Genomic DNA, 71006 nt, shown 5'->3' with positions numbered 1-71006 from the left:
TCTCTGTTCGAAGTTCACATTCAAACTTTTGGTAGGTTCAAATGTTCAACCGCGAACTGAACAGAGGGCTGTTTGGCCCATTGCTAGTCACAAAAACTTAAGGGAGTTCTGAAGGCAAAATGGGGTCCAACCCAATACTAGCAAGGTGTACCTAATAAAGTGGCCAGTGAGTGTACATTCATGGGAGTGTCATAGAAATACGTAGATACAGGAGTACAAACACTCGTGTAATATATGTCATCAAGGTTTTACTGCACAGTTAAGTTTTACCTTTGAGGAGGGGGCTCCTAATCTAATGGCAAAAAGGAGAAATGTCATGTCACCATAAGGAATAGTAGAAGCTTTCATATGCCCCCAGGACTTATGATCAGGAGGAGACCACCAGTATTTGATCTGCTCTAAAACACATGCTGTGCAATAATGTTGAACATTAGGTAGCCCCATACCACCATTTTTTTTGTGTCTCATCACAATGCCCACTGAGCATCTAGAAGGTTTATGACCCCCATATGAAGCAGTTAAAAATCCCCTGGGCTTGTAATAGGAAAGAGCGTGGGAGGATAAGGGTCCAAAATAGGTTCAACAGTTTTGGGAGGATTAACGTTTTAAGGTCACTGTTCTTCCTAAAATAGAGAGATCTTATGTACAGAGAATAGCTAAAAGTTTGGGGAGCGGGGTTTGGGGAGGGCTGGTAAGTATAGCGGAATCACTGGGCATGTCACGAACACTGATGGCGACCTCTCTTAGACTCCACGCCCTGGCCGGAGTCCCCCAGGGCGTGGAGTCTAAGCCCAGGTCTGCTGGTTCACCAGAGCCCCTGATGGTGGGGATGGACTTGAAGCAGACCAGGACCAGGTCGCGACCCCTGAGTGACACCAACCGTGATAAAGGCAACCGCCAATGGCATGTAGCAGGTAGGAGCCAGATGTGAAGAGGTGTGACGTGGTCAGGCAAGCCGGGTAGGTAACAGCGAGGCAGACGGTACAGATCGGTAGACAAAGCATAATTGGGTCACAAGCTGGGTTCGGTAACAGGAGGTCAGACAAAGGGAGCAGGCAGAGGATGGTCAGGGTGAGCCAAAGGTCAGGGCAGGAGAAGACAGTGGTATCAGGTCCAGGCAGGGTCAGCAACAAGGCAATCAGCATACAGGAAGAGCAGAAACACAGGAACGGGGAGAAGACCATCAGGCAACTTGTGTCTGTGCAGGGCTGGTTTAAGTAGCCCGCCCAGCGCTGACAGGCACGCCTGGGTCCTAGTGCCTGCCCAGCGCCGTCATAGGTGACAGGCGCGCCTGGGTCCTAGTGCCCGCCTGCCTGCATGTCTTGTCGGACACCTACACATGTGCAGACTCATGCGTTGCAGTGGTTCCTGACAGGGCAGGAGATTCTGGCAGCTGTATACATAAAAAAAGTGAGAATCAGAAGTCCATGTAAAAGAAAATCGTATGGCTAATGTAGATTTAAGGGAATGAGAGATATTAAGCCCCAAGATTTGGGATTTGTTTGTGTTTAGTTTATAATAGGATACTGCGCTGAAGTGTATTTTGAATCTCTGGGAGTGATGTCTTGGGATTGGAAAGTATGAGCGTAACGTCATCTGCAAAGAGACTTATTTTGTGTTCGTTACCAACCATAAAGAGTCCTTTAATAGTAGGGTTAGTTCTAATCCTTTGTGCGAGGGGTTCCATAATTGAGGTATATATGATAGGTGACAGGGGGCATCCCTGTCTAGTACTGTTGGAAATACGGATGTATTAGATAGTAGACCCGATGAGAGAACATTTGCAGTAGGGTTTGACTAAAGGAACATAATGGCCGACTGCAACCATCCCATGATGTCAAATTTAGAGAGTGCCTGTTGAAGAAAACCCCAGTGGACTCTATCAAACCCCTTCTCCGCAGAAGGCACTCGAAAGGATCCAGCTAGGGCAATCAGGTACTATCTGGAGCTTGCTGGCCTAGTATGAAGACCACTTGATCTGGATGGAAAAGGGAGGGTAATATTCTCTGTAGTCTAAGTGCAAGCAATTTGGCATATAATTGTCATTCTTTAGCAGGGATATCGGTCTGTAATTGGCAGGTATGGTCGGATCTTTATTTGGTTTGGGGATGGTTACAATCACTGCCCGCAGCATCTTGGATGGGAAAGAGCCAGTGGTGGTGGAGGCAAGATTGAAGACTGACAATAAATGGGGTGTCATTTCTTTAGAGAAGCTTTTATAATATTCATCAAAATATCCATCTTCTCTGGGGGGATTTATGATCAGGGAGATGCTTTATGATTTCAAGGATTCCTTGGGAGGTAAGTGGTTGTGATACGGAAGAGAGTTGTTCTGGAGTAAGTGAGGGCAGGTTCACAGCTTGGAGGAATTTGGTAATGGGTTCTGGGGATGGTTGCGGGGTAGAGGCGTTATTGCAGAGATCATAGAGTGATTGATAATAGTCCCCAAAGGCATCAGCGATGTCTTTGGGATGAAATCGTTTACCGTTGGAGTGAGGATGAGTGAGTTAGGGAGGGAATCCCTTGTTTAATTTGTTGGGCTTTGACTTGTCTCACTAATCTAGTAATAGCTTTATTGCTATAGGAGTTTTAAACATTGTAGGTGGGATTCATATTTGTAGAGTCATAAACATTGTCTATCTTTAAGAATAGCTTGATTCATTTGGGGTTCTGGGTGATTCTTATTAGCTTGTTCTCGAGAGGATATTGAGTGGAGTAAGATTTCAATCTTCCTTGTCCTCTGTTTTTTAACATATGATGCCATTTTGATCAATATGCCTCTCATAAACACTCTCCGGCCACTTTATTAGATCCACCTTACTAGTATCGGGTTGGACCCCTTTTTGCCTTCATTCTTCATGACATAGATTCAACAAGGTGTTGGAAACATTCCCCAGATATTTTGGTCCATATTGACATGAGTTACTGTTGCCTTTCTATCATCTGGAACCAGTCTGCCTGTAACGGAACGGGACCCCGACTGCACTAGGCTATTTCCATTAGAGTCCCGCTTCCCTGTCCGAACACAGATCCCCGGACACCACCGCTGACCATACAGGAAATAGGCACACCAGACTTGTATGAAAGACAGGAAGTGAACTGCTTTATTTTAACACAAACACAAGCTATATACACAGGGCGGGGAAATACAACCAGGAACAGGAAACACATCACAGGCCGTCCCATCAGGGGGAAGGGCTGCCGGAAACACCCCAAACCAAACCAAGACACACAATAGAACAATGGGATACACCATGTGGCAGTAGACAATACAGGAACACATGCATCCCATAATTGTTTGCTGGCAAGCAAGACACAATAGAACAATGGAATGCAGCACATGGCAGTGAACAATGGACAATCCCCACACCCCACCTATACATGTCCACACAATACTAGGACAGACCACCCTGTACCCATAACAGGCACAGGGTGGCTTACACATAAGAGGAATATGGGGAGATGATACAGGGGTCCCCCTACCCCCAAAAGTCTTGTCACACTGCCCATTCACCTCTGACCTCTGACATTATCAAGTCATTTTCCTCCACGCAACTGCCACTCACTGGAAACTTTCTCTTTTTTGGACCATGCTCTGTAAACCCTAGAGATGGTTGTGCATGAAAATTCCAGTAGATCAGCAGTTTTTTAAATACTCAGACGAGCCTGCCTGGCACCAACAACCATGCCACATTCAACGTCACTTAAATCCCCTTTTGTCCCCATTCTGATGCTCGGTTTGAACTTCAGCAAGTCGTCTTCAACACATCTAGATGCCTAAATTCATTGAGTTTCAGCCATGTGATTGGCTGATTAGAAATTAGTGTTACCAAGCAATTGAACAGGTGTACTTAATAGAGTGGCTCTCGAGCATACACTTTATATGCTTTCCATAGCGTAAACTGATTAGGTTCAGGCCTGTCATTGGTTGCAAATTATTTGTGATGTTCCTGTAAAATCTGCTGGTATAGTTGCTTATCCACTAGAAGTGAGGAATTCAGTCTCCATATAGGAAGGGAGTTTTATGAAGGTTTTCATCAAATTCAAGAGTGATAGGGGCATGGTCGGACATTTTGTAGAGAACGCGTATCGGTTAGAAAAAGTTTGATATGAGAGTAGGATAAGTGTGGTGTAGAGAAGTGTCAAGGTCCTACCTTTCCTCAGGGCTTGTGCTGCTCCATGTGCTGCCATCCATCTTAGGTGTCTGCAAAGCATTGTGGGATCCTTTATGCTGTCAGCCCTCTGCGGTTCCTCCCCCACGAGGTGGCGGCTTATCACATATAAGTTTGCTGGTTGTAGCTGTCCATTGCATTTGTGTCCTGTCTGTTGCACAGCAGCAAGCTCCTGTTTAGTTTCTCATTGCTCTCCTGGATACCGACTCGGCTTTGGCAAGACTCCTTCCTGGCTTCTGACCCCGGCTCTGGAGACCATCATTCCTGGCTTCTGACCCCGGCTCTGGCGACCATCCTTCCTGGCTTCTGACCCCGGCTCTGATGACCATCCTTCCTGGTTTCTGACCCGGCTCTGGCGACCATCCTTCCTGGCTTCTGACCCCGGCTCTGGCGACCATCCTTCCTGGCTTCTGACCCCGGCTCTGATGACCATCCTTCCTGGTTTCTGACCCCGGCTCTGGCGACCATCCTTCCTGGCTTCTGACCCCGGCTCTGGCGACCATCCTTCCTGGCTTCTGACCCCGGCTCTGATGACCATCCTTCCTGGTTTCTGACCCCGGCTCTGGCGACCATCCTTCCTGGCTTCTGACCCCGGCTCTGGCGACCATCCTTCCTGGATTCTGTTCTACCAAGTCATCCGCTGTTGCTGTTGGACTTGCATAGACTCTGTCTTGTTTTTGTATAATAAACCTACCTTTAATTGCACCTTCTTGTGTGTCTGGCTCCTCGCTCCCTGAGAAGAAGAAGGTAAAGTCCTTTTCAGAACTGTAGAAGCACCTCCAGATATTATGACGATCATGTTTGCGAAGCAAGAGGGGTATACACTATATTGCCAAAAATATCTGGGGCCAGTCCCCCAAATCACGTGGTTCTGGTGTTCCAATCACCTCCACAGCCATAGGTGTATACAACCCAGCCCCTAGGCATGCAGACTGCTTCTACAAACATTGGTGAAAGAATGGGTTGCTCTCAGGAGCTCAGTGACTCCAAGCGTGGTCCCGTGATAGGTGAACACCTGTGCAATAAGTCCATCCGTGACATTTCCTGGCTACTAAATATTCCACGCTCAACTGTTAGTGGGATTATAACAATGTGGAAGCACCTGGGAACAACATCAGCTCAGCCACTCTCCACACAGAGAGGAAGCTGGGCAACACAGGGTTAATCCATCCAGGCAGAGGAATCCTGGCAGCAGAGGGTTAATCCATTCAGGCAGAAGAATCCTGGCAGCAGAGGGTTAATCCATCCATGCAGAGGAATCTGGGCAGCAGAGGGTTAATCCATCCAGGCAAGAATATCTGGGCAGCAGAGGGTTAATCCTCACAGGCAGAGGGATCCTGGCAGCAGAGGGTTAATCCATCCAGGCAGAGGGACCTGGGCAGCATAGGGTTGATCCATCCAGGCAGAGAGATCCGGGCAGCAGAGGGTTAATCCATCCAGGCAGAGAGATCCAGGCAGCAGAGGGTTAATCCATCCAGGCAGAGAGATCTGGCCGGCAGAGGCTTAATTCATCCAGGCAGATGGATCTGGCCAGCAGAGGGTTAATCCATCCAGGCAGAGGGATCTGGGCAGCAGAGGGTGAATCCATCCAGGCAGAGGGATCTGGGCAGCAGAGGGTGAATCCATCCAGTTAGAGGGATCTGGGCAGCAGAGGGTTAATCCTTCCCGGCAAAGGGATCTGGGTTGCAGAGGGTTAATCCATCCAGGCAGAGGGATATGGACAGCAGAGGGTTAATCCATCCAGGTAGAGGGATCTGGGCAGCAGAGGGTTAATCCTTCCCGGCTAAGGGATCTGGGCTGCAGAGGGTTGATCCATCCAGTTAGAGGGATCCGGACAGCAGGGGGTTAATCCATCCAGGCAGAGGGATCTAGGCAGCAGAGGGTTAATCAATCCAGACATAGGGATCTGGGCAGGAGAGGGTTAATCCATCCAGGCAGAGGGATATGGACAGCATAGGGTTAATCCATCCAGGTAGAGGGATCTGGGCAGCAGAGGGTTAAATCCCGGCTAAGGGATCTGGGCTGCAGAGGGTTGATCCATCCAATTAGAGGGATCCGGACAGCAGAGGGTTAATCCATCCAGGCAGAGGGATCTAGGCAGCAGAGGGTTAATCAATCCAGACATAGGGATCTGGGCAGCAGAGGGTTAATCCTCCCTGGCAGAGGGATCTGGGCTACTGATTCCCAACAGAAGAAGTTAGTGAGAGGGAGGGGGATCAGTGAGGAGACTGGCCGCGGCTCAGACCTCACTCACACAGACAGGAGAAAGCAGCTGGGAACACACACTGGGACTGGGGCCCCACTCTGCATTATATACAGAGCTGGGTGTGTTGCCATAGTAACCCAAGACTTAGCGTCGTGTTACCATGGCAAAAGGCCCCACCCCCCTCAATGTCGGCCCCTCACAGGGAGCACGGCCTTTGTCCCTGGCGGGCATGAAGCGCGGGAGGACGGGATTGTGCTGTGCCCGAGGCGACAGGAATGGGGGTGACTGAAGGGGAGCATGCATGTGGATTCCCACAGCAGAGGTCCCAACTTTCTGGCACCTCGGCAGAGGGCCAAATTGCTGGCAACAGAAGAGTGAGGGGCTGCTGGAGGGTGGGGTTGGCAGGCAGCCAACCGGGGGGATGGGGGGGAGACCAGCTCTGTGACACCTCCAAACTTCATGTGGCCTTCAGATGAGCACAACAACAATGTGTAGAGAGCTTCATGGAATGGGTTTCCATGGCTGAGCAGTTTCATCCAAGCCTTCCATCTGACATGGACAAGAATTATTGTTGTTTCCGTTGTATTGGTTCTTCCCAGTTATCAGAGTTGGCTGTGGTGTGGTGGCAGTGTCAAACCCTCCCCCAGTGCTCTATGATCAGATACCTTTCCTCTCTCCACTCCATCCTCCACCATGATCAGTTCCTGCTCTGATCCTCACCCTGAGAAGCCTACACTTCCCCACCAATAAGACCAGTGATGGTCCTCCCCCTCAACAAACGATTCATGTCCAGCTCAATGTTATTTTTGATGGGCACACCAATGTATTATAAACCAACCCAGTCCAGAACCCCCTGAGATTAACTACTTGACGAATGACGGATTGACGAATGACGAATGACAGCTGCACTGCGGCCGGTTAGTTCTGGGGGCGCGCGCACCTGGCGATCTCCGTGATCCCTGTGTCCTACGGACACAGCTGATCACGTGATGTGGTAAAAGGCCAATCACAGCGGCCTTTTACCACGTGATGAGCTGTGTCCAATGACACGCTGATCACTGGGAAATGCAATTGCCGGTTCTCGGCTGCACTTTCCTCACGCTGTCAGATCGTGAGGAAAGTACTGCCGAGAACCAGCAGTTGTTAGAGCGGGGATCAGCACCAATCATCAGTGCCCTGATGATCGATGCCTAGCAGTGCCACCCACAAGTTCCACCCACCTGTGCCCAGCAGTGCCCCCACCTGTGCCACCCGGTGCCACCCACCAGTGCCCATCAGTGCAGTCCAGCAGTGCTGCCAGTCAGTGGCACCAGTCAGTGCCCAGCGGTTGTGCCACTCAGTGCCCAGCAGTGCCGCCAGTCTGTGCCCAGCAGAGATGCCAGTCAGTGCCACCTATCAAAGCTGTCTATCAGTACCCATCATCAGTGTCGCCTATCCGTGACACCTCATCAGTGCTGCATATCAGTGCCCTTCAGTGCAGCCTATCAGTGCCCATCAGTGCCGCCTATAAGTGCCCGTTAGTGCCGCCTATCAGTGCCCATCAGTGCAGCCTATCAGTGCCCGTCAGTGCCGCCTATCAGTGCCCATCAGTGCCGCCTATCAGTGCCCGTCAGTGCTGCCTATCAGTGCCCGTCAGTGCCGCCTATCAGTGCCCATCAGTGCTGCCTCATCAACGCACATCAGTGAAGGAGAAAAATTACCTGTTTGAAAAATGTTATAATAGAAACAAAGAAACTTTTTTTTTCAAATATTTTTTTGTTTATAGCGCAAAAAGTAAAGTGCCCAGCGGCGATTAAATACCACCAAAAGAAAGCTCTATTTGTGAGAAAAAAAAGATAAAAATTTCATATGGGTACAATGTTGCATGACCGCGCAATTGTCAATCAAAGTGCGACAGCGCTGAAAGCTGAAAGTTGGCCTGGTAAGGAAGGGGGTATAAGTGCCCGGTAGGCGAGGGGTTAAATATCCTATTCATGATTCTATGCAGTAATGACAGGGCTTCTTTTCAGCAGGAATGTGGGGGGAATGTGGGGGGAACCTTCATCACTGAGAGTGCTGCAGGGTCTACTGATGTTGGCTATTTCTGTGGGGGTGTTTATTGCTGCTGGGGAGGTCTGTTGTTACTGCTGGGGGTCTTTTATTACTGGAGGTGGGTTTTATTTTGCTGGGGGGGGGGCCATTGTTGATGGGAGGGATCTACTGTTTAAGGAGGGGTCTGTTGTTGCTGGAGGGTCCATTGATTCTGGCTGCAGGGGAGATCTGTTGTTGCTGGGAGGGAAGGGTATTTTATTGTGGGTGGTCCTTGTTGCTGGGGGGTCTATTGTTGCTGCTAGGGGTTTATTTTACTGCTTTTCTTGTTATCATTAACTAATTCCATACAATTTACTTAGCTCCACAAAATGATACTTGGTACGGTACTGGGAGGTGGGTAGGGAGTGGAACCAAGGAATGGTGTTCGGAGGTGGGGTAGAGGCAGAGACAAGGGGAGACTCGGGAAGTTGGAGTTTCTGCACCTATTTTCTGAGAAAGAAATAATATAAAGAAAATGCAGATTTTCATACACTTCCCCTTTGTTGTGACATTTTAAGTTCCTAAAACTGAAGGACAGTGAGGGGGTGACACCTTCTTTAGAGAAGTTTCTGAAGATACCAGCAACAGATATCGAAGACGCAGATCGTGCACGGCACAGAATCGGGTTTGTCCTCAGCGTGCTATGAGGGGAGCTGAAAATCTGGAGATGGAGCCAGGTAGGTCATACATGGAATAATTTAGGAATAACGAGGGAGCCAGAATATTGTTTAGCATCCTTACAGGGTGTGTAATCAATAGGTTTCTTTTGTTTCCTCCCTTTTTCTCCATTAAATACGCCATCCAATTATTATGTCTGTTTAGTTATTATTATAATCCAGGATCTATAGAACGCTAACAGTTTGCGCAGCGCTTTACAATCTGAAGGCAGACAGTACAGTTCCAATACAATAAAATACAAGAGGGTTAGGAGGGCCCTGTTCATAGGAGCTTACAATCCAATAGGGTGGGGCAAGCAGGGCCGGTGCTTCCACTAGACAAACAAGGCAGCCGCTGCACTGGACACAGCACAGGTCGGCACTCTCTCTCTCTCTCTGTGGGACGCCATCACGCCATGAACGCTCTTTTATCTGAGGGGAGAGGCGGCAGAGGGGAGTCAGATAGGTCAGAGGAAGATGCTGGGTCTCTGGGGCCAGTGTAGTAGCTGAGCTGCTGTTCCTTCCAGTGTTCCTCTCAGACTCAGTTCCACACATCAAGCTGGCTGGTCACTGTGAAGTCCCAGTCCTTCTCTTCCCATTCTTCAGCGGAGGCGGAGCTGTGCCTGTGGAGGAAGGTAATGTCGGACTCTGATGTCTTGTCTCTGTGTGAGTTTGACCCGGACGGCCGGCCATCCATCACATGTGAAATGTGTCAGTGAGTTATGACATCATCTCCATCCCACAGCCTGCTGGGCCTGCTGATCTGTGTCAGTGTTGGTGGTGTGTTGTGTCGGATCCAGGGGTGGACTGACCATTCGAGCACTTGGGCACTGCCTGAGGGCCTGGGGTCAGTACGGGGCCCCATGAAATGCCCCTGGTACCTTTTTATAGGCTTTTTTTGGGTGTGCTTTGAGTGTGGGTAAGGACACGGGGCCCCATGATCCCCTATTGCCTGGGGGCCCCATGAGTTGTCAGTCCACCTCTGGTCGGAGCTGTCACTGTGTCGGATCGCTCGGTTCAGGTATTCTCTGTGTGTGTGGGCTGGGCTGCCTGCTATCACAGCATTTTGTCCAGCCTGGGATCTGTCAGGGTGCGGATCCATCATCCTCCACTCGTCGCAACTGTGACCCTTCCACTGCCAGCCACAGACATAGTCTGGCCTTAGCACTGATTTTGTCTTTAATATTGGTGCTGGTGGCATCTTATGGCACTTCATTTTGCAAATTAAAAGAAATGTAGCAGTTTCATGTTTTGTTGATTTAATATTTTCTACTGTTTTTAATATGTTTTATTTATTAGGTCTTACCTAGGGTGCAAAATAGTTTAGCACTGGCCCTGGGTTCAGTTAGTTGGAGGCTCCCCTGACCTGAAGAGATGAGTTTTCGGGGATCACCTATAGGCAGCCAGAATAGAGGATAGCCAGACAGACTGAGGTGGGGAGTTCCAGAGGATGGGAGAGGCTCTGGAGAAGTGCTGGAGACAAGCATGGGAGAAGGAGCCAGCTTGGGAAAAGGAGCTTGAGAGCAGAAGGTCTTGAAAGGAACGAAGAGGATGGTTTGGGTGATATTTGGAGACAAGGTTGGTGATGTAGCTCGGGGAAGAGTTGTGAATAGCTTTGTATAGTGTTGTTAGTATTTTGAATTTAATTCCTTGGGCAATTGGAAGCCAGTGGAGGGATTGGCAGAGAGGGGTGGAGGACACAGAGTAGAGGCCAGTGGAGGAATTGGCAGGGAGGGGTGGAGGACACTGAATGGAGACCAGTGGAGGGATTGGCAGAGAGGGGTGGAGGACACTGAGCAGAGGCCAGTGGAGGAATTTGCAGAGAGGGGTGGAAGACACTGAGCAGAGGCCAGTGGAGGAATTGGCAGAGAAGGGTGGAGGACACTGAGCAGAGGCCAGTGGAGGAATTGGCAAAGAGGGGTGGAGGACACTGAGCAGAGGCCAGTGGAGGAATTGGCAGAGAGGGGTGGGTGGAGGACACTGAGCAGAGGCCAGTGGAGGAATTGGCAAAGAGGGGTGGAGGACACTGAGCAGAGGCCAGTGGAGAAATTGGCAGAGAGGGGTGGAAGACACTGAGCAGAGGCCAGTGGAGAAATTGGCAGAGAGGGGTGGAGGATACTGAGCAGAGGCCAGTGGAGGAATTGTCAGAGAGGGGTGAAGCACACTGAGTGGAAGGATTGACAGAGAGGGTTGGAGGACACTGAATAGAGGCCAATGGAGAGATTGGCAGAGAGGAGTGGCAGTCACTGAGTGGTTGGTGAGGTAGATGAGTCTGACAGCAGCATTCATGATAGACTGAAGAGGGGATAGCCTATGGAGAGGTAGGCCTATGAGAAGGGAGTTGCAGGACACTGAGCAGAGGCCAGTGGAGGAATTGGCAGAAAGGGGTGGAGGACATTGAGCAGAGGCCAGTGGAGGGATTGGCAGAGAGGGGTGGAGGACACTGAATGAAGGCTAGTCGAGGAATTGGCAGAGAGCGGTGGAGGACACTGAGTGGAGGCCAGTGCAGGGATTGTCAGAGAGTGGTGGAGGACACTGAGTGGAGGCCAGTGCAGGGATTGTCAGAGAGTGGTGGAGGACACTGAGTTAAGATCAGTGGAGGATTTGGCAGAGAGGGGTGGAGGACACTGAATGGAGGCCAATGGAGGGATTGGCAGAGAGGGGTGGCAGACACAGAATGGAGGCCAATGGAGGGATTGGCAGAGAGGAGTGGCAGACACTGAGTGGTTCGTGAGGTAGATGAGTCTGGCAGCAGCATTCATGATAGACTGAAGAGGGGGGATAGCCTATGGAGAGATAGGCCTATGAGAAGGGAGTTGCAATAGTCAGTTGAGAGATACCAAGTAGCTTGGTGGTTTCATTAGTTAAAAAGGGGTGAATTGTAGAGATGCTACGGAGGTGAAGTCTACAAAATTTTGAGAGCAATTGGATCTGGGGCTGATAGGACAGGTCAGAGTCTAGGAGTACACCTAGTACCCTGGCATGAGGGGAGAGACTAGCAGTTATGTTATTGACCTTGATGAAAAACTCATGAAGGAGGGCACGAGCCGGAGGGGGGGGGGGGGTGTTAATATTATCAACTTGGTTTTAGAGAGATTTAGTTTAGGGAAGTGGAGCAACATCCATGCTGATATGTCAGTCAGTAATGCAAGAGAAGACTTAAGGGGTGAGGTGAAGAGTGGAGAGATAGATTTGGGTGTCGTCGGCATAGAAGAAGGTGTGGGAGGTTCTCAAGTGACCAAGAGAGGAGGTGTAGATAGAGAAAAGCAGGGGTCCAAGAACAGAACCTTGGGGGACCCCTACAGAAAGAGGAAGTGGACAGGAGTTATAGGTAACAATGAAGGAGCGCTGTGATAGGTAGGAGGAGAACCAAGAAAGAGAAGATTCTTTGAGACCAAGGCAGCGAAGTTTATTGAGAAGAAGAAGCGGGTGGTCAACAGTACCAAAGGCAACAGAGGTCCAGTAGTAAGAGTTTGGAGTAGTGGCCATTTTTAGTAGTTTGTAAAATGTTAGTGAGGTTTAGTAGGACAGTTTCTGTGGAGTGCTGTGGGCAAAAACCAGACTGTAAAGGGTCAAGAAGGTTGTTGTCAGTGAGGTGGGAGCTCAGGCGATAGACTAAGCGTTCTAAAAGTTTAGAGGTGAATGGGAGCAGGGAGACGGGTCTTAAGTTGTTCCGGCTGGTGGGCCCTAGAGAGGGCTTTTTAAATGTATGGAGGGGGCTTTATGTGGGTGTGGCATGAGTGTGGGTGGGGACACAGGGGACCTCCTATTGCCCGGGTGCCCCATGAGTTGTCAGTCCGCCCCTGGTGGACAGTATACATTGCAGTCACAGAGAACCATTATATCTGTATTACATGACCTGGATATCAAACCAACAATCCACAATATTTATCTGAAGGTCTGTGTTCCTCTTCAGGGCCATCTTATGAGGAAAACACATATGTCAATATGAGCGATCTTGATGTACAGAAGAAGAAGGATACAGAAAACACCAAAGGTACGTTCTCATAACGAGGGCTATCCTCTTCACCCATTATAGGTAGCTGAGGACCCGAGTCACCATTTATAGGACACATGTCTACTAATACTGCAATACTGGATCTATAAACCAGAGCAACCAATCAGATATCACCTCTTACTACTGTATATCTGTATGTAGGTAATGAAAGCCAGCATTTCATTGGCTGCTCTGCTTCAGTGTACAGTCTACACCTAAATATGATATATATGGTGATGTACACTCACCGGCCTCTTTATTATGTTCACCTTGCCCACACCATGACACCACCACCACCAGCCTGAACCATTGATGAGGCAGGATGGATCCACCACACCATGACACCACCACCACCAGACTGAACCGATGATACAAGGCAGGATGGATCCACCACACCATGACACCACCACCACCAGCCTGAACCATTGATACAAGGCAGGATGGATCCCCCACACCATGACACCACCACCACCAGCCTGAACCATTGATACAAGGCAGGATGGATCCACCACACCATGACACCACCACCAGCCTGAACCGTTGATACAAGGCAGGATGGATCCCCCACACCATGACACCTCCACCAGCCTGAACCATGGATACAAGGCAGGAAGGATCCACCACACCATGACACCACCACCAGCCTGAACCGTTGATGCAAGGCAGGATGGATCCACCACACCATGACACCCCCACCACCAGCCTGAACCATTGATACAAGGCAGGATGGATCCACCACACCATGACACCCCCACCACCAGCCTGAACCATTGATACAAGGCAGGATGGATCCACCACACCATGACACCACCACCAGACTGAACCATTGATACAAGGCAGGATGGATCCACCACACCATGACACCACCAGCCTGAACCATTGATACAAGGCAGGATGGGTCCATGCTTTCATGTTGTTTAAGTCAAATTCTGACTCTACCATCTGAATGTTGCAGATGAAATTCAGACTCATCAGACAAGGCCACGTTTTTCCATTCTTCTATTGTCCAATTTTGGTGATCCTGTGCAAATTGTAGCGTCCGGTTCCTGTTCTTAGCTGGCAGGAGTGGCACCTGGTGTGGTCTTCTGCTGCTGTAGCCCATCTGCTTCAAGGTTGGATGTATTGTGCATTCAGAGATGGTATTCTGCATACCTTGGGTGTAATGAGTGGTTATTGGAGTTACTGTTGCCTTTCTATCATCTCCAACCAGTCTGCCCATTGCCCTCTGACCTCAACAAGGCATTCTCCACCACACAACTGCCGCTCACTGGATATTTTCTCTTTTTCGGACCATTCTCTGTAACCCTGGAGATGGTTGTGTGTGAAAATCTCAATAGATCAGCAGTTTTTGAAATACTCAGACCAGACCGTCTGGCACCTACAACCATGACACATTCAAAGCCACTTAAATCCCCTTTCTTCCACATTCTGATGCTCCCAAGAGCTCCTATTAAGCCTCTGGGCTCCAAGACTCAATCTCGTCCAGTTTCTTCCACGTGACTTAAGCACCCCAGAGCTCCTACGAAGCCTCTCAGCTCCAAGACCTAATCTCGTCCAGTTTCCTCCGTATGACTTAGGCACCCAAGAGCTCCTACGAAGCCTCTCAGCTCCAAGACCTAATCTCGTCCAGTTTCCTCCATATGACTTAAGCACCCCAGAGCTCCTACGAATCCTCTGGGCTCCAAGACCCAATCTGATCCAGTTTCCTCCATATGACGTAAGCACCCCAGAGCTCCTACGAAGCCTCTCAGCTCCAAGACCTAATCTTGTCCAGTTTCCTCCATATGACTTAAGCAACCCAGAGCTCCTACGAATCCTCTGGGCTCCAAGACCCAATCTGATCCAGTTTCCTCCATATGACTTAAGCACCCCAGAGCTGCTCAACCTGCCTGGGTATCACAAAATCTTTCTCACACTGTGACAGGGCATTGTGCTGCCACTAATATATCTATATAGTCCTCCCACGCTCAGAATGTCAGTCTCTATATACAGCTGCCATCACCCTACCACATACCACAAAAATAGTTAAATATAATAATTTGGTGCTGCGCTAATGATATACAGTATCTCTTAAATCAAAAATTCACAAACAACAGAAAACTTCACAAAAAGATCATATACATTCCAAAATATATCGAACAGAATGCACATGAAAATTCAAAGTCATATATAACAGTGGAACCCCCACAATAATAAATCTAGGGTGTAACCTAAGTACACCACGGAAAGGTGACTTATAAGCGACGATCCTTATTATCCATAAATAGTGCCAACATAAATGGTGATAAAATAGAATCCCACCACTACTCTGCTAAATTGCACAAAAATACTTGAGATGTGAAAATATACCTACAGGCACATTGCGTGCCAAACCGGTATTGGCTGAAGATCTAACAGGAAAGAACACTTATAGTGCACATTGGTGAAAAAAAGGAAACGTTTGAAAAGTGGTTAATAGTGGAAAACCACAAAGCTAATTTACTGCAACGTAGTTACTAACGAAATCATCAGAATTCAACAGATATGAAACTGGTAAAGATAAAAGTGATCCATATAACAGTGACCCCTAATTGGGGATAAAGTGTAAAATGAGTGGCTAAGTGACACTAATAGAATCCTGTATATGGTGAAACGTTTATACGCCACATAGCCTATAAACATAAAAACCAAAGGAAATAAACTATTTATACGTGACCTCAAAATGGGGGATAAATAGTGAGATAAGAGACATACACGTGAATCCGTGACACATAAAATGATAGGTCAAAAAAATTCCAGAATCATATATATACAGTGGGGATGGAAAGTTTGGGCACCCCAGCTAAAAATTTGTATTAATGTGCATAAAGAAGCCAAGGAAAGATGGAAAAATCTCCAAAAGGCATCAAATTACAGATTAGACATTCTTATAATATGTCAACAAAAGTTAGATTTTATTTCCATCATTTACACTTTCAAAATAACAGAAAACAAAAACACGGCGTCTGCAAAAGTTTGGGCACCCTGCAGAATTTATAGCATGCACTGCCCCCTTTGCCAAGCTGAGACCTGCCGGTGTCATGGATTGTTCTCAATCATCGTCTGGGAAGACCAGGTGATGTCAATCTCAAAGGTTTTAAATGCCCAGACTCATCTGACCTTGCCCCAACAATCAGCACCATGGGGTCTTCTAAGCAGTTGTCTAGAAAACTGAAACTGAAAATAGTTGATGCTCACAAAGCTGGAGAAGGCTATAAGAAGATAGCAAAGCGTTTTCAGATGTCAATATCCTCTGTTCGGAATGTAATTAAGAAATGGCAGTCATCAGGAACAGTGGAAGTTAAAGCAAGATCTGGAAGACCAAGAAAAATATCAGACAGAACAGCTCGCAGGATTGTGAGAAAAACAATTCAAAACCCATGTTTGACTGCACAATCCCTCCAGAAAGATCTGGCAGACACTGGAGTTGTGGTCACTATTCCACTATAAAGAGATCCTTGTACAAATATGGTCTTCATGGAAGAGTCATCAGAAGAAAACCTCTTCTACGTCCTCACCACAAAAATCATCGTTTGAACTTTGCAAATGAACATATAGACAAGCCTGATGCATTTTGGAAACAAGTTCTGTGGACCGATGAGGTTAAAATGGAACTTTTTGGCTGGAATGAGCAAAGGTACGTTTGGAGAAGAAGGGGCACAGAATTGAATGAAAAGAACCTCTGTCCAACTGTTAAGCATGGGGTTGGATCAATCATGCTTTGGGGTTGTGTTGCAGCCAGTGGCACAGGGAACATCTCACGAGTAGAAGGAAAAATGGATTCAATAAAATTTCAGCAAATTCTGGATGGTAACTTGATGCCATCTGTGAAAAAGCTGAAGTTAAAGAGAGGATGGCTTCTACAAATGGATAATGATCCTAAACACACCTCGAAATCCACGGGGGATTACATCAAGAGGCGTAAACTGAAGGTTTTGCCATGGCCTTCACAATCTCCTGACCTCAACATCATTGAAAATCTATGGATAGACCTTAAAAGAGCAGTGCGTGACAGACAGCCCAGAAATCTCAAAGAAATGGAAGACTTTTGTAAGGAAGAATGGGCAAAGATACCTCCAAGAAGAATTGAAAGACTCTTGGCTGGCTACAAAAAGCGTTTACAGCTGTGATACTTGCCAAAGGGGGCAGTACAAGATATTAACTCTGCAGGGGGCCCAAACTTTTGCAGACGCCATTTTTTTGTTTTCTGTTATTTTGAAAGTGTAAATGATGGAAATAAAATCTAACTTTTGTTGACATATTATAAGAATGTCTAATCTGTAATTTGATGCCTTTTGGAGATTTTTCCATCTTTCCTTGGCTTCTTTATGCACATTAATACAAATTTTTAGCTGGGGTGCCCAAACTTTCCATCCCCACTGTATATCAAATATCCAACATATAAAGTGAATCCCATCCAGAAATAAACGTATCACCCAAACTCAAAGTCCAAAACCACTGAAATGGTGGAGGTGTTCTATAGTCCTTAACCCCTTCACGCCGGCGCCTCCCGGCCCTTTAAGAGTTTCAGAAGCCGGGGGGCGGGGTTTAGGGTCATGTGACCACTGCGAAGCATCATCTCGGCGGACACATGATTGGGAAAGGTCCCGATCGAAAGAGGAGATCGGGAGCTTTACGTGAGTACCGGACATGTTTTTATTATTATTACATCGAGTTTATATAGCGCCAAAGGGTTTGCTCAGCGCTGTACAATAGAGGAGGGGACAATACTTGCTGGGAGAGTGCAGGGCGCGCGCTCTCGGCACATATGTCCTTTTTTAATAGAACGCAAATATGTGGCCACTCGGCGTCTAGGCCCAGACACCATAAGGCTGCACATTTGTGTTTGGCCGGCGTGAAGAGGTTAATGGTTAAGGGGCGGACTGACCGTTTGGAAACTCGGGCACTGCCCGAGGGCCCGGGCTCAGTAGGGGGCCCCATGAGATGCCCCTGGTACCTTTTTCATAGGCTTTTTTGAGTTTGGCCAAGGACACAGGGGCCCCATGATCCCCTATTGCCCGGGGGCCCCATGAGTTGTCAGTCTGCCCCTGATGCAGTCATTTATTTTTTCACAGTGGATAGTGGGCAATACTTCATACTACTGAGATATCGGAGGAGGAGGAAGTTGAGAACTGGGGGAAATATGTACTGGAAGCGCATGAAAAATGCACGTACATGTGGTTTTTTATGTTTCCATTCACATCTATAGGGCACAAAATCGCACTAAATGGATGTATGTATATGAAGGGTTATACATGGGAAATCCAACACTGGGTGAAATGCCCCCTCACCTCCATGAAGCAACCCCACAGGGTCAGAGCGCTTTTTCAAATAATACCACACCAATCGGGATCCCGGACCCCCTCCTGAAGGTATAGGGTCCAACGTTGAATCAATCCCCCTCACCGATGGACAACGGTACTGCAGGCAGCCTCCTCAGAAATATCCAAGAAACAGCAAATCCTCATACAGCCAGAGGAAAAAAGGAAGATGCTCCCATAGTGTAATAACGTTTTTAATACAATTACTCAAATTTTATTGAAAACATTATTATACTATGGGAGCATCTTCCCTTCAGGAGGGGGTCCAAGGTCCCGCTTGTATAACCTTTCATATAGATACATCCATTAAGGACTATAGAACACCTCCACCATTTAGGTGGTTTTGGACTTTGAGTTTGGGTGATACGTTTATTTCTGGATGAGATTAGATATTTCAGAACCTTCTTCCCTCAGCCAGGGCATTGAAAATGGGTGGTGGATGGATGTTCCAGCATGACAATGACCCAAAACACACGGCCAAGGCAACAAAGGAGCGGCTCAAGAAGAAGCACATTAAGGTCCTGGAGTGGCCTAGCCAGTCTCCAGACCTTCATCCGATTGAAAATCTGTGGAGGAGCTGAAAGTTCGAGTTGCCAAACATCAGCCACCAAACCTTAATGACTTGGAGAGGATCTGCCAAGAGGAGTTGGCCAAAATCCGTCCTGAGATGTGTGCGAACCTGGGGGCCAACTCCAGGAAACGTCTGACCTCTGTGATTGCCAACAAGGGATTTGCCATAGAGTACTAAGTCATGTTTTGTGAAGGGGATCAAATCCTTCTTTCCCTCATGAACATGCAGATCCGTCATCATTTGTTAGACGCATTTCTGCTGAATTTGTTGTTGTATTCTGTCTCTCAGTGTTACACCGAACATTCCATTGTTAGACCGATCATTTCTGTGTGAGGGGCGAACATTCCATTGTTAGACCGATCATTTCTGTGTGAGGGGCGAACATTCCATTGTTAGACCGATCATTTCTGTGTGAGGGGCGAACATTCCATTGTTAGACCGATCATTTCTGTGTGAGGGGCGAACATTCCATTGTTAGACCGATCATTTCTGTGTGAGGGGCGAACATTCCATTGTTAGACCGATCATTTCTGTGTGAGGGGCGAACATTCCATTGTTAGACCGATCATTTCTGTGTGAGGGGCGAACATTCAGCATCAGCCGGGGAGCAAATACACATTTCCTGCACTGTGTATATATACAGTATATTGAATACGGCCAAAATTGTAGTATTTCAGATATATTTTTCTTCCGTGTGGGGAGTAGACTGGGAAATAGCAATTATACATCATCATATTATGTCACCCCCAGGGGCAGACTGACAACTCATGGGGTCCCCGGGCAATAGGGGACCATGGGGCCCCTGTGTCCTTACCCACACTCAAACCACACCCAAAAAAGCCTATGAAAAAGGTACCAGGGACATCTCATGGGGCCCCCTTCTGACCCCGGGCGTTCAGGCAGTGCCCGAGGTCCCAAATGGTCAGTCCGCCCCTGGTACCCCCAGCTTATCCAGGGTTTCCACTGATCGAGGGATCTAGAGACATTATTGTTTCTAACAGCCAATAAACGTTCGTGTACAAAATTTGTTTTTAGAATCTCTGTGGATTGGGAAGGGTTTGGTGCTTGTGACGTTTTCCAGCTTCTAGTTATGGTAGTTCTAGCTGCTGATAAAATGTGGGAGATGATTACGTGGAACTGTTGGGGACTATCAGATTTCCTCAGGTTTATTAAGGCAAGGGCTGGGCTAGGTTTCATAAGTATACCAGTTGCTTCTGAGATGAGTTGGAAGATGTTCTTCTAGAAGCTAGTGAGATGTCTGCAATACCAAAGAATATGTGGCAGTGTGCCTACAGCGCCACCATTTCTCCAGCATAGGGGGGACGGAGTGAGCCAAATTTGGAAAGCCGGTAAGGAGTATAGTACCAGCGCGTGGTCATTTTTAGGGACATTTCCCAGGGATCTATAGAACTTTGTATAAGGATCTGATAGCAGATCTCCATTGTGCCTCTGAAAATTGTATTGAGAAATCAGATTCCCATTGGAGCATAGCCGAGTTTTTGACTAGTGATACCAGTTTTCCCTGTAAAAGGTTCTAAAAGAAGGAAGTTGACTTATTTGGGTGTTTAGTGGACGATAAGGCTGGCCAAGCTATATCTGGGACCAGCATGATTTTAGAAGGTAGAGTGTGTAAGGCTGGGTTCATGCAGTTTGCGTTTGACCCGTTTCTGCATTGTGTTTTGTGTTTTTTGCCGCTGTTTTGATGCGCTTTGCTTTTTTTTTTTTTCTTGTTGCTAGGCAGATTTAAAACACATCAAAAAAGTGCCACATGCCATTCTGCAGCATTTCCATTGAGGTCTATAGAACCAAAAACTCAACTATTTGCCTTAAAAAAAGTCCCAGATCCTTTCCGAAAAATTCACCGGGTGAACGTGTCCCATAGGAAGTCATGTTAAGTGGACTGTAGTGCTGCGGAAAACGCTTAGGTGTGAACCTGGGGTAAGAAGAAAAGAATGAAAAATCTCCCGCGCTCAAAGGAGCGGATATGGCATATGTGGAAGGATCTTCATAGGCCTTCGCATTAAAACCAATACGGCAGTGCTGTGCAGCCCCCGAAGGGCTGGGGTAGCCCAATATGGCACTAGAAAATCAGAAAAGAAAAGGGGCGCACAATCCTTGCGCATTACCTCCATAAAAACTTTTACCGTGCAAAGTAGCAGATGTATACTCACAAACAACAAATGTAAACAGGTATATCATGACCGACGATGGTCCATGCTCTGAAGAGGAGCCCCACATGCGAAAAGGACACTTGAAAATGGCTGATACGTTTCAAGAAGCGATCTCCTCTTCATCAGAGCGCTCCTCGAAATGCGTCAGTCATTTTAAAATGTCCTTTTCACATGTGGGACTCGTGCACCTTTTCAGACCATGGACCACTGTCGGTCATGCTATGCCTGTTTACATTTGTTGTTTGTGAGTACACATCTGCTATTTTTTCAGATTAAAGTTTTTATTGAGGAAATGCGCAAGTGTCAGGGCTCCCCGGTATGACCAGAGGTGTGTGGACTGACACAGGGAAACGCAGGCTTCAGATATGATATAAACAATATAATTTAAGACTAACAATACAAAACGAAGTGCAAAACTAAATCTAAACACAGTGCAAACAAACCAAACCACCCCCAGATAACAATACATACAAGCAAGAGTCGTCAGGCAGGCCGGGTCAGTAGCAAACGGGCAAACGGAGTACCAGGAACAGGCGGGAGAATGGTCAGGGTCACAAGTCAGGGATCAAACAGGAGAAGTCAGCAGAGGTCAGGATCAGGCAGGGGTCGGCAACAAGTCAGGCAGAAACAGCAATACAGGATACAAGATACAGGGGCCCATGGAAAAACACACACCAAGGCCCTGACTGTGAGTCTGGCCATTCCTTAAATACAACCCCTGCAATCAGCTTCAGGTGTTTGGCTGACTGCAGGGGTGAGTCTCTGATTGCTGAGAGCACCCGCTGGCCAGCCCTGGTACTGCAGCCCACAAGGCAGGTGAGTCCCACCATTATTGGCAAGTCCATTCCTGACAGCAAGGCTTCTGCGCCCCCTTTCTTTTCTGATTTCCTGAACCTAAAGGCACGAGTCATCTGTGGATATTGATATCTTTCCCTACCTGAAAGCCCAAATTGGTCCTTCAATCCTTCCCAAGTTTTACGTGTATTAGAGATATATGAATTGGAAATATTCTGGAGGCCTTTCTCTGTCCACAGTTGTCTGTTAAAAACGGGAATAATGAGTTCCATGGGTTTTAATAGGAAGGGTAGAGAGGAGATAGGGGCCTTTGTCTGAGAACTGGCTAGTAGTTTTTTCCAGGCTACAAGGCTGCTGTGTATGGTGGGTGGGATAATAGTTTCCACGGTGTAATAACAAATGCTGGGTGCAATAACTAAAAACAAGTCACATAAAATAAGCACACAATCAACATGTAGTCATGCAGGTACCTTTTAATCAGCACTTAAACCATTACATGTTCTACGTATGAGCAATACCATCTACCAAATGAACACCTGCCCTGGCACATCATAGCATTCACCCGGAACTCCAAGAAATAACAGAATCCAACTGCAGTATTCTTGCTCTGTCAAAACCTCCACTTTTATTATCACACAACACACAGGAGGATATATCTTATAGTCAACACATTCTGCATAATAACGCACACCAATAATAACGTGAGCATTACAGCATGAAATAGACACATCATTGCCAGCGTCACAGCATAGAATTAATACATTACCAAAGCTACAGGAAGATGGGAAGGAACAGATCCCATCGGAACCCTAATGCACAGGGGGTCATGGGGAAGCCATAAATGCGACCACTTGATGAGCCCATATAGCCTTGCTAAAAACCCCAGCTTTAGAGCGTCCTCTGGCCACTAGGGGGGCTCCTACTGATCTCGCCTTACAAACCCCATTTATGGAAGTTGTCCAATAGTGGGTGAGGCCACACCCACCACAGGAGGAGCTAGCAGAAGGGTTCCACAAGGATAACAGCGTCACATTCAACCACCATATTTGTTATCTGAAAAGTCACACTTTTGCTTCTTATCTACCCCAAAGCCTCTTCTCATCTCCCCCAGACTTAATGATTTCTAACTTAAATGTCCTTAAACAGGGTTTTATCTCCTAATGTGAGGTTACTAGTGTCACGACCCGCGGTCGCCGCCACCAACAGGCGACAATCGCACAGCCGCGACTAACAGTAATACGTTACGCCCACGGCGTCAGACCCCAGACCTTCTCACCAAACTCGTGACCGAAGGGCCGGCCGATCCAAAACCGCGGTGTGACGCGCGTAACAAGGCCCCACCCAGCTGCACCCTACACAGCGATTGCCCAGCTAATGGACTACAATCGGTGCCTGCAGCCTGAATGCGCTTGTTACTGGGTCGGGTCAGTTACGCAACTAACCCTCTACTGCCACCACCACTTTTGTCGGAGACAAGGAAACTCCTGTTATCAAATATACACTATAATGATTGAAATATTGATCTATATAGCACGGCCCGCGGACCTACTATACAGAGATATGACAACCCGTAGCGTCTCTTCAAAGGCAGGGATTCGTGAATTGCAAGTAAGCGCTTAGAAACAGTTTAACACTTTCAGAAAGAAAGATTTATTTCTAACGGTCAAACAGATGCAAAATAAATAGTTACAAAGATGTCACAAGAATATATATATATGTATATAAAGACACAGCAAACATAGAATAGCGAGGAAATTACAGGGTAAGTTACTTGCCTTGCCTGGTTTTAGCAAATTCAAGATGCAGAGCAGAAAGGTTCTTTGATTGTTACGATGTTGCTGGGAGATACCTCTGTGTGTGTGTGAGAATCTCTCTAACTCACTTAAAAGTCTTAAAGGTCCCTCTTAAAAGGGGAGGGGGGGGCTCTGACTTGGGAGTGGTCATTGGGAAACTCTACACTAAATTACTAGCTTCATATCCCGTGATATGAACCATACAGTTGACCTCAGGACTGTGCACTTATTCTGGTCGGTTTGATAATGAGTGGGCTTACATAGTTTTGGGTGATAAAGATGACACCTCCGCCGACTGGCTGGCTCCACTTCTCATGTCTTCCTGGTTTTTCCACACCATTTGCCAGGAGATAAAGTCTGCCTCACAGGAATGCAGGGGGGATGTGAGGATTCCAGGAAGACCTCAAATACACAGACAGAACATGAAAACGAGGGTTGAGGGGGAACTCCGCTCCAATTCTGATGAGCAAGTTTGCCACAACTAGATGTCATAAACGCGTTTCATTCCATAAACAAGGTTTTATCTTGCTTTCAGCAGAATATCTTGTGACTCTGTTCCATTGACCTAGAGAAATGATACATCAGTCACCTCTCATGCTCCTGGCATTTGGGCAACAATGCTTTATTGTAAAAATTACCCAAGAAACAAAGGGTCCAAGGCCAACACATTTCATAGGCATTACACACGGTTTCCAAGCATCTATGATTAAGAAATGGGAAAGATTACCTCCAGGAGTTTGGGTGGATTCGACATTTATCCAGGGCTTGTCTGAGGTCAAGAGAAACCGCTCTCTAGTTTGGCCTAAATGGATAGCAGTTAAATAGTCCTCAAAATCAATACAGTCTGCTCCTCCTCAGCTTCAGTGTTTAACCCCCCTGGTGGTATTCCTGAGTGTAGCTCGGGGTTAAGTTTCAGTACCAAAAGCGGTAACCCCGAGATACACTCGGATTACCCTGCAGCGTTGCTCTGGGATCCCTTCAGCACTTACCTTGTCCTGCGCTCCCGCAATGTCCCCCCTGCAGCATCCCCGGTCATCTCCTCCGGCCGATGCTGGCATCTGTCTCGGGTTCCGTTCCCTGTGAGCGTCGGGATGTACGGGGGGCGGAACCGGCGGGAATTTCAAAAATGTAAAATTTGGCATTCACTAAATACACTAAAATCACATAGTATAACATTCCTGTATCAAACCATTTCACATACATTTTGTCCCGAGTGCTTTGTCCTGTCCCCTGCCTGCATATTTACTGTTCTTTCTGCCTGGAAACTGGGAAACGTCCATGGCGTCCAAAAAGCGTCCCTTTAGGTCAGACGCGGTTTTAGACCGGCTAGAGAACAGCGATAGTAAATCAGAACCACTTGCAGAATTGAGTGATAATGATTGGTGGGGGAAATTCCTCATCAGACGCTGAAAACGATTCTGCGACTTTGCTCAGCGATGTGCGAACTTGGCGCTCTATTTCACATTTCAGTGTTTTTGGTTTGATTATATTATTGAATTAAATTTATTATTATTATATTATTATTTTTATGATTATTTATTATATTATCATTTATGATTTTGTGTTTCAAATTTTATCCTCCCCGGGATGTTTACTAGACTCTTGTCCGGACAGATTTCAGTGAGTTATTCCTAAAAATTACAGGCCTACAATAAAAAAAAGACATATTTCCATGCAAAATAATGTACTGCTTTGAGCGCAGAAATACTGACATAATCAGACCGCTAGGGAGGTTAAGGATTAAGTGAACTCGACACTCTAGGTTTTATGCCATTCCATAGGAATCGATCATAGAGTCTGGTGAGAGATGTTACAGTTTGGAGGGGTATTGGATTCGGGAGTGTTCTAAATATGTCTAAAAATTGGGGTAAAATTTTCATTTTGAAAGCGGCTTGTCTAGCCACCCAGGACAGATTGAGAGTGCGTAACGGAGCCAGTTCGCCTGAGATTTTTCCTATTAGGGTTCATAATTCAGTTTGGCTAGTGTGTGTAAGTTAAGGTACAGCATATTGCCTAGATATGGGATCCCACTAGTGCTCCATATGGCAGTTGTGATTGTAATTGAGACTTCGAAGGTCCGGGGACTCCAACATTTTAAGATAAGGGTCTTGGAAAAAATTCACCTTATAGTAAGATATAGCAAAACTCCATGTGCAGATTGGATGGATGGAAGAGGATTGGACATTAATAGGATTTTATCATCAACAAATAGCTGGATAGTATAGTGTTGTTTTCCAACAAGCAGGTCTGAGATGTCTGGATGCGATCGGATCATTTCAGCTTGTGGTTCGATACGTCAATTAAATATTGCTGGTGATAAGGGGCCTGGAGGGTACCATTAGTACGCTTGAGCAGAATGTAGAATATAGGGCATGAATTGTCCAATGTATTATCACGTACCTGGTGTTAGAGGCCAATGGAAAGAGGGCTTCCCTTGAGGCTAAGTTCCAGACTCCCCTGGATATGGGACAGAAGGAGTTAGGCCCAAAGTAGCACAGGTCACCTGTAGGAGTGCTGGTCAGAGATATACCCAGGAGCACAGCTGATGCACTGGAATGGTGAATGAATTGAGGAGGACGAGACTATCTGTAAAGTATGTTTATCTGCAAAAAAAAAATATCAATTCTGGATATTAGTTCTGGACATCATAGGGCTTTTTTTGGACATCGTGGAAAATTATTTTTGGACATCATGGGACATTATTTTTGTACATCTTGGGACTTTTTTTGGACATCATGAACATTAATTTTGGACATCATGGGACATTATTTTTGGACATCTTTAGATATTAGTGTGACATAAATGTAAGATTTGAGTAGCTGAGATGTGATCTGCAGGAATATGACATTGTAGATTTAGCTTCATTCCATGTTATTAATAAGATGTGTTCAGGATTCAGTCAGAGATACATGGTCACCAATTAGCATCTGAAAGGACAGAGCATCCTCTAGGCTGGAGGTGACACCTAGATGCCAATAAGACTTGTCACCTATGTAGCCAGACTTTGTCACCTTCTGGAAGTTTAAAAGAGGAACCCCAGATTTTTTCGGCTTTGAAAACAGCAGGAGACCAGGAGTGGCTCCAATGTGTCTGTCAAGCTATAACTTATATCAGCAGATCATAGGAATATATTTCATCTCTCATAAAAGCTAAAATATTAGTTGCAGAGAGATGAAAATACTTCCTTCTGATTGGACACACTGTAGGCTACATCTGCATGTAAAACTGTATTTGTAGCCTCTGTAGAATCCCAGAGAAATGCAGAAAAGTTATACGGCGCCTGATTGCGACAGCTGAAAAGTGATTGGTACTGTCGCGATCAGACTGATGCGCTGGTGTCGGAAATTCAATCCTAGGGCTAATGTCCAGCCTACATTCATATTCCCATAAATTGAGGACCCTGAGATATGGACGGCGTCATTCGTATGGAGCCGGTTCTATTGAGTGGCGGATCGCGGACTTTCTCAGACTTGCTCCAGTCGCAGGATAACTCTTGGTAAAAGTTTTATTTCTGTTTTTATTCCCTTTTATTTTATAGTCAATAGCCAATTGTACGTCTTCTTGTATTTTTTGCATTTTCTGTAACTTTTTATACTTTGTACATATTTTATGCCCCGCCCACTTTCGGATATTAAATCATAAAATTAATAAGTGACTTCTGGGTACTTAAGCATGGGCTCATATCTCCGGAGAGATTAGATTGTAATGTATTGTAGTGTTTTTATATGCTCGGTCAAGTTCATTGCCAATCTGTATGCAATTGCCCTGCATGTTGGCAGATTGCATGTAGATTGTAAAGTAGGATATCTGTGTGTGTGTGGTGGCCCAGCAGACCAGTCTGCGGATAAACTGTTGGGTGGTGACAGGCTACCGTTTGTGGTATGTCTGGTGTGGGGGGGTGTGGACAGTGGAAGAGTGATTAACACCGAAGTTCTAGCTTGTAGGATAGCTGGAGGAATCCTAGAAAGGTGTGTGATTGCTAGGCTGCTCCTCAACCCTTAGTGTGCACTAGATTGTATATAAGATTTGTATCTACCTGTGTGTGTGGTCAGCCAGCTGGATTGGAGTGGAGTCTCCCTCTAGTGCTGGCCAGAGGTAGTGCGGGCTCTCACAGACCTGTACCTTCTTCTTTAAGAGGCTCCTCTGTCCTGCACTCATTACCTGTATCAATGGCACCTGTTTGAACTTGTTATCAGTATAAAAGACACCTGTCCACAACCTCAAACAGTCACACTCCAAACTCCACTATGGTGAAGACCAAAGAGCTGTCGAAGGACACCAGAAACAAAATTGTAGACCTGCACCAGGCTGGGAAGACTGAATCTGCAATAGGCAAGCAGCTTGGTGTGAACAAATCAACTGTGGGAGCAATAATTAGAAAATGGAAGACATACAAGACCACTGATAATCTCCCTCCATCTGGGGCTCCACACAAGATCTCACCCCGTGGGGTCAAAATGATCACAAGAACGGTGAGCAAAAATCCCAGGACCACACGGGGGACCTAGTGAATGACCTGCAGAGAGCTGGGACCAACGTAACAAAGGCTACCATCAGTAACACACTACGCCGCCAGGGACTCAGATCCTGTAGTGCCAGACGTGTCCCCCTGCTTAAGCCAGTACATGTCCGGACCCGTCTGAAGTTTGCTAGAGAGCATTTGGATGATCCAGAAGAGGATTGGGAGAATGTCATATGGTCAGATGAAACCAAAATAGAACTGTTTGGTAGAAACACAACTCATCGTGTTTGGAGGAGAGAGAATGCTGAGTTGCATCCAAAGAACACCATACCTACTGTGAAGCATGTGGGTGGCAACATCATGCTTTGGGGCTGTTTTTCCACAAAGGGACCAGGACGACTGATCCATGTACAGGACAGAATGAATGGGGCCATGTATCGTGAGATTTTGAGTGCAAACCTCCTTCCATCCGCAAGGGCAATGAAGATGAAACGTGGCTGGGTCTTCCAACATGACAATGATCCCAAACATACCGCCTGGGCAACGAAGGAGTGGCTTTGTAAGAAGCATTTCAAGGTCCTGGAGTGGCCTAGCCAGTCTCCAGATCTCAACCCCATAGAAAACCTTTGGAGGGAGTTGAAAGTCCGTGTTGCCCAGCGACAGCCCCAAAACATCACTGCTCTAGAGGAGATCTGCATGGAGGATGGGCCAACATACCAGCAACAGTGTGTGCCAACCTTGTGAAGACTTCCAGGAAACGTCTGACCTCTGTCATTGCCAACAAAGGATATATAACAAAGTATTGAGATGAACTTTTGATATTGACCAAATACTTATTTTCCACCATAATTTGCAAATAAATTCTTTCCAGATCAGCCAATGTGATTGTCTGGATTTGTTTTCTCATTTTGTCTCTCATAGTTGAGGTCTACCTATGATGCCAATTACAGGCCTCTCTCATCTTTTTAAGTGGGAGAACTTGTACAATTGGTGGGGACTAAATACTTTTTTGCCCCACTGTATATATGCTGAAAGTAAGTCCCCCTTCATTCCCTCTTACCCCAAGTCACGGCCACATGTGCATGCCTCGGTTAGCTAGTCGCTGTGGACGTGTGCGTGTGGGTGGGATCCGTAACAATTAGTTTTAGTCATCATGGGACATTTATTTTTGGACATCATGGAACATTTTTTGCACATTGTGGGACATTCTTTTTGGACTCTTTTGAATATTATTTTTGGACATCATACAACTTTTTTTGGACATAGTGGGACATTGTTTTTGGATATCGCAGGATATTATTTTTGAATATTATGGGATATTATTTTTGGACATTAAGGGACATTAATTTTTTAGACATCAAAGGCCTTTATTTTTGGACATTGTGGAACATTATTTTTGGATATCATGGGGCATTTTTTGGGCAAATTTGGAAATTAGTTTTTGGACATCACAGGATAATATTTTTGGACATCATGGGACTTTATTTTTTGGACATGGTGGGACATTAATTTTTAGAAATCATGGGACATTATTTTTTTATAGAACAGGATTATTATATGATATAATATGATGTGATATAAACACAGTATACATATGGCTATAGTAGAAGATTATTATATGATATAATAGGTTGTAATAGAAATATATACATTTATAGCAGAAGATTAAGGATTTGTATGATGAAAGAGAGATAACAGATGATCCTGAATATAAAATATCTTTATGTGTGATAGGTGATTGTAGCCGTATTTAGTGCATTTGCGACAGAAACAATTGAATACTGTCCGTGATACTTTTTTTATTTGCACTAACATATAATTTTGAGGACAAGCTTTGGGGGAGTGTCCCCTTCTTCAAGGTCCAGGCAGTACTATTACAAATCACAAAGTTTAAGCAGAATGTTAGAAGGGATTGAGAAAAAAAAAAAGGCTACAGATAAGATACATCAAAAGCGAGGGGGGGAGGGGGGATACTACACTCACACAGAGGGGGTCAAGCTTCAGCTAATAAATAGTCATAAAGCTGTTGGATAATGGTTGAGGAATCCCAGGTCCAAGTTAAGGCCGTTATCTTTTGTGTCAAATAGAATTATCATTCTTAGTTCAAATGTTTTTTTCTTTCCTGGATAGATTTGAATTTTCCTTTCAGAACCAAAATATTGAGGTCTTCCATATTATGGTCTGGTTGGGTGAAATGGTGTCCTACAGGTGTGCAGAGGTCATCTTCTTTATGTTCCTTGATGGTATGTCTGTGCAGATTCATCCTTGTTTGCACCTTCTGTCCTGTTTTACCAACATAAGATCCTTTGCTACATTTTCTGCACTGGATAAGGTACACAACATGACTGGAGGTGCAGCTGTATGATCCGGAGATACTGAAGATCCCTTTTGAGTGTCGGACACTTTTTGATGGATTGATTTGGTTGCACAGTTTGCAGCGTTTTCTTATTGCAGGGTTTGCTTCCATTATTTGTGACATCATCATCAGAAGGAAGTTTCCTACTGATTAGTTTATTTCTGAGGTTGGGGGGTTGTCTGAAAGCCAGTATTGGGGGGTTGTCTGAAGGCCAGTATTGGGGGTTGTCTGAAGGCCAGTATTGGGGGTTGTCTGAAGGCCAGTATTGGGGCTTGTCTGAAGGCCAGTATTGGGGGTTGCTGGAATATTTCTTTCAGAGTTCCATCCTCGGTTATGATGGGTTGTAAATCTTTGATTATTTTCTTCTTCCTTCTAGTGCCGGGTTGTATGTGGTTACTAGAGGTACACGGTTGTTTCTTTTTTTCTCTTTGTACTGAAGTAGATTTTCCCTTCGGGTTCTCAAGGCTGTGTTTATGCCGGTGTTGATAGTTTTGTCCTCGTAACCTTTCTTATGGAAGGCGTCTGCTAGTGTCCTGAGATGTTTATCTCTGTCTCTTGGGTCAGAACATATTCAGTGGTATCTGATGGCCTGACTGTGTATGATGGCACGTTCCGTGTGTTGGGGGTGGAAGCTGGAACTGTGGAGGTAGTTGCATCTGTCGGTGGGTTTCCTGTATATTGAGGTGTGAAGCGTATCATCCCTGATGTATACTGTGGTGTCTAGGAAGGTGACGTGTGTGTTTGAGTATTCCATTTTTAGTTTGATTATTGGATGAAAAGTGTTGATCAATGAGTAAAATTGTTTTAGGTTTTCTTCACCTTCTGTCCATATGATGAAAATATCATCAATATAGCGATAGTATCTGTATGGTTTTTGTTCCATGCTGTTCAGGAATTGTTCCTCCAGGTCAGCCATAAATAAGTTGGCATATTGGGGGCCATTTTACTTCCCATCGCAGTACCCATACATTGAAGATAGATGTCTTTATTGAAAGTAAAGTAGTTGTGTGTAAGTATGAATTCAATGAGCTGTGTAACATCCTCAGCAGTGTATTTGTGGTTTGGTGAGGATGATAAAGATCTGTGACATGCAGCTAATCCATCCATGTGAGGGATATTACTATACAGGGATACTACATCCATAGTCACTAGAAGTGTATTAGATGGTAATTGCTGGATGTTGCTGATCTTGTTCAGAAAGTCAGTTGTGTCTTGCAGGAAACTAGCAGTATTCTTGACTAATGGTTTTAAAATATTTTCTACAAAGCCTGAGATTTGTTCGGTGAGTGTGTTCATACCTGTTATGATGGGTCTGCCTGGATTTCCTGGCTTGTGGACTTTGGGCAGCATGTAGAAGTCCCCGATTTCTGGATGATCCGGAATTGCATTCATACGTTCTGAATGTAGGTGGGCTGGAAGTGTTTTAATGAGACCTTTTAATTGCTTTGTAAAGTTCTGGGTCGGATCATAATCCAGTTTTATAGTAGATGGCATTTTCCAGCTGCCTCTGGCCTTCTTGTATGTATTTGTATCCATCACAACAACTGCTCCCCCTTTATCCGCTGGTTTGATGGTGATGGCCTGATTATTGCACAAATCATGTATAGCCCTTCGCTCTAGTGGTGAAAGATTGTACAGAATTTTATTTTGCTGGGCGGATATCAGGGATGTAGCTCGCAGTCTGAAGCTGTCAATATAGTTGTCCAGTTTGGGGTTGTGTCCTTGTGGAGGTGTGAAGCAGCTGTTCTTTTTCTTTGTGTCGCACTTTATTGTCCTAGGATTCCTTTCATTATTGTGGAAATATTCTTTGAGCCTTAGTCTCCTGAAGAAATCCTCCATATCTGACAATACTTGTAAATGATCCAATTTGGTGGTTGGGCAGAATGTAAGGCCTTTGGAGAGGATAGTTAATTCTGGTTCGGAAAGTTTATGCTTTGACAAGTTGATGATTCCAAGTTCCTCTGTTATATCCACATTTTCAGTCGGGTCAGCATTTACACAAGGGATTCCTTGGGATTCCGGATTAGATTCCAGGTCACTGATGTTAAGAGGTATAGATGTTGGGTTGCTTTTATGTTTAGGTTGTATCCAAAAGGTCTGCTCTTGGTGCAGCTTCTGAAGTTTTTTTTGTTTCCCATTCATGGCAAGTTTTTGTGTTTGTCTTTGTAAAGTTTCCAATTCATTCTTGATTTGGTTAATGTTGGGTCCAATGATGTTAGGGTTTCAAACAAAGAATGCTTTTGTATCCGAATAGTTACCCTTTTTCCATACAGTTTGTGAATGAGGTGATTCCTTAATCTCTCACTTGTGCGTCTGCAAAGTCCTTCTGCATAAGGAGAGTTGATTGTATCTACGCAAGGATTTTTAATCCGGAGGCCTTGTGGTATGAGATTCCTCTTTTTGCATCTTGAGAGAAAGAAAATATCACTGTTGATCTGATATGCTTTCACACCTCAATATACAGGAAACCCACTGACAGATGCAACTACCTCCACAGTTCCAGCTTCCACCCCCAACACACGAAACGTGCCATCATACACAGTCAGGCCATCAGATACCACCGAATATGTTCTGACCCTAGAGACAGAGATACACATCTCGGGACACTAGCAGATGCCTTCCATAAGAAAGGTTACAAGGACAAAACTATCAACACCGGCATAAACACAGCCTTGAGAACCCGAAGAGAAAATCTGCTTCAGTACAAAGAGAAAAAAACAAACAACCGTGTACCTCTAGTAACCACATACAACCCGGCACTAGAAGGAAGAAGAAAAATAATCAAAGATTTACAACCCATCATAACAGAGGATGGAGCTCTGAAAGAAATATTCCAGCAACCCCCAATACTGGCCTTCAGACAACCCCCCCAATACTGGCCTTCAGACAACCCCCCAATACTGGCCTTCAGACAACACCCCAATAGTGGCCTTCAGACAACCCCCCAATACTGGCCTTCAGACAACCCCCAATACTGGCCTTCAGACAACCCCCCCAATACTGGCCTTCAGACAACCCCCCAATACTGGCCTTCAGACAACACCCCAATAGTGGCCTTCAGACAACCCCCCAATACTGGCCTTCAGACAACCCCCAATACTGGCCTTCAGACAACCCCCCAACCTCAGAAATAAACTAATCAGTAGGAAACTTCCTTCTGATTATGATGTCATAAATAATGGAAGCAAACCCTGCAATAAAAAATGCTGCAAACTGTGCAACCAAATCAATCCATCAAAAAGTGTCAGACACTCAAAAGGGATCTTCAGTATCTCCGGATCATACAGCTGCACCTCCAGTCATGTTGTGTACCTTATCCAGTGCAGAAAATGCAGCAAAGGATCTTATGTTGGTGAAACAGGACAGAAGTTACAAACAAGGATGAATCTGCACAGACATACCATCAAGGAACATAAAGAAGATGACCTCTGCACACCTGTTGGACACCACTTCACCCAACCAGACCACACAATGGGAGACCTCAATGTTTTGGTTCTGAAAGGAAAATTCAAATCCATCCAGGAAAGAAAAACTTTTGAACTAAGAATGATAATTCTATTTGACACAAAAGATAACGGCCTTAACTTGGACATGGGATTCCTCAACCATTATCCAACAGTTTTATGACTATCTATTTGCTGAAGCTTGACCCCCTCTGTGTGAGTGTAGTATCCCCCCCCTCCCCCCCTCGCTTTTGCTGTATCTTATCTTTAGCCTTTTTTTTTTTTTCTCATCTCTTCTAACATTCTGCTGAAACTTTGTGATTTGTATAGTACTGCTTGGACCTTGAAGAAGGGGACACTCCCCGAAAGCATGTCCTCAAAATTGTATGTGAGTGCAAATAAAAAAAGTATCACGGACAGGACTCAATTGTTTCTGTGTGATAAGAATTCTGAAGGATTATTATACCGGCTGATACAGGCTTATTTACTATCTTCTCTGTCTATAGTGATTCCAGCTGCCAGGAGCATAAATCATCGGGTGATCCTGATCCTGGGGTTCCTCCTAATATTGTCCTTCCTGGCTCTGCTCATCCTCTCCAGTCTCCTCTTCATGTACTGTGAGTATCTCTATTATATTAGGATATTGGGGTTTGGATTCGGCATCTGAACTTTCAATAAGTTCATGAAAGTTCCCCTAAATCTGAGCCTGGGGTGTTCAGCTCATCACTACCTACCAGAATAAAAATAAAAACAGAATTTTTTTTTAAATACAAACAGAAAAAAATGTAAATCTGTGTAAAACAGTGTTGAGTGGGACACACTGACACTAATGATGGGGCACTATCATTGGTGTCAGTGGGAGGAATAGTGCCCCATCATTGGTGTCAGTGGGAGGAATAGTGCCCCATCATTGGTGTCAGTGGGAGGAACAGTGCCCCATCATTGGTGTCAGTGGGAGGAATAGTGCCCCATCATTGGTGTCAGTGGGAGGAATAGTGCCCCATCATTGGTGTCAGTGGGAGGAATAGTGCCCCATCATTGGTATCAGTGGGAGGAATAGTGTCCCATCATTAGTGTCAGTGGAAGGAACAGTGCCCCATCATTGGTATCAGTGGGAAGAATAGTGCCCCATCATTGGTGTCAGTGGGAGGAATAGTGCTCCATCATTGGTGTCAGTGGGAGGAATAGGGCCCCATCATTGGTATCAGTGGGAAGAATAGTGCCCCATCATTGGTGTCAGTGGGAGGAATAGTGCTCCATCATTGGTATCAGTGGGAGGAATACTGCCCCATCATTGGTGTCAGTGGAGGAATAGTGCCCCATCATTGGTGTCAGTAGGAGGAATAGTGCCCCATCATTGGTGTCAGTGGGAGGAATTGTGCCCCATCATTGGTATCAGTGGGAGGAATAGTGCCCCATCATTGGTGTCAGTGGGAGGAATAGTGCCCCATCATTGGTGTCAGAGCGAGGAATCGTGCCCCATCATTGGTGTCAGTGGGAGGAATAGCACCCATCATTGGTGTCAGTGGGAGGAATAGCGCCCCATCATTGGAATACCATACTGAAATACCATACCATATTGAAATCAAATCTGATGTCTTTTAATTTTTATTTGGTGTGCGTTGGAAGAGGGGTAGTCTTATACGGCGAGTATAGCCCAAACACTACATTTTAACAGGAAAAGTAGGGGGTCGTCTTATACGCCCAGTCGTCTTATACACCGGAAAATACGGTATATATATATATATTTTTTTTTAAATATATTGAATACGGCCAAAATTTTAGCATTTCAAAAATATGCCAATATATTTAAAAAAGAATATTTTTAAAATATATTACAAATATATTTTTCTTCCATATGGGAAATTTGCATTGCTGTCCCTACCTATGTTTGCTTGCCCAGGTCAGGGACGGCCTTACAAGAAAACAAATAATAAACGGAGGGGCGTGGTCTGCCACGGCTGGAAGATGGCCGCTTAATGTGAGAGCTCCCGCCGGCCGGATCCCTCTTCACCGCCACACAACGGAGCGGGGCGAGAGAGAGCTGCAGCAATATAGGGAAGACGGACCGGACATCATCCGGTGCCCGATCACAATCCCCACGGAGCCAGGGTGTGCAGGGACGGCACATACAGGAGCTCTTCCGCTCCCAGCAGCAAAGGGAAGGGCCGCAGCCATCTCCTTCTCCCTCCCCCTCCCCCCTCCCTCTACAGCCGCTGATATGACTAACCCTTCCTGCCCTGCCATGCAGGCCGCTCCAGACACAGTGCCCCAGCATGACGTCCCCTCTGCATCCCAGTCCCTGTCCCTAAGGGATCTTCAGGTGGTGGCCGCTGACATTAAGGCCACCCTGACTGCCACACTCACTGCAGCTTTGGGAGATCTGCATGATGACTTAAGGGCCATGGGTTCACGACTAGACCGGGTGGAATCCGCATCCAGGCAAAATGGATCTGCCATTATTGATTTACAGCATAAGTCAGCGATGCACGCTTCAACTATCAGAGAACTCTACAGGCATATTGAGGATTTAGACAACCGTGGCCGCAGGCATAATATCAGAATCCGCGGTCTCCCAGAATCAGTAGAAAATGCCGATATTCCCAAGGCGGTAATGGCCATATTCAATGACCTCCTTGGTCGCCCGCCAGCAACACCAATTGATATCGAACGTGTGCACAGAGCGATCCGCCCTAGGAGGGGGGATGCAGACCCACCCAGGGATATTGTTTGCTGCCTAGTAAGTTTTCCGCTCAAAGAGGATATCCTCCGATGTGCTAAAAACAGAATGCGCCTTTTATATGGGGGAGCAGAAATACAACTGTTTCAGGACTTATCCAGTATCACCCTACATCAACGGTGCGCTTTACGCCCTCTTCTGGATATGCTCCGATCACGCAACATGCCTTACAGGAGGTTTCCCTTCTGCCGCTCTGTACAAGCTAACGGTCGTTCTTACAACCCGCGAACCCCTGAAGAACTGCCCTTTCTGTACCTCCATGGACATCCCATTGATCGATCTGCCTGACTGGTATAGCTCCACGAGATTACCACCAGCCCAGGATTTGGGATTGGAGGACAGCGCTATGGATTGGCACGGTCAGTCTCATCGTAGAGGGCGGATGACCCCATCGACTCCTCCGAGACTCCCCACGAGGGACGCTGCGGCTACCTTAGGCCCAACGGCCTCTCCGGCACACAGGAAGCCACGGCGCAAAACCTAATGGTCCGTGATCTTCACTCAATATTGCCACTCCGTTACGAACCTTACTGAGTTCTTACGTTTTATCTCTATCTCACACTCTTTCTCATTTTTTGCCCCGAAAGTTCCAGTTACTCTCTCGCTCACTGATCAATGCTCGTTGGACTACTACTTTACTGCCCTTACTACTTACCCGTCAAGATTGCTGCCTGTGCTCCAAGGGACTCACATCCTGTCGTTGCCCTGTACGCAACAATTGGGCCTCTACAGTCCCTCCCTGCTTGACACAGGGTTGGGCGTTGGTCACACTCCAGCCGAATCATCCTCCCATGAGGAGAAACAATTTCCAGGCTCCGCCTCGGTAGCCATCACCAAGCTCTCCGCATCCCACAGCGAACTTTCCGCCTCCAGTTAGTTTTTGATTTGAGCCTTCTCCCAGCCTCCTATGTCCTATTACCATCTGGATGCATCCTGGTCGATCACCATCCTTCAGCCTCACTCTTCATCCTCGTCTTCCTGGCAAGCCCTGAACCTCGCCTCTCCGTCTCTGCAGATGTCCTGTTGCTCGCTCGGGGTTGTTCGGTGGTACGTTGCTCACCCCCCCCGCAGGCATTGGAACCACTTGGCCTTCTTGATCTCCGCTCAATTTGTAAAATATACTCTATGTGGGACTATGTCAGAGACTCTATATCTCCACCGGGGGGTGGTTTGAGGGGAGGTGGATATAGGATGCTGGAACGGATAGCAGCCTTTTAGGGGAGTGTAATAGCTAGTAGTATCAGCGCAGTTTGGCTGTGTGGATGAGCATCACCTCCCCCCGCCACTTGCAAAACCTTCCAGAATGGAGCCATGTCGTTCTCTCCAGCCTGTCTCTACCTTTTAGCTTGGCCGACGAGGTTTACCTGAGATCTTGCGTGCCTTAGACCACCCTCATACGCATTCTCCCTCCGCCTCTTCCTCCCCACTTCTATGCCAATCCGGGAGAGGTGATGCTCGTCTTCTCTGCTACCCTGGGGGCCTCAGATACTATATTCATGTATGGGGGGGGGGTTATGGTTTATTGTTTGGTATTTAGCCCTTTTTATTTTCATATATTTTTTTTTTTGATTGATGACGGGCTCTAGTCCTAAGGAGCTTAGTTGGTAACTGACTGTTGAACTGGGGCTTACTGGCATTTTTCTTGTTTTCTTCATGATTTTTCCTGCATTGCTATTGTTGACTTGTTATGTCTTCACCTCGTGATTCGGTTTGCCTGTAATATTTGCAGGGGTCATTCACTATCCTCCTGTCAGTGAGGAGCCCCTTTCCTGTCTAGCTCTCGCCTTAACATAGGCTGTCCTTCCCAATGCACTCATCCTATATGGGCCCTGACACTTCTTCTATACCAAGTGTAGAACGGCCCGCTGCTTGGCAGCATCCCAATCATGTTACACTTAGTCCCATCACCCCGGTCTTCGTTCTTTGCCCGTTACATAGCACTTTACCCCCCGCGGAAGACCATTAACGTAACTTAACTTGACTCTACTTAACCTAACCTAACCTTGTCTACATGCTCCACCCTGAGGACTCCTGACACCACTTATCTCTCTCGAACCCCGTCCCCTCGATCTCGTCTTTTCTTACACAACTTCTCATAGGGGGCCACCGGCCGGCGGTTGTTCACTTCCTGGTTCTACGCCGACCTCGTTCCCCACACAGTGAGCTCGGTGAGCTTATACTGAACCCCTTTTTCGGCTACTATTTTTATCTCTTTTCTGAGCCTTTTTTCCATCTTTTTTGCGCTCTTCTTCTTTTTCCCTGATCTTTTCTTCTCTTCCTGTTCCTCTCCCTCTTATGTGGAATAGCGGGTCTGTTCCTCTAGCCATACACTATCTTTAGTCCTCTCTTTCTTTTTTTCATACTCTTGTTGTGTTTTTTTTTTCCCTTGCTCTCTCCCGCCCCCCCTCTCCTCTTTCCCACCCCCCCGGATCCTCGACATACCGAGGTATCTGGCTTAGGAAACACCACCCAGCAGCCATGCTCTCCTCCGCCTCACAGACGGGACAAATGTCTCTGAAACTTTCACTCAATGTCAAAGGTCAGAACACACCCGAAAAGCGTTCCATGCTTCTCTCTTACTTACACAAACAGAAAGGATCTGTTTTTTTTTTTACAAGAAACACACTTTCGCCAAGACTCCATTCCAAAGCTTTACAATTTCCGCTTCCCCACGGTCCTCCACGCCACCAACCCCCTAGCTAAGTCTAAGGGGGTTGCGATATTGTTCGCCAGACACCTTCCGTTCCATGTAACAGATTCCCTGGTTGACCCTGAGGGTAGATACCTGTTTATAAAGGGGGTATTCGCTAACAGACCTATCACATTCACCAATGTCTATACCCCCAATACTAAACAGGTCTCTTTTACACGCTGCCTCGTCTCTGCTCTAGATGCTTTCCAGGAAGGGATACTGGTACTTGGGGGCGATCTGAATGTCCCTTTGAGCCCTCTGCTAGACTCCTCCTCGTGATGCTCTTTTTTACCCTACAAGGCTCTTAAGCAAATACATATAGAATTACAGCACCTGCAACTACATGACTCCTGGCGTACCCTCTACCCTACAGTCAGAGACTACACTTTTTTCTCTCCTCCGTACAATAAGTTCTCTAGGATTGATTACTTTTTTTTGTCACAACCAGATCTTCCACTCCTCCATGCTGCTACTATAGAACCAATGGTTCTTTCCGACCATCATCCCATCACCATGACATTACGGTTCACCATCTCACACCCGTGCTCCAAAAATTGGCGTCTGGATGCTTCCCTTCTTGCGGATGCCGCTATTGTTCAAGATATCCGCTCTAATATGATTGAATATTTTTCCTTGAATAGCTGTCAGGAATGGACTGGCCAGCAATGGTGGGACTCACCTGCCTTGTGGGCTGCAGTACCAGGGCTGGCCAGCGGGTGCTCCCAGCAATCAGAGACTCAACCCTGCAGCCAGCCAAACACCTGAAACTGCTTATGCAGGTCTATTTAAGGGATGGCCAGACCTGCAGACTCTGCCTTGGTGTGTGTTTTTCCTGGGCCCTGTATCCTGTTCCTGTTCCTGTTCCTGTCCCTGTCCCTGTCTTGTTGCTGACCCTGCTTGATTTGGACCTCTGCTGACTTCTCCTGTTCTGATCCCTGGCTTGTGACCCCGACCATTCTCTGCCTGACCCCCCTGTACCTACCTGCCTGTTAGTTGCTGTACCCGGCTCGTGACCTGACTACTCTCTGCCTGCTCCTCCTGTTCCTACCTGTCCGTTTGTTATTGACCCGGCCTGCCTGACGACGCTTGCATTGTATGTACTGTTATCTGTGGGTGGTTGGTTTGGTTCATTTGCACTGTGTTATGTTTTAGTATTGCACTGCGTTTATGTTTGTATTGTTAGTCTTGAATAAATTATATTGTTTATAACTTATCTGAAGCCTGCGTTTCCCTGCGTCAGTCACATACCTCTGGTCATACCCTGGAGCCCTGACAATAGCTCTTCGGACACCTCACCCCTCATGCAGTGGGAGGCCCACAAGTGTATCATCCGGGGTATCCTCATAGCCAATGCGACGAGACGTAAGAAAGTCAAACAGGAGCGTCTGAAGCTCCTCACAGATAGGATCCGCTCCTTGGAGAGAGCACACAAACAGACTCTGGCTGGTTCGACCCTTTTGGAACTTACGAACACTCGCACACAACTTCTCACGGAACTGGGTAAGGTAGTTAGAAATAGATACATCCTTTCACAAAAGCTGTATTCCGAATTTGCAAACAAGAACGGGACGTTTCTAGCCAGAGCTCTTTGTGAGAAACGGGCCAGCATGACGGTACATAAAATCAGAGGCTCTGATGGCATTGAGGCTACATCTAACCCCGATATTGCCTCCCATTTTGAACGCTATTATAAATCTCTATACAACATCCCTCCGGAACGTCCCCCTATACACACAGACAAATCCAGAGCTTCCTTGATCTCCAAATTCCTCCATCTATACGGTCCAGCTGCCCTCTCCGAGGATTTGGTTCATGTTCTGGAAAAAGACCTGACCTTAAATGAGCTGCAGTCCGCGGTAAAACAGATGAAACCGGGTAAGAGTCCGGGCCCTGATGATGTTACAGTAGCCTATTACAAATCTTTTCTGGATATCCTGGGTATTCCATTTCTTTCTGCTTTTAATACTCTCGCTCAACCTTCAAGGTCACCTAACCACCTTTTGGAGGCTCACATTACAGTTATCCCCAAAGGCGGGAAGGACAATACCCAGGTTTCTAACTACAGACCCATTTCCTTGCTGAACGTGGACGTCAAACTATTCACAAAGATTATTGCCAATCGTCTTCTCCCCTTGCTTCCCTCCCTGGTTGACTTGGACCAAGCGGGATTTATCCCGGGTAGAGAGGCAAGGGACAACACTATCAAGGCCCTTAATCTCAACCATTGGCTCCGTAGATCTAACTCTCCTGGTTTTTTCCTCTTCTTGGATGTAGAAAAAGCCTTTGACAGGATTGCATGGGATTACTTGAACGCGTCTTAAGTGGCATTGGGTTTGGGTGAGAAGATGCTTACCTTTATAATGGCCCTCTACTCCGTCCCTACTGCCCGGGTCCGGGTGAACGACCATTTGTCAAACTCCTTTCATTTAAGGAACGGCACACGCCAGGGCTGCCCCCTCTCCCCGCTCTTGTTTGTCTTATCCCTTGAGCCCTTGTTACGGAAAATCCGTTTAAACCCCGATATTAAGGGAATTAGGGTAGCAGACAAAGAGTATAAGCTTGCAGCCTACGCAGATGACATCCTCCTTTTCCTTGCGGACCCTCACACCACCTTGCCGAAACTACTGAAAGACTTTGCCCTTTTCAGATACTTGTGGAATTTTAAAATTAATTTTTCCAAATCAGCCGCCCTTAACATTACCTTGTCTGCTGAACTAGTCTCTTTTTGTGAGGCCCAATTCCCATTTCACTGGGAAAGGGAATCCTTTACCTATCTCAGTATTCAGCTTACCCGTAACCCTGACGACCTTTATGTGAAAAGCTTTCTTCCTGCTCTTCGCTCTATGCAGGAAGACCTCAATAAATGGCACCGTCCTTGTTTCTCCTGGTTTGGAAGGGCGGCGATCATTAAAATGCACATACTTCCCTGCCTCCTGTATCTCTTTCAAACATTACCAATTCACTTAACTCTTGCCTTTCTTTGCATCTTGTAAAAGACTGTGCTCGTTGTTCCTATGGAGTCACAAGCGTCCGCGTATTGCTTACTCCCAATTGACCCTTTCTAAACTTAGAGGTGGAATTGGATTCCCTGACCTTCACTGCTACTATTGGCCATGTCATCTCTCCCGGATAGTTGATTGGCATGTTCACACTGCCTCTAAAGACTGGATATCTATAGAAAATGCTTACTCACCCCTTCCCTTGGCATCGATCCCTTGGCTTTCACCGAAGCACACACCCAGGGGCAGACTGACAACTCATGGGGCCCCCGGGCAATAGGGGATTATGGGGCCCCGTGTCCTTGCCCAAACTCAAAAAAAGGTACCAGGGGCATCTCATGGGGCCCCTACTGACCCCGGGCCCTCGGGCAGTGACTGAGTTTCCAAATGGTCAGTCCGCCCCTGCACACACCCCATGCTCTTCTCACTCACCCTTTGGTGGGACCTACTTTAAAAAAAATTTCCGTTCAGCTTGCAAATCTGCATCCATTTCCGAAACACCCAACCCCCTAACCTCCATTCGCCTCAACCCTGACTTCCCCCTGGGAATGCACAAAGACTTCTTACTGAAACATTAGCCACACAAACAGATCTTAGTAAAACATTTTCTCCACAAGGGCAAGGTGAAAACACTCCGAGAACTGCTTGAAAGCCTGGGTATCCGCGAATTCCCTTTCTGGGCATATTTCCAGATTAGACATTATCTGCTCTCTCATAAACCCCCTCATAACTGGTTCCATTCTCTTACCCCATTTGAATCTCTATGCGCGAATGCTGAACCACGAAAACATCTGATCTCGGAGATCTTTCCCCTTCCAGTGGAGAGTCGGTCTTATGACTCCCTCCCCTCATGTCGGGCTTGGAAGGGATATCTTGATGCTGAACTATCGGACTCAGACTGGGACATGATATTTCAATACTCTCATAAATGTTCCCTCAATGTTTCGACACAGGAAAACAGCTACAAAATAGCCTCTAGATGGTACCGAACCCCCTTGAGAAGTCATCGTTTCAACCCCACCTTTCCCAACAGTTGTTGGAGATGCGGGGACCTCAGATGGGTCCTTTCTTCACATATGGTGGTCTTACCCGATTCTCCAACCATTTTGGCAGGAGGTCCATAAGCTAGTAGTGTCTGTAACTACCTTACCCTTAGCTTTCTCTCCGGCTCAAATCCTCCTCCATCACTCTTCCCTTCCCAGGGCTCAGTACTTTAAATCATTAGCCATGCACATGATCAACGCAGTCAGACTCTGTATTCCTGTCCTGTGTGGCTCCACACGCCCTCCCTCTATACGTGATTGGCTCACCCGAGTGGGCAAACCAGCAGACATGGAAGAACTAATTGCATCTGCACTCGACACTCCTACGAAATTCTCCCACGTATGGGCCTGTTGGACCCACTTTCTGACTACCCCTGCGTATCGATCCCTCATGGGCCCACCTGTCTGAACTTGATTTAGACTTCCTGATGGTGTTACTCAGTTACATTTGACCTGATGGGAATCGTCATACTCCTCTTGGCGTTCCTCCCACATTCACTTGATGCTGACGACGCAGCATAGATTCCACCCACTCCCGTTACTGTTCATATTGATGATAAGACAATCTCGGTGGTCATCCCCTCCCTTACTTTATTCTTCCCATGTGCTTCCCTTCCCCCCCCCCTTTTTTTTTCTCTCTCTCTCTCTCCTTCTTCTTTCTCTATCTCTGTCCCTCTCTCTCGTTTTTCCTTTTTTCCTCTGATATGCTTACATACGTTCCGGACATTCCTTCAAGTAGAATACTGAGAATGCTGCCAGCATCATCTCCCTCATTTCATTAGCGGTCCCCACGACAAGTTATTCCTACATTCGCATTCGGACAATTCCACTATCTCAATCTGTAATATTGAATCTTAGCCAGGCGTCACATATACTCTCCTCCCCTCTACAGCTTTTTACCTCCGGACGTTTCGGTAGAAGGCCAGACGTCTCATTATTTCAACCATTTGACAAGCATATCTGAATATTACAGGCACAACCTTGTCGTTTGCTAGTTTATCCACACTGATTGATCTTGCGTTGGATTTCATTTGCATTTGTTTGCTATATATGCTTTGCTACATGTCCTATGTACACTTTATCTGTACATTTTCGTGTGTTGATCTGCACTTTGTTTTCAATAAGCTTTGTTTTTTGGAAAAAAAAAAAATAAACATTTTAATGAAAAGTATACATGCATTTTTTTTTAAAACTCATAAATAGAAAAAAGGGGACTGATGTGAATGTACAATATATGTGTAAAGCGCTGCGTAAATTGACAGCGCTATATAAAGTACCTGAAATAAATAAATAAGTACCTATAGCAGTAGAAAGGCTTCCACCGACCAGCAGGATAATTACACAAGCAGGTCATCAAGGCAGATGCCACGGGCTCACCCAGGGGCGGACTGACCATTTGGAAACTCGGGCACTGCCCAAGGGCCCGGGGTCAGTAGGGGGCCCCATGAGATGCCCCTGGTACCTTTTTCATAGTCTTTTTTATGTTTGGGCAAGGACACAGGGGCCCCATGATCCCCTATTGCCCGGGGCCCCATGAGTTGTCAGTCTGCCCCCTGGGCTCACCTGAGGTACGGGGTCAAAGCAATAACTGGTGTTTGACAGAGCTCCTGGTGGTAGAGATGGGATTTGCTGGGTGTTAGTACCAGGTTGAGATCAAGAGAAACAAGGTTCAAGGCAGGATCATTTAAGAAATCTGAACAAGATTGGCTCTGTCCTTCTGGAGAGAAAAGCAGATGAAAGCATTGTCAGGGAAGGATTTTGGTCTCTGTGGGAGGGAATAAATACTTGGAAGGGTCACATTGACACCTTACATAGAATGGTGCACCTACCATGAAAATGTATACAGTATAGTTGTGACGGGTTAACTTCATACTTCCATTATGAATTGAATGAGCCCTTATAATGACCACAGTGAAGATCCACAATACCCAGAACACTTCTCTGCCATCTGTTGACCATAACTTTAGGTTTTTAAACTTCGTTCATGTGAGTTCTCCAACATCAAATAACATTTTCTGACATGGTTTTCTACTTTCTTAGATAAAAATATCGATGAAGAAATGTCACTGATGAAAAATGGTGAGTGTATAAGGATTCTGGACTGGCATTGAGATGCTTAGTGAAATGTTAGTTACAGGAGGAGGTAGAGGAAGGAGATCCTGCATACATAATTCTGTGGAGGAGGAGGTAGTGGAAGGAGATCCTGCATACATAATTCTGTGGAGGAGGAGGAGGTAGTGGAAGGAGATCCTGCATACATAATTCTGTGGAGGAGGAGGTAGTGGAAGGAGATCCTGCATACATAATTCTGTGGAGGAGGAGGTAGTGGAAGGAGATCCTGCATACATAATTCTGTGGAGGAGGAGGAGGTAGTGGAAGGAGATCCTGCATACATAATTCTGTGGAGGAGGAGGTAGTGGAAGGAGATCCTGCATACATAATTCTGTGGAGGAGGAGGTAGTGGAAGGAGATCCTGCATACATAATTCTGTGGAGGAGGAGGTAGTGGAAGGAGATCCTGCATACATAATTCTGTGGAGGAGGAGGTAGAGGAAGGAGATCCTGCATACATAATTCTGTGGAGGAGGAGGTAGTGGAAGGAGATCCTGCATACATAATTCTGTGGAGGAGGAGGTAGAGGAAGGAGATCCTGCATACATAATTCTGTGGAGGAGGAGGTAGTGGAAGGAGATCCTGCATACATAATTCTGTGGAGGAGGAGGTAGAGGAAGGAGATCCTGCATACATAATTCTGTGGAGGAGGAGGAGGTAGTGGAAGGAGATCCTGCATACATAATTCTGTGGTGGAGGAGGTAGCGAAAGGAGATCCTGCATACATAATTCTCTGGAGGAGGTAGAGGAAGGAGATCCTGCATACATAATTCTGTGGAGGAGGAGGTAGTGGAAGGAGATCCTGTATACATAATTCTGTGGAGGAGGAGGTAGAGGAAGGAGATCCCGCATACATAATTCTGTGGAGGAGGAGGAGGAGGAGGTAGTGGAAGGAGATCCTGCATACATAATTCTGTGGAGGAGGAGGAGGTAGTGGAAGGAGATCCCGCATACATAATTCTGTGGTGGAGGAGGTAGTGGAAGGAGATCCTGCATACATAATTCTGTGGAGGAGGAGGTAGTGGAAGGAGATCCTGCATACATAATTCTGTGGAGGAGGAGGTAGTGGAAGGAGATCCTGCATACATAATTCTGTGGAGGAGGAAGTAGTGGAAGGAGATCCTGCATACATAATTCTGTGGGGGAGGAGGTAGCGGAAGGAGATCCTGCATACATAATTCTGTGGAGGAGGAGGTAGCGGAAGGAGATCCTGCATACATAGATCTGTGGAGGAGGAGGAGGTAGTGGAAGGAGATCCTGTATACATAATTCTGTGGAGGAGGAGGTAGTGGAAGGAGATCCTGCATACATAATTCTGTGGAGGAGGAGGTAGTGGAAGAAGATCTCGCATACATAATTCTGTGGAGGAGGAGGTGGTGGAAGGAGATCCTGCATACATAATTCTGTGGAGGAGGAGGTAGTGGAAGGAGATCCTGCATACATAATTCTGTGGAGGAGGAAGTAGTGAAAGGAGATCCTGCATACATAATTCTGTGGAGGAGGAGGAGGTGGTGGAAGGAGATCCTGCATACATAATTCTGTGGAGGAGGAGGTAGTGGAAGGAGATCCTGCGTACATAATTCTGTGGAGGAGGAGGTAGAGGAAGGAGATCCTGCATACATAATTCTGTGGAGGAGGAGGTAGTGGAAGGAGATCCTGCATGCATAATTCTGTGGAGGAGGAGGTGGTGGAAGGAGATCCTGCATACATAATTCTGTGGAGGAGGAGGTAATGGAAGGAGATCCTGCATACATAATTCTGTGGAGGAGGAGGTAGTGGAAGGAGATCCTGCATACATAATTCTGTGGAGGAGGAGGTAGAGGAAGGAGATCCTGCATACATAATTCTGTGGAGGAGGAGGTGGTGGAAGGAGATCCTGCATACATAATTCTGTGGAGGAGGAGGTAATGGAAGGAGATCCTGCATACATAATTCTGTGGAGGAGGAGGTAGTGGAAGGAGATCCTGCATACATAGATCTGTGGAGGAGGAAGTAGTGGAAGGAGATCCTGCATACATAATTCTGTGGAGGAGGAGGTAGTGGAAGGAGATCCTGCATACATAGATCTGTGGAGGAGGAAGTAGTGGAAGGAGATCCCGCATACATAATTCTGTGGAGGAGGAGGTAGAGGAAGGAGATCCTGCATACATAATTCTGTGGAGGAGGAGGTAGAGGAAGGAGATCCTGCATACATAATTCTGTGGAGGAGGAGGTAGAGGAAGGAGATCCTGCATACATAATTCTGTGGAGGAGGAGGTAGAGGAAGGAGATCCTGGCACCAACACTTTCTTTAACAGCAAAAGGATGAAATTGGGGGAAGGAGAAGTGCTGGGTAAGGTGTACCGTGTTACCTTTTTAGAATAACGGAGGACATGTTCTGTGTGTATCATTGAGTGTAGATCCATAATAATCTGAGATTGTTGTCATTGCAGTTTCTCTTCCTAGTGACATTCAGAGCATTCGGAAAGCTGTGAGGAGCCTGGAACAAGTCCAGACAGCAGGCAGTAAGATTATCTTTTTCCACCCCCTTTAGAACACTTATTTATCAAACCACCAGTTGCTACAATGTGCACATAGGATGAACATTTATGGGTATTTTATTTTTACACTGGAGTTGGGTTTGAAAGCAAACCTATTATCAACCTTGCCCCCCCACCCAGGGTGCAAGGATCTTGACAGAGGCAAGGATCAACTTGAGTCACCTAGTCTAACGGCCTGGTGGACCCTTCTCCTTATGGTCAGCCAAGCGTTGAGTAATAGATAAGGGGCTCTCCCAAAGTAGACACCTCGCTTCAGGGGAAGAAGGAACCTGATGGCCACAGATCCTCCCTCTAGACTGAGGGTAGAGCCAAAGACCCACACCCTCCATCCAAGTGAAAGGAACACAGACAAAAGTGTAAAGTAACTTATCATGATAGAAAATAAATAGTGTACCAGTGCAGGTGCATTGGCTAGGCCTTGTGGCCTGGTAGCAAACACTGCGTCAGACTTAGCCAAAAGGACTAGCCCATAGAGGTGTGGAGTAGAAAAAAAGAAGAGGTGATGTGACCTTGTGCTCATTCACATAGTGGGTTTCCCCATGGCCATAGCCTGCTAAGAGCACCCCTAGCCTGACCAACTCCCAGGGGACACATACACCGCGGGTCCATTGACTTCCCAGTCCATGACCAGACCAGGTAGATCCATTGATATCAGGAGGCACTGGACCTCTCCAGTTCAACCCGTGAAAACACACCCGTGCCCCACCTTACCCAGTGAGCTCCCCAGTTTCTGTTCCTATAGGACAGGGGTGTCAAACTGGTGGCTCCAGCTGTTGCAAAACTACAAGTCCCATCATGCCTCTGCCTTTGGGAGTCATGCTTGTACCTGTCAGTCTTGCAATGCCTTATGGGACTTGTAGTTTGGCAACAGCTGGAGGGCCACCAGCTTGACACCCATGCTATAGGACAGACCTTCAGATTCCCCATCATACTAGCAGAGGCACTATACAGTCATCCATTCCTACCAAGAGGCTGAAATGATGTTGTAGCATCCCTACTGGACACTGATAACAGATATTACACTTGGTTTAGGCAGAGAATCCCAGTATGGTCACATGACTAAGTGCCTAGGATCAGAGTTTAGACTGGTTGATCCTTCTCTTTAGCAGAACCCACCTGACCCGAAATGGGGTGGGAGCAGGGTTAGTGGGCGTGTCTCGAATGAATGTATGTAGAGTACAGCGGGGTGTGTAGTGATAAACCTGATTATACTAATTGATATTGGTTTCCCTCATTTTCTCAGATTCCGTCATGAAGCCTAATTTAACAGATCAAGTCATTGGTAATTGTGTATTGCTCAATGCATATTGGAAATTTTTTAATAGCTGTTACCTAAATATTCTAATCACCTTCTGTATTTTATCCTAGATTACGCTCTTCCAGTCTGGTATGGATTTGAGGGGAACCTCATGCAAAAATCAAGAAAAAAAAAAATGTGGAGTACTCCCAAAAATTCCATACCAGACCTTTATCTGAGCATGCAGCCTGGCTGGCCAGGAAGGGGGGGGGGGGGGGGGGGGGCAAGCATGCACCCCCTGAACCATACCAGGCAATATACCCTTAACATTTGGGGTACCTTGCCAGGGAGGAACCCCTCTGGTAAAGCATTTTATCCTCATGTTGATGAAGACAAGGGCCTCTTACCCATAACCCTGGCCCAGTGGTTTTAGGGGTCAGTGGACAGGGGGACTTGTTTATATCTTGAAGCCTCCTTTAAATATAAGGGGGCCCCAGATACTGTCTCCCCATATGAATGAGTAGGGGGTACACCTACTTATTCACAAAAACACTGTAAATCGTAAAAAAAACCGCATGACTTTTGACAAGTCCTGAGATCTGTGAGTGGGGGGGGGGGGCTTATGAGACTCTGGAAACCGCATTTAAAAATAGGGGGCCACAAGATACTGCCCCCTCAGGTGAGTGAGCTAGTGGTATCGCTTCTCGGCCTTTTGGCTAAGATCAAGTGTAGTATCTGTTCTTATCAGTGTCCAGTGGGGGTGCTCCCGACCATTCTAGCTTTGCGGGGATGGTTGTTGTATAGTACCCTCACTGGAATGATGGGGGTCTGGATGGCTATTACGGGGAGGACAGAAACCGGGGAGCGCCATGATTCGTTCTGGGGCCTCGGGAGTAATTCTCCTTTGGAACGTCTGAAGGACCCAGTTACCTCCTGATTTGGACGGTCTACCTTGGTCTGGCCAGGGGCTGGGAAGGCAGAGAGTCCGCAAACTAGGTGCCCCCTGAGTAGTCGCCTCAGGGGTGCTCTGAGTAGCACTTGGGTGTGGGACCCCACGTTGCGAATGAGCACATGGTCACCGAGTTTAAACACTTTTTGCACTGCGCCTCTAGGACCGGGCCTTTTGGTCAAGTTCTGGGCAATTTTTTTGCTACAGGCCTCAGGGTCTGGTCAGTGCACAATTTGGGCACGACACTTTTTATTATTTTTATAGATTTATTTAATTATTTATTTATTTATTTTTCCTCACCCCACGTTTGTCACTTTTTACTTTTGTGTGTGTTTTTTCACAGGATGGAGGGTGTGGGTCCTCGGGCCTGCCCTGAAGTCTAGGGGGAGGATGTGTGGCCATACGGTTCCTTCCTCCCCTGTCCCTAGGGGGTTTTCTCTTTGGGAGAACCCCCTGGCCTAGTACTGGATGTCCGGCTTCGGCTGGACATAAGGAACGGTGGTCCACCAGGCCTTTTGGCCAGGAGGACCAAATGGGAACCTTGTCCCTGTCAGGAGCTTCGTGCCCCGGGGGATCAGGGTAACGGTCCAACCCCTTCGGGGGTAGGACAAAAGCACACCCTTAAGTGCACTTTTTGTGTGGTGTTTTGCACTTGCACTTTTTTGTGAACACTTACGGGTTTTTTCGTTATAGTTGCACGTTTGCGGACTTAAAAAAAAAAAAAAAAAAAAGTGGTACCCATACAGAAAAACAAATGTAACCTAGGAATAAAGACACCTAAACGTTTGACAAGAACTTTATTTTTAAAAAGTCCTTAATTGTAAACGTATTGTCAGTCACAATGCCTTTCTGATGGACCTGGCATACAGAGCCGTTCCCGACGGTACTCCTCACTTAATGACGGCTCCCCAAGCTGCTATCAGCTATATAAGGGAAGGGGAGGGGATAGTAGTGACATCACTGACCAAACATGGGCGTGGCAATAATGTCATAGCTCTTCTTGCAGGAAGAGCTGGAGGAAGTGTCAATGGACTATGAATGCGCTGATTACAGCCATTGGGGATCGCACTCTTGGTGAGGGATGCTTAGTAACATGTCACACCCCCAAATATGGCTGTGAAGTAACATGTCGCTAAAGCCGGAATTAGCATTTAAGAATACTTGTTTGGACAAAACCTTGTGTACTTTTGGAACTTTTGGAAATGATTGATGGTACATGGGGGTATTTGTTGTCCAACAACAATCAAACACAATCATCTAATGATTTTGTATTTATTTTATACTATGAATTGATGTTCTGAGGACAGTGGTGACTCAGGAAGAATGGAAATTAGAGGAGACCTTCCTGTTCAACAGATAGATAGACAGACAGACAGACAGACAGACAGTATTGCATTGTATATTTTTCTTGGTAAAAAAAAATCAGTTTAATAAATTATGAATACAATTTAAATGAATATGTTTTGCTTGGATTTTGACACTTTATTACAAACAACAGAGAAAGAACTTCAGTGAAACAAAGCAAAGAAATTATAACTAAACTTGACCCCATCAGAGACCCCCCCCCTTACATCAATGTTCCCATCAGGGTCCTCAACAAAGTCTGTCCTTACAGCAGAGTCTTCCCTCACATCAGAGTCCCCATCAGTGGTATATTTAGGTTTTCTGCTAACCTAGGCAACACAAACCCCTCCACCCTGGCCAACAGCCCCCCACCTGCAACACCCTCCTTAGTGACCTCTCCGCACACCAGGAGAGAAGGAGAGAGAATGAATGAGATTCACCATCTCTCCATAATCTCAGCTCTCTTCCCCTTCCTGGAGTCTCATGGCTGCTCTGCCGGCTCCCCTCACTCTGCTCTTCTGCCTGCTGCCCAGCCCCGGTGCCCTGTGGAGCCTTTTGGAGCCTCCTCTCCGTGACAGAGGACAACCAGTGTGCCTTCTTCTGGGGGCCTCATGGCAAATACATCCCTGGTCCCCATCACTATTCTCTTTGTATAAGAGACCCCATTAGAGACCCCTCCTTATATCAGGGTCCCCATCACAGTCCTTCCTTAGATCAGGGTCGCCATCAGCATCACCATTAAATTAGGGTTCCATCAGAGCCTCTCGTACATTAGAGGCCCCCATTATATCAGGGTCCCATCAGAGTCTCCCTTATGGTAAAGGCCATATAAGAGTCATATTTGCTTCCCTGTCAGAGTCTCTCCTTACATCAGCATCCTTCATACATCAGAGTCCCCATCATAGTATCACCTACATCAGAGTTCCCTTACCTCAGAGTCCACCCTTACCTCACACACTTATAGCATGTTGGAACCCTGGAGATCCTGGGAGCGTGGCAGGAGGAGCAGGTCTGGACAGAGGAACTGGCCCTCCTGTAAATGCTAGGACAAGCATTCAGTTGGTTGTTAAGACGCCAGCAGCCCTAGCAACCAAAGACGATGTAATGACAACACAGCTGGGGGAACCTGTGCAGGAGACCAGGAAGGGTGGATATGGGGGAGAAGAGGAGACTGTAGACATGTGAGGGACCACTAACCCTAGCTGTGGGCTGGATAAAATCTTTCAGTCAGTCGTAGTTTGGAGGCCTCTGGTATAAAGGAAGCCACTCTGACCTCTTGCTTTTCTGTGTATTCAGCTTCTTTTTCCAGCGACATTCACAGGATTTGGGGCTTTTTGGGCAAAGTGTCAGAAGAGCTCCAGAAAATTAAAAGTAAGTTTATCCTAAACTGTTTCATCCAATAATTCTTCAAGGGGTCCACAGTAAGTCTACTGAGGGTCACACCTTTGTAATTACAGAGTAAAATAAACAATGGATTATTTTCTGTTATTTAATAACTGTACATTTTACACCACAGGAAAATGAAAACAAGAATGAATCATTTTAAATGCTTCCTTGCAGTGGTTTTCTTTTCCATAAATATTTTATTTGCTTTACTGTTACTATTTTATTTAATTGACTAGTCAATTCACTAGCACGCCCCCTTCCTCCTCCATTGCCCCCACCCTCTCCTATAATCTTTTATGTAGCTGATAGGCGAAGAGCAATGAGGAATACTATAGAGTTTCACTTGAGCGACAGTTCTGAGTCTGCTGAGACTGCTGATAACACATCCACGGAGTCTACGGAACCCAGCAGCAATTTCAGAGTTTTGGATGTCTACATAAAGGAGGATCACATACTTTGAACACAGAGGCAAATTAAACTCTAAACCTGAGCCCTGGATCTCTCATCCTAAAGGGAAGGACCTTCCATTGCCTCCCTGTTTGTTCACAGCTAGATTCAATCCACTGATGAAAGCTTAACCGGGGTAGGCTGGTTGAGGGCCCTTCCAGCACATTGCCTCCACGTTTAGTCAAAGATAGGTCTGAATCACCGAAGAAAGCTCATCTGAGGTTAACTGGTAGAAGGACCTTCCAGAACATTGCATCCATGTTTGGCCAAAGCTAGGTCTAATCCACTGATGAAAGCTTTCTTGGGGTTGGTTGGTTAGTTGAAGGACCTTCTAGAACATTGCCTCCACATTTAGATCCAAACTACAGGATAAAGCTTATCTGAGGTTGACTGGCTGCAGGACCTTACAAAACATTGCCTCCATTTTTGGTTGAAGCTACGTCCAAACCCCTGATGAAAGCCAACCTGGGGTTAGCTAGTTGAGGGCCCTTCCAGAACATTTCCTCCGCGTTTAGTCAAATAAAGATCCACACCACTCAAGAAAGCTGATCTGAGGTTGGCTAGTTGAAGGACCTTCCAGGACATTGCCTCCAGGTTTAATCAAAGATAGATACAAACCACTGAAGAAAGCTTATCTCAGGTTGACTGGTTGAAAGACCTTCCAGAGCATTGTCTCCATATCTGGTCACAGCTAGGTCCTTTCCACTGATGAAAGCCTACCTGGGGTTGGCCGATTGAAGGACCTTCAAGAACATTACCTCCATGTTTGATCAAAGCTAGATTTAATCCACTGATGAAAGCCCACCTGTGGTTTACTGGATGACAAAACACAGTTTTAACATTAAAAATGTTAGTTTTCAGAACATTTGTTCCATTTTCTAATGGTTAGTGGGGTCAAATGGACATGCGCTTTCAAAAATTTCAAGGAGTATGGAAAATGTTTCTTGAACAAACAAAATTCTAGCTATGAATGTGTTTTTGATCAGGAAAAATTATACATATTGTAATGTGGCCTGTTTAATACGCCTGGGATTCCATTCACATACTAGATCTGGACAAAATTCTAAGGGATTTCAAACAAAATTACATAATTTAATGATAGTAAGAAAGAATGCTCTATTGAACAATTTTTATAAGATCAATTCCATGAACATCTAAAAGTATTACCAGCTTTACACAGGACTCTGGAGCCTCCTTAAAAGAGTGAGCAGCAGGTGACGTCCTATAGGTCATCCTTGGCTCCAATGCATGCAGGGGCAGTAAAATAAAACTCAGAAGACTTCTAGGGACTAAATCCTTATATACGGAATTGTAGCTTTATTTCTGTGGGGTGCAGCAAGGATAGCCTCATTTAATTTAAATCTTAATTCTGGCTTATGCCACAAGAAAGGATGTACAAGGCCACATGTGGCCCAGAAACACAGGTTTGACGTACTAGAGAATCAAACCCTCTGACACCTCTTAGTGCGATCTCTGCATGGAGTTCTTCACTTGAAATACCTGCTGTGCCAATTATGAGGAATTCCCACCATCCCTGCGCTAAGTTCCTGGGTCTGTCCACTTGATTTTTCCATTATATGGAGTTCCCACCATACCTGCCTTGAATTCCAAGCTCTAAACATGTGCTGTGCTCATTATTGATGGGTTCACACCATACCTGCCCTGAGTTCCTGACTTTAAACGCCAACTTTGGCCATTATGAGTTCCTGGGTCTGCAATTCGTCTCATCCCATTTTGAGGAATCCCACCATGCCTGTACTGAGTTACTGGATCTGCACACCTGCTGTGCCCAATAGGAGGCATTTCCCCCATCCCTGCATTGGATTGCGAGATCTGCACACCCATTATGAGAATATACCATTATCTCTATGCTAAGTTCCTGAGTCTGTAAACCTGCCATACCTATTAGGAGGGACTCCCATCATCCTTGTACCTTCCATCTTCGGTGCCTATTAGGAGTAGCTTCCATCATTGCTGCATACTTGCTGTGATCATTATAAGAGGTCGCCAACATCTGCTCCTGGTCTGTACACCTGCTATGTTCATTGAGAGGGGCTTTCAACCAGGGGCGGACTGACAACTCATGGGGCCCCTGGGAAATAGAGGATCATGGGGCCCCTGTGTCCTTGCCCAAACTCAAAAAAGCCTATGAAAAAGGTACCAGGGGCACCTCATGGGCCCCCCTACTGACCCCTGGCCCTGGGGCAGTGCCCGAGTTTCCAAATGGTCAGTCCGCCCCTGCTTTCAACATCTCTGTGCTTAATTCTGGGGCCTTCACACCTGCTGTGCCCATTATGAATGGTTCCCAGGTGTGTGCAGCTATAGCGCCCATTATGGAGAGATCCTACCATTCCTGCACTGTGTTCCTAGGTCAGCCTGCTGTGCCAATTTTGATGGTCTCCCAATATTTCTCTGGATTTTATATATATTTTATATTATGGAGAATATAAGAAAAGTGGAGACACACAGTTGAGTGGAGAAACACCAAACTGCCGGGTCTCCAAGCACAAAGCCAAGGATTATGGCAGGGAGATATCATTGATGGGGTTTCCAGGACATATAGGAAGCCAGAGTCGACCTGGGGATGTAATGACATTTATCTGTGTGTAGCACCCTGTAGTTGTGCTAGAGAATTAGGTAAATTTAATGGCTCACTCAGTAGTTAAGGGGGGGGTCTGCCTTTAGGCTGCAGGAAAGGAAGCTGACAGAGGGAGCTCCGCTGCCTTACTGTCCATTGGGGAAGGATAGCCTGCAAACGGGGACAGAAACTGGCTCAGAGAGGGGCCTGAATGCAGTTTACCAAGAGCTGCAGGATACATGGACAGCGTGAGTACCTCTACACCCCTCGGGCCAATAGGAGAGAAGACTGCTTGGTGCAATACATAACCAGTTCTCCCTGGGACACTGCTGCATGCCTGTCTTGGAATCTCTTGCCCCAGGGTACGCTTCAAAAGACAGCCAGGTAGATGGACATTTCCTAGCTGGGGTCTGAAGAGAGTTCACTTAGAGTAGTTCAGTTGCTCCTCACCAGAGGCGGACTGACCATTTGGAAACTCGGGCACTGCCCAAGGGCCTAGTTGGCCCCATGAGATGCCCCTTGTACCTTTTTCATAGGCTTTTTTGAGTTTGGGCAAGGACACAGGAGCCCCATGATCCCCTATTGCCCGGGGGCCCCATAAGTTGTCAGTCCACCCATGCTCCTCACAGAGACTGAGCTATTGATTAGGTGACTGTGCGACTCTAGCTGGAGTAGAGAGTTCAGGATCTGCCTTTTATGTACATAATCAGGAAGTTTGTCTTCAGAGTTATTACTGCAAATCAGGTTGGGCATCCCATATACCCCTACTGACTGGAAGTCTGAAAATGCGGTTTGCCTGGCTGTGCAGGATATAGGGGGACCCAATACTCAGCCGCTTCTTCGGGGTGAGCGCTACACGTGAATTCCTTTAATTACTGTATAATTTTACCATCTTGACTGAACTGTCAGGCTATAACCATGACACACATCTTGAAGCACATAATCCTCTTTCTTGCTCCTTCAGGCTCTTCTGATCCATTATGCAGTGAGGGATGGAGACATCATGGACTCAGCTGTTACTACTTGTCTTCAAACTCAAAACCATGGAATGCCTCCAAGAAAGACTGCGAGGACAAGCAGGCCCACCTGGTGGTCATTAATGGCGAGGGAGAGATGGTACGTATGGTGACTAGATAGACACTTCTTACTTTATCAGTTCCATTGTCAGAGCACATTGATTATTATGCTCTCAGCCTGTGAAGAGATTTTCCAGTTTGCAGGACAATTTAGGCACTGGCAGACTGAGAGCGATTATGACTATGATTCGACTCGAACATAAATCCCATCCATACTCACAATTTTCACAACTACATTTACCCCCCATATACTGTATATCATATACTGAAAACCAGGCCCTGGGGTCATAAGAGTCTGAGGATGTACCCACTTGCACGTTTGACATATTTATGAAATGACATCTGATGCCTTATGTTGGATATTTGTGAACGTTTGGTGGCACTTGATTCCAGGGTTTCCCATATGTTCTGTTGTAATGTTTCTTACATGTCTTATGTGTCTGTCTCTAAGTCAAGAAATGGTTTATGATTGAGATGTAAAGTCAGACAGGAGGGAGGGTGAGGACAACAAGAAAATGGGATCAGTGAATGAGAGTCCTGTTGGAGAAGATGTTGGAGAAGATGACCATGTACCACCAAGCCAAAATTATCTGTAGGCAGGACTGTTCCCAAAATGGTCTGTGGACTTTGTGTAAGGCAGGGTACCAATGTATGAGGAGGAATCATTACTAAATGCACATGGAAGCAGGTATAACATTTCAAAGCATATGCTGCGCTACTAAAGTGATACATCAGTATATTAAAATAAAGAAACAGTCCAACATGTAATAAAATTCCATGCAAAGTGATGTGTCCACCCCTTGTGCAATGATTTTCCAAATAATGGTGCTCTTCAAACATAAAATCACTCAGGTTCCTTCCACCATGGCACATGTACAGTTGTGTTCAGAATAATATCAGTGTGTTGAAAAAAATGAATAAAGCTCAAAATCCTTCTAATAGCTTTTATTTCCATCCACACAAATGCATTGGGAACACGACACATTCTATTCCAAATCAAAACATGAAGAAAAATACATCAAATTTGTGTTGTTCCTCTAAAAAAATGGAAGAAAAGTGAATATTAGACGGTTCAAAAAAATGGCCGTGTTTGTATTCTTCTTTACAAACTCCAACATTCACTATATAAACTGAGAAATGTTTGAAGATTTTGCTTTCCTTTGAATGACTTCATGAATATTTGGTTGTAGTCGCACTGTTTCTGAGAACTGCTGTACATCTGTGTGGCATGGAGTCCCCCAACTTCTGGCCCCTGTGATCAGGTATTCCAGCCCAGGATGATTGGACCACATTCCACAGTTCTTCTCTATTTCTTGGTTTTGCCTCAGAAACGGCATTTTTGATGTCACCCCACAAGTTTTCTATTGGATGAAGATCCGGGGATTGGGCTGGCCACTCCATAATGTCCATCTTGTTGGTCTGGAACCAAGATGTTGCACGTTTACTGGTGTGTTTGGGGTCGTTGTCTTGTTGGAACACCCATTTCAAGGGCATTTCCTCTTCAGCATAAGGCAGCATGACCTCTTCAAGTATTCTGATGGATTCAAACTGATCCATGATCCCTGGTATGCGATAAATAGGTCCAACACCGTAGTATGAGAAACATCCCCATATCATGATGCTTGCACCACCATGCTTCACGGTCTTCACAGTGTACTGTGGCTTGAATTCAGTGTTTGGGGGTCGTCTGACAAACTGTCTCCGCCCACTAGACCCAAAAAGAACAATCTTACTTCCATCAGTCCACAAAATGTTGCGTCATTTCTCTTTAGGCCAGTCAATGTGCTCTTTGGCAAATTGTAACCTCTTCAGCACACGTCTTTTTTCCAACAGTGGGACTTTGCGGGGACTTCTTGCAGATAGCTTGGCTTCACATAGGCGTCTTCTAATTGTAACAGTCCTCACAGGGAACGTCACACCTTCTTTCATCTTCCTGGAGCTGATTGTTGGCTGAGTCCTCACAGGGAATGTCACACCTTCTTTCATCTTCCTGGAGCTGATTGTTGGCTGAGTCTGCGCCATTTTGGCTATTCTTCTATCCATTCCAATGGTAGTTTTTCGCTTTCTTCCACGTCTTTCAGGTTTTGGTTGCCATTTTAAAGCATTTGCCATCATTTTAGCTGAGCAGCCGATCATTTTCTGCACTTCTTTATATGTTTTCCCCTCTCCAATCAACTTTTTAATCAAGGTACGCTGTTCTTCTGAACAATGTCTGGAACGACCCATTTTCCTCAGAATTTCAGAGAGAAATGCACTGTAACCAGCATGTCCAACATTTGCTGCCTTCCTTCCTTAAATAAGGGCAATAATTGCCACCTGTTTTTCAAAGAATGAATGACCTCACTAATAGAACCCCACACGGCTATTATATTGAACACGCCCCTTTCAATGAGTGATTCAATGACACAGAATCAGCAGCATGCATGTCATGACTGTTGGGTCTGTTGGATTTCTATGACTCTACTACACCTGCTAGGAAATTATTTGCCATGTAGAAATATAATTTCCACGAAAAACAGTGATTGATCCGGTTAGTGATGTCTGACTGCTATTATTTTGAACACAACTGTATGTGCATACCGCAATGAGTGTGAGTCTCAGCAATAGAGAAGTCCAAACACCTTTATATGTACTATAGATCCTATTTTCCAAAACCTCACTTGGATGGACACTCAGTGCTCATCAGGTAACTTCGAAAGTACTCAATAATGCTCAGAGAGATAAAAGGAAAGGAGCAAGGAAGCTCACATAGTGTAAATCTGTATAGAAAGTTTATTTAAAAGTTGTTAAAATCACTCACATTCTCATAAAGAAATGCTGGCATTCGGTATTACAGTCCCGGAATCCCAGTAGCGGTCGCACACGTGTGGTGGCATCCCGATCTTCCGTCCCTTCCTACATACAATTTGTCATAAATTACATCACCGGGGGCATGTGTAGGCAGGTGCAGTTTGTTTTCTTCACTGTAGGTGGCCCTCAACCTGAGTGGTAACGCATCCTGGAGAGAAAGGCAAGGGAAACATGGCTTCTCTATGGTTTTCTTGGGTCATAGAAGCAGCGTTCTAGTAGGTTCCTGCCCCCCTGGTTTTGGCAAGCAATTGAGAAGTGGGTATCGTAGGGAGAGAGAAAGGGAGGGAGAAAGGTTCTTGATGAGTAGGGACAGGCTAGGGATTCACTATCCTGCAAGGAGACCTCCCCTCTGGGTCTGGACTGACCAGGCTGCATTCCGCTTTCTGAAACAGATGCGGTCGGTGCATCTCTTCCAGCTGCATCCTTGCATTTGAACTGAACTGTGCTTTCTCGAGGCTTTCCTGCTGGGGTGTTTGTGGTTTGGCATCCCCTTCAATACAACTTCCAAGTTTTATTGCCACCAGACTCTGTGTCTTTACAGCCCGTGCACCACGCTGCACCTCCCACCACACAGAGTAGCAGTGATCTTAGGCAGATGTGTGGTAAGAATTCTTGAAAGCTTTGATCACCTGGTGGTAGACGAATGCTCTGGTAAAAGAAGTAAAAGTGAAACTATGGCCAACAATTCACAGGGACAAGTAGAGAGGGTTCATCTCCCCCATGCAGACATAGACAATAACAACAACTGCCTGGAGGGGTTTACAAAGGGAGCACCAACTATGGGGCTATTGTCCAGATCAGATTCATTTATTATTATATCCAGTTAATAAAAATAACCTACACCTTTTGGAGGATGATAAAAGCCCCCCCCCCCCCTTCATCAGGGTATGAAAATGTAGAGTCTGGGTTGTTGCTTGCTGGTTGTTGATTTAAAAGAAATTGAAGCTGGATAACACACGTGCTTACAGTCTCTGATTGGACAGTCTAGTTTGAAGGGGACCCCTTGGGATCTTCAGGAACACAATTGTAGCACTACCCCCTTAGGAGTCACTTGATATTTGGGTCCCTCTATAGTCCTGCACAGCAAGGCAACACAGATTTTTCCCACAGTCTTGCATTTAGAGTCAGTACACAGTCCTTGAGCTTGGTTTTTATGTTTTAATAAGGGGTGTTGAACTTGGATAGGGTAAGGGGTGTACAGGATGCCCAGTGGAACTGCAACTGAAGACAAACTCCTTAGCAACTATATACAAGCCTTTACACAGTAGAAAATCTTCTTGGATAACTATCCAGCCTCTCCTGGTGTACCACCCCAGACCCAAGATGATCCTCTTCTTATCCTGAGGGAATCCCTGGGCAAAGGAATCCAGTGCCTGCCACTTTAAAATGAAACAGTCGTCCCGGGTAAGGATCTAATCAGGTTTCCCACCAAAGTGCTCTTTTTTCCTTGTTTGGCTCAGAGGGTGTAGGACTACTAATTCAGTCTCAATCCTGTGAGCAGATTTAGGTAGGTGGCTGCCTTCAGGCCTTCTGCTGGGCTGGCTCCTTTCATGGCTGTACAGATGGTCCTCCTTCTGAGGGCCAGTGAGGCTGAGTGATCTTCCTTTCCAGCATCCTGCCTATAGGTAGGCCCCTTCACACTGGGCCCTCTCCCAGCTGCCTGCATCTCAGCTTCCTCACATCTTCCACCCAAACTCTCCTGCTGCTGAGCAGGCTCGAACACTTTTAAGGGCTGTCCTGACCCCTTGCCAAGCTTCCTGCTTGGGGATAGGTCAGGATCCCTTAAGAATGCAGACCAGCCCCTCCTCACCCCACTGTTTCTAGAATCTTCTCCAAGATTCTAGAGAGCAGAAGAGATATTAAGGAACTGATCTGCAAAGCCCTGACCTGAATTTGACCCAGCTGACTATTTCCAAGACTGCTAGTCAGCCTTCTGTCTAAAAAATAATCAGCTAGCTCCCCCTAGCTAACTAGGAGGGTGCTACAACATTGACTTTTTCTTAACTTGATATAATGATGAATGAACTTAATCTGCACATTATATACACACATGGAGATACAAGCACGTTTTCCAGGAACCCAGAGACTTCTCCTGCATGCTAGAGAGGAGCCTAGGAGGATATTTAAACAATAACTTTGCACCCAATCACAACAGAAAACAATTCAGCGCCCTTCATCTTCACTAGTGTTGCAATGAAAACCTGACAGAGGTTCTAATTCTTTCCCAGTGTATTAAAAAGTAGAAAAAACATTTTTGGCTGGAGTTGTAGCCACGCCGTTGTCATGTTTATAAGGAGGTCAGTCATGGAGACCTACAAATTTCATCCAATATAGGTTTATAGAAAACATATTTTTACTGATATCCTCCTGGCTTTACGATTCAAGTATTCCAATTACATCTAAAGTAATAAAATACCTCCTCTATTCTATGAATGGGAAGCAATCTCTGAACGGAGATGGGTGATGACTGATATTTCCGCCCCCTCCATTCATAGATTGAGTTCCACTGTAGTAAAGCTTCTATGAATGAAGTAGCTGGGTGGAAAAAGGTGAGTAGTAAGTCTCTCTTGAGGAGCCTATGACCGCTGCTTAATTGTATTGATGCCCATTGCACTGGAAGCTAACGGTGGAGGAAATGGGAGGAGGGGCATGGATGGAGGAACATTTCACCTAAAAGAAGAGCCATCAGCACACGTGACACATCCTACTAACTGAAAATTATGTCCCTTGTGCTGATTTGTTTAGGCTGCACTTAAACTTTTTTTTTTTTCTTTTTTATTACCAACCACCAGGGACAAGTCATACTTTTTAACCCTTTTTTTCATGCTGGGTTGTTGAATTTTCTAAACATATAAAAAAAAACTTTTTGGTCAGCTTTTGTTTCAATTGCACATTCTTTGAAATGGGTAGATATTGTAGAGTGGCAGTAAAAAAACCTGTCCTAAGAGAAACATGGAGTCAGCTATTTTTGGTGTCTCCTTCAGGCTCTCATGTTGACTCTCTGGCTTTGGCGTTTTGATTCATCGACCTGGGATAAGGATTTATCTATGGATACCAGTGGGTAATGCAGCAGCCTTCAATCTAGTACAGCTTTTCTCAACCTCTTCAACACAGAGGAATTCTTGAAATAACTTTTGGGTCTCAGGGAACCTCTGCTAAAAATGACTATATACACACTCCGGCCACTTTATTAGGTCCACCTGTTCAATTGCGTATTAACACAAATTGCTAATCAGCCAATCACATGGCAGCAACTCAATGCATTTAGGCATCTAGGCGTGGTGAAGAGAACTTGCCGAAGTTCAAAACAAGCATCAGAATGGGGATGAAAGGGGACTTAAGTGACTTTGACCGTGGCATAGTTGTTGATGCCAGATGAGCTGGTCTGAGTATTTAAAAAACTGCTGATCTACTGGGATTTTTATGCAAAACCATCTCTATGGTCCGAAAAAGAGAAAACATCCAGTGAGCAGAAGTTGTGTGGAGGAAAATGCTTGTTGATGTCAGAGGTCAGAGGAGAATGGACAGGCTGGTTTGAGATGATAGAAAGGCAACAGTAACTCATGTCAATATGGACCAAAATCTCTGAAGAATGTTTCCAACACCTTGTTAAATCTATGCCACAAAACATAAAGGCATTTCGGTAGGCAAAAGGCTATCCGACCCGGTACTAGCAAGACTGACCTAATAAAGTGACCAGTGAGTGTATACAACTCATGAAACATAGGTATGATGGTCAGTGGGAAGAATTCTCCTTACACTTGTGGTCACTTGGAAGAATTACCCTCTTACATGTAGCTAAAAAGATCAATGGTGTCAGGGGAACTTATCGAAGAGATAGAACTTGCTCATTGCTCAAGGAATCCTTAGCAACCTGTGGAGGAGCCTTAGAGTTCCATGGAACCCTAGTTGAGAAGCCCTTCTCTAGTATATTAGAAGGAGGTTAGCAATGGCAGCCTGTGCCTATATAATCACAATTTTAATTTAAAAGACCTTCCAGTGGAAATATTTTTCATTTTTCAGAATTAATTGGTTTTTAGGCATGACCCTCAGTTCTAAATTTCATAATTTTAGGTTGGATCACCACATACTGCCAACAGAATGTTTTTCTAGAAGAAATGTCCTCTCCTCTTTTTTTCAACATTGGCCTTGCTGATCATTTTCTAAGGCTGACCTCAGACCTAGAGATGGGTTATACCATGTCTGTGTCTTGGGGGGGATTATATATATGTTTGGGTGTGAAGTGTTTTCACCATTTTTGTGGATTTCCTCCTGGTGCCCCAGTTTCCTCTCCAACCCAAAAATATACTGGTAGGCCAACTGTCATGTGACCTAATCAGCCATATGTGTATAATAATTCATCTTCTAACAACTTCTATCTTTTGCCTTTCCTAAGAATTTTCTGCGCAAGATTGCAAACAAAAAAACCTTTTGGATCGGTCTAACGGATGCGGATGGAACCTGGAGATGGGTGGATGGAACGCCTTATGACATAACTCCAAAGTAAGACAATGAAACACCCAATTATCAGAATCCTTCTCACATATCCCAAAACTAAGATCTGGCCAAATAACCTGAAAAGGTGGCACACAGATGGTTCCTTGAGCTGAAGTACATTGTTGAGACTTTAATTCACTCCACCGAGCACTTTACAATACTTTTCACCCAGGAAAGTGTAATATACATATTATCAACAATGATCTATGAGTCAGTCCTTATGAGCCAGCCATTCTGTGTTGAGCGTACCAGTGGGGGGCTGGGTAGAGGGACATTACAATAAAAGGTTGCAGTGGGGTGCCACCTCATCTCTGGATCTATGTACTTGATGTGCTCCCTCTTACTTGTCTATTGGTGTGAGTGGAAGAGACTATCCTAAAATCTAAAGGTACAGCAAAGTCAAATTTCTGGATGGATGTGAATTTTATCATCAATGGTTCCATATCTACTTTCCATGTATAGAACTCACTGACTTCCTGACATATATTATAGACACAGAGAAAGGAAGTGGAGGGTGTATGTGGTTACTACCTGCAGCATAGAAGGACAGCAACCAAGCCCTATCGTATTTTTTTGAGGAGGAAGTGACGTGCCTGTGATGTCACTTCCTCTTCCTTTAGAAAATCCTGGAGGTAGTACAGAGTGGTCACAGGAAGTCACATGTTCTCCAACAGCAAATCATACACCTCCATTCATTTCTATCTTAACCACCATGGAAAGACGGCTGTAAATGTCCAGGTAGCATGTGACCCTTCCATGTAAAATAAAACAGGAGCGGATAATTCAGGAAACTTTTCACCAAACTCCCATCATAGAACACCTTATTAATCAAAGCATTAAAATCCTGAGCTGAACATTTTGAGTATTTATACCTATTCAACCTCTAAAAAAAAATGTACATTAAAAGGTAAATTGGGCCAAAGCTCTTTTGGCCATGCTTCTCCAGGAGTGCACTTCGTTCTGACCCATATTCAGCTAACAGTAGGCTATAGCCGGTCCAGAGTCTGGAGAGATTCCGACTGTAATATTGGAATCCACACAGATACTTAACTGCACTCTCTTGGCAGCAGGGATGCTGCTCTCTCCTGGCTCTCCTCCTACCTTTCCCAACGCTCCTTCAGCATCACCTATAACACTGCCACCCCCCCTCTCCCCCTCTCTGTTGGGGTCCCCCAAGGCTCTGTCCTCAGACCCCTTTTCTTCTCCATCTACACCTCCTCCCTTGGCAAACTAATACACTCCCACGGCTTCAATTACCACCTCTATGCTGACAACACACAAATTTACCTCTCCACCCCTCACCTCACCCCCTCACTCTCCGCCCACATTGCCCACCTCCTGAACGACATATCAGACTGGATGTCGCTCCATTTCGTCAAATTAAACCTGTCCAAAACCAAGCTCCTGGTCTTCCCCCCACCCCGTGCCCCCCCATCCTCTCCATCACTACTAACAACGCCACCATCACTCCCACCCCACATGCCAAAGTCCTAGGTGTCACTCTAGACTCAAACCTCTCCTTCCAACCTCACGTCCAATTACTATCAAGGTCATGCAGGCTCCACCTCTGCAACCTCTCCAGGATACGTACATTCCTCACCCCAGACACTACTAAACAACTCGTACACTCCCTCATCATCTCACTCCTGGACTACTGCAACTCCCTTCTCACTGGCCTCCCTCATCATCTCACGCCTGGACTACTGCAACTCCCTTCTCACTGGCCTACCCAAAGGAATGCTATCCCCACTCCAGTCTATCCTGAACTCAGCGGCGAGACTCATTCACCTCACCAACCGCTCCACATCCGCCACCCCCCTCTGCAGTCCCTTCACTGGGTCTCGATTGCCCAACGCATCAAATTCAAAATGCTAACTCTGACCTACAAAGCCATTCACAAGGCCACCCCAAACTACCTCACCGACCTGATACCCAAATACTACCCTACCCGTGCCCTTCGCTCCTCACAGGACCTCCTACTCTCTAGCTCCCTGGTCTCCTCCTCCCAAGACCCGATTGCAGGACTTCCCCCATCCTCTGGAACTCCCTACCCCAATCCATCAGACTGTCACCTACCCTCCTCACCTTCAGGCGCACCCTGAAAACCCTCCTCTTCAGGGAAGAATACCCCGCCCTTACCCAACACCTGATCTCCTCCACTCCTCCTACCACTCCATCCCCCACAGCCACTTCCTCCTGTACCACTATCCCCTCCCTCCTAGATTGTAAGCTCCAAAGAGCAGGGCCCTCGAACCCCTTGTGTATTGTATTGTTACTGTCTTGTCTCATGTTCTGTCCCCCTTGCTACTGTACAGCGCTGAGCAAACCCTCTGGCGCTATATAAATCCTGTATAATAATAATAATAATAGATGCCTGGACCAGCAGCTGGCTCAGCCTCTTAGCACATTGCAGAAACCCTGAGCCAGCCGCTCCCGCCCCTTCCACAACCTATAGCTCCAGTGACAGGCATTGGCTCTTTGCTTACTGAAGACTGGGACCTGAGCATTCAGTAGTTTTTGATTGGTCAGTTCTCAGTGTAGAGGTTGTGGAGTAGAGATCCAACATCAGATTGATGCTGCATAGAGCTAGGTGAGTATAAATGTTTGTTTATTTTTAAATCCTGAACTTTCAATTTAAATCTCTTCATTTTGGCCCTGGTTTACACCAGTGTGGCAGCATTCCGGTCCATCTGCCCACAAGATTGTCAGTCCGGCTAGTCAGTGGTGTTGATGGTCATCAATTCCTTCTCACTCCTCCTCTCTCTGCAGTCTGCCCCAGCCAGGACCTCCAGCATCACTCACAGCTTTCCCCTCACACCTTCTCCCCTGGCTCTCATTGTCCACCATCCTGTCCTCTGGTTCCCGGGCTTCTGTATTTATCTGCCTCCGCCCACTAGCTAGCTCTTCTGGGAAATGCAGTTTGTTAGCTCATTATTAAACATGGAAGTCCTGCTATCAGCCTACAAGTCCAACAAAGCTTTTCTTCAACAGAGTCTGTATAACTGAGCTACAGAACACTGCTATCTTGGGTCCATTTAAAATTCTGCAGCCAGTATTTCTATAGGGTGCTACACTAGTTAGGAGGAAATGGCCCTTAACGCAGGGTTTGTGGCTATGGGCATGCTAGAGTGCAATCCTAGTCTGTAAATCACTGGATCTTTAAACCTATGTTCCTCAACCCTTCTGCCTGCCTCCAACTCCTAGCAACCTTCTCACCTTGCCGATTTCCAAGATGGCTTCCAGGCAGTCTTTCCCAACTCCAAGATGGACACGAGGGGAGTGATTTTCCAAACCACAGATGGCCCCCATAAGAGTTCTATCCACTTCACATGTTCAGCATTATGCCAGGGCCATCTTTAATACTGATTGGACCCTGAGAAATCATTTTCTTGGGCTCCATGCAATTTTTCTCTCCACCCCAACATAACAAAAAAAAAACAAACACACACAGCCTTATCTCAAAAAAAACTTTCAGAATGTAAACATAAAGAACTGGTCCAAAAACAAGTCCTTAGCTTGATCTGTAACCGAATGTACTCACTGACCGTAATAGCACAGGTCCCCACTCCGCCATCATTACACAGGACCTCTCCCTCATACTACCCCCATCATTACATAGGACCTCCTCCCCCATACTACCCCCATCATTACATAGGACCTCCTCCCCCATGCTACCGCCATCATTACATAGGACCTCCTCCCCCATACTACCACCATCATTACATAGGACCTCCTTCCCCATACTACCCCCATCATTACATAGGACCTCCTCCCCCATACTACCCCCATCATTACATAGGACCTCCTCCCCCATACTACCCCCATCATTACTACAGCCTCCTGCATTGTCCCCCACAGTGGTCTTACCTTGATAGTGTCCAGAGGATGTCAGGTGAACAGCTGGCACACCTCACTGAACCCTCCGGTGAAGAAGCTCTTCAGCAGGCCGATGGTCTGGTGTGGGAGAGGGGTGGGTGTGACTGTGCCTGAGACCGACAAGCGCTCTCACCCAAACAAGGTATACCTTACCTTACCGAGCTGGCCAATCACCGCACAGGCTGCAGACATGACACCCAACCATACCCAACATTCAATTATGCCCTCATCTCCTGAGTGATAACCAAATCCACTTATCAATTATTTGCATGCAGAGCGTTCTCATGGGGCAGCTGCTTTGGACCCCACAATAATGACTGGGCCCAGGGTAGCTGCCCCTTTTGCTACACATTAAAAAAGGCCCTGCATTATGCATCAATTGCTTGAATGTAAATACTCAGCTTTTCCTTCCAAAATGGTCACTAGAATGCACACTGGAACACAGTGCAGCTGTAGCCCATCTAGGAGTAGATGTAACACACAATTGATTAGGAGATTTACAGATAAATTCCAAAAAATTAGAAAACACACACTACTTATCTTGGAAATGTGGTGTCACAGTTTCATGGATCCTCCCATGTCTTGGGAGGCAGGCTCTAGGCAAGGAGATCACTTCTGAGGGAAATAGCCCTGACTGCACTGCTGTATGCAGTTCTAGTTAACACCAAAGTTTTCACCCAAAAAGATCCACAGAAGGGGTTCCTTGCCTTATCAGAGCATTTAGCATCCCAAGATCAGGGCCTGCAGTACAGGAGAGGCTGAACCTGTGTGGAAAGGTTGCAGGTAAGTGTTTATTCTCTTCATACTGGATGTAAGTTCCATTAGGACAAAAAAAGGGAATGGTGTTGTGTGGACGTTAACTCTTCATAGTTTTGCACTGGTTCTCTAGAAGGAAGTAGGCCTACCTACTATCACATGTATGCTACCATGTTGGCAACAGGACAAAAATTTGAGCTCCCTAAAAATCCATACCAGACCTTTAATCTAAGCATGCAGCCTAGCTGGCCAGGAAGAGGACAAGTGTGCACCACCCCCTCCTGAACTATACCAGGCCACACAAAATAAATATGGGGGATGCCTTGCCTTGGATACCCCCTTGCAAAGCCTTTGTCCATATGCTGATGAGAGCACGGGCCTGTTACACACAACCATGGCCATTGGTTGTTAGGGAATGTGAGAGGGGAGGGGAGTATCAGAACCTGCACCCTCATGTAAATGAGTAAGGGGTACAAAAATAAAGACATCTGAATATTTGTCAAGTCCTTTATTGAAAAACAAATTCCCCAAAAAAATCCCTTGTATGGTAAATTCATCCATTATGAAGCCCGACACCTGCTGGCTCACAGAATTAAAAACAAAAAACAGTGGACCCAGTTTACACAGCCAATCACAATGGTACTCATAGCCAAATGACAGCTTCCTGAGTGGTCAGCAGCTATATAAGTAAAAGGGTAGGGCAAGTGGCATCATACCAGTTGGAACAGACAAAAGTTTGGGAGCACTTCTGGATGTCTGAACAGCTAACGTTTCATCCAGACCTAAGTTTGGAGCAAACTGTTGGCTCATCTCTACTCCTCACATAGCCAATCAGGAAAAGAGATGAGGGTAAGAACTCTTCACATAGGCAATTAGACAAAGAACTTGAGGGGAAGAACCCCTCACATGGGTCAATCAGAGAAGGAACTCTCATAAACAATTGTGGAAAAAGGTGAGGATGAACGCCTCCTCCTGGAGGAGAGAACTCCTCTTATGTCCAATCTGGGAAGGACCTAGAGGAGAGAACTTCTCTCATAGTCAATTAGGGAAATAGGTGGGGATGAATGCCTCACACAAACAAATAGGCAAATAAGTGGAGGGGAAGAACTCCTTTAAAAGTAAATCTGGGAGGGACCTGGAGGAGAGAACTCCTCATTTGGACAACCAGGGAAGGACCTGCAGAAGAGAGCTCCTCTTATAGTCAATTAGGGAAAGAGGTGGAGGTGTAACTCCTCACATAGCCAATAAGGGCTGTGTATGTATCAGGTTGGCCACCACTGATCTTTCCTCAGTAGATTGTACCATCATACTGTAGCATGTGGTCAACTCTCTTGAAGTCCATCACAGTTGTTGGGCTCACACCTTGAGATCTAATTTTAAAGCATTTCTGAGGTTTGAGTTCTGTTCAGTTCCCATCTAGTTCTAATCACGATTCTCTCTTCTGTCTTTCAGGTTCTGGAAGAAGGGTCAGCCCGATGACTGGACGGGTCATGGTCTCGGAGGAGGGGAAGACTGTGTTGAGTTTTTGCAAGGAAATAACTGGAATGATGGGCTCTGTTCCCAGAGCCTCCGGTACATCTGTGAGAAGTTGATCTTCTGATATGGACACCTGATATCTCTGTGTACCTTTTCTCCTCCTCCATCATATTACAGCCATATAGAATCTGCTACTGCATAAAATAATCCTACAGCATATGCTGGGACTTGTAGTTCCTCTAGACTAGGAGGATCTGTGTCCATACTGCAGTTTTGAAGCTGAACTCCAGCCTTGCCTTTAGTCTAGCACAGTTATATAAGTACCTGTGGTTCCATACACACTGAAAGCTTCACAATGTGCATGAGCAACTGCAGCAC

General features: G+C 46.0%; 1 protein-coding gene and 1 pseudogene across 1 annotated transcript; both read left to right on the top strand.

The window, feature by feature from the left end:
- Window positions 1–41823: 41823 nt before the first annotated feature.
- Window positions 41824–70752, top strand: LOC149435675 (C-type lectin domain family 10 member A-like). The gene is made up of 8 exons (XM_089662486.1): window positions 41824–42256; window positions 45546–45584; window positions 48049–48120; window positions 49400–49438; window positions 52983–53057; window positions 57062–57213; window positions 64420–64526; window positions 70605–70752. The coding sequence occupies exons 1-8, from the start codon at window positions 41824–41826 to the stop codon at window positions 70750–70752; spliced, it is 1065 nt and encodes a 354-aa protein (XP_089518612.1).
- On the top strand, window positions 50090–50205 carry LOC149435676 (U2 spliceosomal RNA; annotated as a pseudogene).
- Window positions 70753–71006: the final 254 nt, after the last annotated feature.

This window comes from Staurois parvus, unplaced genomic scaffold (genome assembly GCF_062004578.1).
Source record: "Staurois parvus isolate SC_StPar_1 unplaced genomic scaffold, SC_StPar_1.0 ptg001482l, whole genome shotgun sequence".
In the NCBI taxonomy this organism is placed as follows: domain Eukaryota; kingdom Metazoa; phylum Chordata; class Amphibia; order Anura; family Ranidae; genus Staurois; species Staurois parvus.
Note: the sequence above shows the minus strand (reverse complement) of the source record. Positions and strands in the feature narration are given on the sequence as shown.

Excerpts from the sequence above, each read along its gene's own strand:
- LOC149435675 (XM_089662486.1), top strand. The coding sequence starts at position 41,824 with ATGGCCCTCTACTCCGTCCCTACTGCCCGGGTCCGGGTGAACGACCAT. Across the intron at positions 48,121-49,399 it reads ACAAGTCCAGACAGCAGGCA|ATTCCGTCATGAAGCCTAAT; the intron begins GTAAGATTATCT and ends TCATTTTCTCAG. Across the intron at positions 49,439-52,982 it reads TTTAACAGATCAAGTCATTG|CTTCTTTTTCCAGCGACATT; the intron begins GTAATTGTGTAT and ends CTGTGTATTCAG.